Genomic DNA, 72089 nt, shown 5'->3' with positions numbered 1-72089 from the left:
TCAGCAGTGGAACCAAGGCGTCACAGGGACCAGTTAGGCCCTGCGCCCACGACCACTGACCTTCGCTGACCAGCCGGACAGCAAGCAGCTGCAGTTGTGCGGCGCCTTTCCTGCACGGAGGCCACTTCAGAACTCGGCCTCCCACCAGTCAGGAGAGGAGCATCCATCTTGGTTCCGTACTCCAGGAATCGGACAGACTGAGGTACACAAACATAATCCGAGGCCAACACCGCGGTGGTCTGAGCCCGACGGGCGTTGGCCTGCACCCAGGCCCTGGGCGGGTCGGGGGGCCATCGGGGTGCCAACCCAACCAGGAGGTTTTTTTGCCCAGGCCTGCGAGCGCGCCGCCGCCATTTTGCCTGCAGGGCGACAGAGAGCTCAGGCAGGCAGACCTGTAACAGGCATAGCCTAAGGCTAACAAAGCGGGGGTCCAGGCCCCAAAAGGCACAGGACTGACCCCAAGAACTGGGCGGCTTGGTGGGCCATCTGTGAGTCAACCCGCCCAGGTGATTGTTAGCAAAGCAGACTCTCCCGGCGCTTTCAGGGAGCGCGGGCGCGCACGCCCGCCATCCTCGTCACCTGGCAAACCCAATTAACAGTCAAAGCCGTAGGAGAACTTTGCTCAGACCTTGGCCTCCCAGGCTTTTGCCTGGACTCAGGGACTGGGCGGCCAGGCTAACCTTGTGTGCGACAGCCCGGTTGGCAGATCGGCTGCCCAGCAGAGTGAGCGGAACACAGGGGAGGTCACAGTAGCATACACCGTCGGCACTCCCGGGGAGTGCACACGGGCTCCATCTGCTCCACAGACACAATCTGGGGCAAGGCCTCAGGCAGAAGCCCTTAGCTCTACTCTCTCCGCTTCCGGATCCAGATCAGTCTGGGCGGCAGCATTACATCTCCAAGTCCTGCAAGTGGCTAGCTGGGCTTCCAGGCAGCCAGCTGGGAGAAGTCAGTGTGCTCCAGTGAATCCAGCGGGCCCCAGCGGGAGCCTTCGGGTGCCTGCTTTGGGATCTGAACAGCCTGGGCAGCAGCACACTGTCTACAAGCAGTGCAGGAGGTAAGCTGTGCACCAGAGGCCAACTGGGAAGGGGCAGCTTGCACTGGTGAGTCCAGCACTGACAAGATAAACTAACACCAGTGAGATCTAGATGGCAAAAGGCAAACGCAGGAACGTCACTAACAGAAATCAAGGCAATATGGCAACATCTGAACCCAATTCTCCTCTACCAACATGTCCTGGATACCCCATCACACCAGTAAAACAAGATTTGGATTTAAAATCACTGGTCATGATGCTGGTACAGGAACACATGAAGGTCATACATAAAGAAATTCAGGAGACAATGGATCAAAAGTTAGAAGCCCTTGCAAGGGAAACACAAAAATCATTGAAAGAAATCCAGGAGAATACAAAAGCCAACAAGGAGGAAATGCAAAAAACACTTAAAGAAATACAGGAGAACTTTGCTCAACAGGCTGAGGTCATGAAAGACGAAACACAAAAATCTCTTAAAGAAATACAGGAGAACTTTGGTCAACAGGCTGAGCTCATGAAAGAGAAAACACAAAAATCTCTTAAAGAATTACAGGAAAACACAAACATGCAAGTGAAGGAGCTAAGCAAAACCATCCAGGATCTAAAATCAGAAGTAGAAACAACTAAGAAAACTCAAAGGGAGACAACTTTGGAGATAGAAAGCCTTGGGAAGAAATCAGGGGACAGAGATACAAATATCAACAACAGAATACAAGAGATAGAAGAAAGAATCTCAGATGCTGAAGATTCCATAGAAACCATGGACTCAACAGTTAAAGAAAATGCAAAATGCAAAAAGCTTGTAACCCAAAATATCCAGGAAATCCAGGACACAATGAGAAGACCAAACCTAAGGATTATAGGCATAGAGGAGAGTGAAGATTTACAACTTAAAGGGCCAGCAAATATCTTCAATAAAATTATGGAAGAAAACTTCCCTAACCTAAAGAGAGAGATGCCCATGAATATACAAGAAGCCTACAGAACTCCAAACAGACTGGACCAGAACAGAAATACTTCCCGTCACATAATAATCAAAACACCAAATGTTCTAAACAAAGAAAGAATACTAAAGGCAGTAAGAGAAAAAGGCCAAGTAACATATAAAGGAAGACCTATCAGAATCACAGCAGACTTTTCACCTGAGACTATGAAGGCTAGAAGGTCCTGGGCAGATCTCATGCAGACTCTAAGAGAACACAAATGCCAACCAAAACTACTATATCCAGCAAAACTCTCAATCACCATAGATGGAGAAACTAAGATATTTCATGACAAAACCAAGTTTACCCAATATCTATCCACAAACCCGGCCCTAAAAAGGATAATAGGAGGACAACACCAATACAAGGAGGGAAACTTCACCCTGGAAAAAGCAAGATAGTAACCTTTCATCAAACCCAAAAGAAGTTAAGCATTCAAATTTAAAAAATAACGTCAAAAATGATAGGAAGTAACAATCACTATTCCTTAATATCTCTTAACATCAATGGACTTAATGCCCCAATAAAAAGACACAGACTAACTGAATGGATACGTAAACAGGACCCTACATTTTGCTGCTTACAGGAAACACACCTCAGGGTCAAAGACAAACACTACCTTAGAGTAAAAGGCTGGAAGACAATTTTACAAGCAAATGGTCTCAGGAAACAAGCTGGAGTAGCCATTTTAATATCAGATAAAATTGACTTTCAACCCAAAGTCATCAAAAGAGACCCTGAGGGACACTTCTTGCTGGTCAAAGGAAAAATACAAAAAGAAGAACTGTCAATCCTGAACATCTATGCCCCAAATGCAAGGGCACCCTCTTTTGTAAAAGAAACTTTATTAAAACTAAAAGCACACATTGCACCTAACACAATAATTGTGGGTGACTTCAACACTGCACTTTCCTCAATGGACCGATCAGGAAAACAGAAACTAAACAGGGACACAATGAAACTAATTGAAGCTTTGGACCAATTAGATTTAACATATATATAGAACATTCTATCCTAAAACAAAAGAATATACCTTTTTCTCAGCACCTCATGGTACCTTCTCCAAAATCGACCATATAATTGGTCACAAGACAGACCTCAACAAATATAAGAAGATCGAACTAATCCCATGCCTCCTATCTGATCACTATGGAGTAAAAGTGGTCTTCAATAGCAACAGAAACAACAGAAAGCCCACATACACGTGGAAACTGAACAATACTCTACTCAATGATACCTTGGTCAAGGAAGAAATAAAGAAAGAAATTAAAGACTTTTTAGAACACAATGAAAATGAAAACACAACATACCCAAATCTATGGGACACAATGAAAGCAGTGCTAAGAGGAAAACTCATAGCCCTGAGTGCCTCCAAAAAGAAAATGGAGAGAGCATACATTACCAGCTTAATGACACACCTGAAAGCCCTGGAACAAAAAGAAGCTATTTCACCCAGGAGGAGTAGAAGGCAGGAAATCATCAAACTCAGGGCCGAAATCAATCAAGTAGAAACAAAGAGAACCATACAAAAAATCAACAATACGAGGAGCTGGTTCTTTGAGAAAATCAACAAGATAGATAAACCCTTAGCCAGAATGACCAAAGGGCACAGAGAAAGTATCCAAATTAACAAACTTAGAAATGAAAAGGGAGATATAACAACGGAAACGGAGGAAATCCAAAAAATCATCAGATCCTACTACAAGAGCCTGTACTCAACAAAACTGGAGAATCTGGAGGAAATGGACAATTTCCTTGACAGATACCAAATACCAAAATTAAATCAGGACCAACTAGACCATCTAAACAGTCCCATAATGCCTAAAGAAATAGAAGGAGTCATAGAAAGTCTTCCAACCAAAAAAAGCACAGGACCAGATGGCTTCAGTGCAGAATTCTACCAGACCTTCAAAGAAGAGTTAACACCAATACTCTTCAAACTATTCCACAAAATAGAAACAGAAGGAACACTACCCAATTCCTTCTACGAAGCCACAATTACGCTGATACCAAAGCCACACAAAGATCCAACAAAGAAAGAGAACTTCAGACCAATTTCCCTTATGAACATCGATGCAAAAATACTCAATAATATTCTTGCCAACCGAATCCAAGAACACATCAAAACGATCATCCACCATGATCAAGTAGGCTTTATCCCGGGAATGCAGGGTTGGTTCAATATACGGAAATCCATCAATACAATCCACTACATAAACAAACTCAAAGAACAAAACCACATGGTCATTTCATTGGATGCTGAAAAAGCATTTGACAAAATTCAGCATCCCTTCATGCTTAAAGTCTTGGAGAGAACAGGAATTCAAGGCCCATACCTAAACATAGTAAAAGCAATATACAGCAAACCGGTAGCCAGCATCAAACTAAATGGAGAGAAACTTGAAGCAATCCCACTGAAATCAGGGACCAGACAAGGCTGCCCCCTTTCTCCTTATCTTTTCAATATTGTACTTGAGGTACTAGCTCGGGCAATTCGACAACATAAGGAGGTCAAAGGGATACAAATTGGAAAGGAAGAAGTCAAACTATCATTATTTGCAGATGACATGATCGTCTACCTAAGTGACCCAAAGAACTCCACTAGAGAGCTCCTACAGCTGATAAACAACTTCAGCAAAGTGGCAGGTTATAAAGTCAACTCAAGCAAATCAGTGGCCTTCCTATACTCAAAGGATAAGCAGGCTGAGAAAGAAATTAGGGAAATGACCCCCTTCACAATAGCCACAAACAGTATAAAGTATCTTGGGGTGACTCTTACCAAACATGTGAAAGATCTGTATGACAAGAACTTCAAGACTCTGAAGAAGGAAATGGAAGAAGACCTCAAAAAATGGGAAAACCTCCCATGCTCATGGATCGGCAGAATCAATATAGTTAAAATGGCCATTTTGCCTAAAGCACTATACAGATTCAATGCAATACCCATCAAAATCCCAACTCAATTCTTCACAGAGTTAGAAAGAGCAATTATCAAATTCATCTGGAACAACAAAAAACCCAGGATAGCTAAAACTATTCTCAGCAACAAAAGGAAATCTGGGGGAATCAGTATCCCTGACCTCAAGCAATACTACAGAGCAATAGTGTTAAAAACTGCATGGTATTGGTACAGTGACAGGCAGGAGGATCAATGGAACAGGATTGAAGATCCAGAAATGAACCCACACACCTATGGCCACTTGATCCTCGACAAAGAGGCTGAAAACATCCAATGGAAAAAAGATAGCCTTTTCAACAAATGGTGCTGGTTCAACTGGAGGTCAGCATGCAGAAGAATGCGAATTGATCCATCCTTGTCTCCTTGTACTAAGCTCAACTCCAAATGGATCAAGGACCTCCACATAAAGCCAGACACTCTGAAGCTAATAGAAAAGAAACTGGGGAAGACCCTTGAGGACATCGGTACAGGGAGAAAGTTTCTGAACAGAACACCAATAGCGTATGCTCTAAGAGCAAGAATTGACAAATGGGACCTCATAAAATTACAAAGTTTCTGTAAGGCAAAGGACACCATCAAGAGGACAAATCGGCAACCAACAAATTGGGAAAAGATCTTCACCAATCCTACATCAGATAGAGGGCTAATATCCAATATATATAAAGAACTCAAGAAGTTAGACTCCAGAAAACCAAACAACCCTATTAAAAAATGGGGTACAGAGTTAAACAAAGAATTCTCACCTGAAGAACTTCGGATGGCGGAGAAGCATCTTAAAAAATGCTCAACTTCATTAGTCATTAGGGAAATGCAAATCAAAACAACCCTAAGATTTCATCTTACACCAGTCAGAATGGCTAAGATTAAAAATTCAGGAGACAGCAGGTGTTGGAGAGGGTGTGGAGAAAGAGGAACACTCCTCCACTGCTGGTGGGGTTGCAAATTGGTACAACCACTCTGGAAATCAGTCTGGCGGTTCCTCCGAAAACTGGGCACCTTACTTCCAGAAGATCCTGCTATACCACTCCTGGGCATATACCCAGAAGACTCCCCACCATGTAATAAGGATACATGTTCTACTATGTTCATAGCAGCCCTATTTGTAATTGCCAGATGCTGGAAAGAACCCAGGTATCCCTCAACAGAAGAGTGGATGCAAAAAATGTGGTATATCTACACAATGGAGTACTATTCAGCCATTAGAAACAATGAATTCATGAAATTCTTAGGCAAATGGATGGAGCTAGAGAATATCATACTAAGTGAGGTAACCCAGACTCAAAAGGTGAATCATGGTATGCACTCACTAATAAGTGGATATTAACCTAGAAAACTGGAATACCCAAAACATAATCCACACATCAAATGAGGTACAAGAAGAAAGGAGGAGTGGCCCCTGGTTCTGGAAAGACTCAGTGAAACAGTATTCAGCAAAACCAGAACGGGGAAGTGGGAAGGGGTGGGTGGGAGGACAGGGGAAGAGAAGGGGGCTTGCGGACTTTCGGGGAGTGGGGGGGCTAGAAAAGGGGAAATCATTTGAAATGTAAATAAATTATATCGAATAATAAAAAATAAAAAAAAAAAAAAAAAAAAAAAAAAAACCCAGGGCTGAAGTCAAAACAGCAAGCACAACAAAAACACCAAAAAGAGTTGTTTCTTTGAGAAATCAGTGAGATTGACACGCCATTAGTCAAATTAACTAAAAGGCAGAAAGAGAAGGTCCAAGTTAACAAATTAGAGATGAAAAGAAGGATGTAATGACAGACAATGAGGAAATCCAGAGGATCATAAAAATATACTTTAAAAAAAACTGTATTGTATCGAGTTGAAAAATCTAAAATAAATAATTTTTAAATATATACCACTTACCAAAGTTAGATCGAGTTCAGATAAGTAATACATATATAATTAATAGATCCACTCTTGTTCTCTTGCATTCTGTTGCTCTTCCCTTCCACCCTCTTTCTTCAAATGCTTATGGCCTGCCTCTTCTCCTCTCTTCTACTTCTCTACTCTCTCTCTCTCCCTCACTCCCTCTCTCTCTGTCTTTCTCTTTCTCTCTCCCCACCTTTCTCTGCCTCTACTACCTTCTTAACTCCCCCTCCCCATGCCCTTAATAAACCCTATTCTATACTAAAAGATAATCTATCTATAACTTCTAGTGAACTAGAAACAGTAACTAAAATTCCACCATCCAATATTTTGAGGTAGACAGGAGTTTTGCACAAAGTTTTATCTAATTTTCAAAAAAAAAAAAAAAAAGAAAAGAAAGAAAATGAATACTTTTCAAATCCTCTATAAAACAGGAGAAGAAATAATACCAGTTACTGCTATAAGGCCATAGCCACCCTAATAAACAAACCATATAAAGAACCAACAAAGAAACAGGAATGGAGCTCAATTTCCCTTATGAAGACAGATGAATAAGTTCTCAATATAACCCTAGCAAACTGCATATATGAACCGATCAAAAAGATAATGCACCATGATCAGGTAGGCTCCATGCAAATAATGCAGGGATGTGTCAACACATGTAAATTAGTGAGTGCATTCCATCATGGGAATAGACTGAGAGAGAAAAAGCACAGGAACATATCATTAGATAAAGCAACTGCCTATGGGAAAAAAATCAATGCACCTTTAGGACAGGGATCCTGGAACAAAGTAAAGATTGACAGCAAGGCCATAGGCAGTGTTAACCTATATGCAGAGAAACTCAAATCACTTCCACCAAGCAGGATCAAGACAGTGTTGTCTGCTCTCCGAAAATCTCGTTACTAGCTAGAACATAAGGCAACTGAAGCACACCAAAGGGATACAAGTTGGAAAGGAAAAGTATCTTTATTTGTATATATGTTAGTATAGGTAAGTAACTACATATTTCCCCCAAGAAACTCCTATAGCTGACAAATTCTTTTAGTAAAGTGACTTGATACAAAATTAACTCACAAATATCAGTATTGTCCTGCCCACACACACATAAACATAGCAAACATAATTATAAAGAAATCAGTGAAGCAACACTGTTCACAGTAACCTGAAATAATATGAAATATTTGGGGGTAACTAACCAAGATAGTGAAAAACTTGCATGAAAAAACTTTCAGATGTTAAAAAGATACTAGAAGATGAAAAAACCTCCCATGCACACCAATCAGTAGGATAAATAGGACAAAACTGTGAATTCTATCAAAAGCAATCAACATACTCAATGCACTCCCCACCAAATTTTCAACAAAATTCTTCGTAGAACACGTAAGAAGAGATTTCAGCTTAAAAGGAAACATCTAAAAAGTATTGTATAGCTGAAACCATCTTGAATAATAAAAGAACCATGGGAATTATTAACATCCTCACCCTCAAATTGTACTATAAAACTATAGTAATAAAAATCCCTGCTATTCTTATAGAAACAGATATGTACAGAAGAAAATTGAAAACTGAGACATAAGTCCACACACGTATGGACATCAAATTTTTAATAAATAATCAAAAATATACACTGGAGAAGAAAAAATATTCAAGAAATGGTGCTAGTCAACTTTGGAAGGCTACATACAGAAGAATGCAAATATATCCATACTTACCATCCTGCATAACACTAACTTCAAATGGAACAGAGACCTCAACACAAAATCCAGAAAAGAAAGTGTCCAGTAGAGTTGAATTCAGTGGCATAGAAGAAGACTTTCTGAACAAAACACCAATAATACAGTCAGATCAACAATTAATAAATGGGGCCATACAAAACTTAATAGCTTCTGTACATTAAAGGATACCATCATTTGGATGAAGCAGCAGACTACAATATCAAAAGAGATTTTACCATCTATGACATAAACTCATACTCTCATATGACATAAACCTAACATATGACAAAAACTTGGAAACCAAACCAATTAAAAACTGGCAAACAGATCTGAATTCACAAAAGAAGAACCCCCAAATATCTGAGAAATACTTAAAGAAATGCTCATTGTCCTTAGCCATTAAGAGAATGAAAATCAGTACTACTTTTGAGATTTCATCTTACGCCCACTAGAATGTTCAAGATCTATAAAATATATCATAACTCATGCTGTATAGGATGTGGAATAAGGGAAACACTCATCCACTGCTGTTGGAAGTACAAATGTATACATCCTTTAAGGAAATCTATGTGACAGGTCCACAGAAAGAAAACAGTCAATCTACCCAAAGATGCAGGTATGCCACTCCTAGGTATAAACAGAAAGGACACCACTTCCTACTGCAGAGCCCACTTTGGGAAACAACCTAGATATCTCTGAATGGTAGAATGCATTAAGGAAATGTGGTCCATTTGCACAATCAAACATTATTAACTGCAGGAAAATGGATGTGGCTACTAAAACATAATATATAATGAGGTAACTCAGTCTCAGAAAACCAAAATATGGTATGCATTCACTTCTGTATGAATGTTAAGTATTAAGTCTCTGATAAGCAAGGTACATTAGTATAGCCACAGAGGTCTGTTACAGAGTAAAGGACTAGAAGAAAGGGATGGACTCTCTGTGAAGGGAAAGGAGAATAGATATGTAAGGTATAGGGTAGGGGATGGGTAGTGAGGAATAGGTAGTATAAAATGGGTCAAAAGAATCAAATGTTGGGGAAGAGGGAACGGGATGAAAAAAACAGGAAAAAAAAAACCTAAAACTAAGGCTCATTAGAAGGATCATAATGGGAACCTAACATGGTAGAATCATTCTAAAATACACACATATGAAGTTGATCTAAATGAAATTGTCAAAAAATAAATAAAACAGGATAGAGACTCTGCTGGGCATTTTTTTTTTTTGTCACCAAATGAAGCTTACAGTACTGAGGATGAGTTACATTTAATTGAGTCATTGGCCAAAAAATTCCTACAGTAACACTCATTCAATCTACTATATTGTCAAGGCTATTGGTTGCTCTCTGGGCATAGGGAAGCCTTATTGCTGAAAACACCTATTCAACACATTGAACAAGGAGTAGTTGAACTGGTCCCTACCTGTAGCCTTACCATTTGTCCATTTGTACTAGTGTTCATGGTGTTGGAATGTATTCACCTCAATAACAAAGAAGAAAGGTAAATAGCAACTGCAAGCTCTTTGATCTGAAATAATGACCTACCTCCAAGATACAAAAGGTACTCCAAGTACAAAAGTGGCAGAAAGGTTGTGAGAATAAACAAACAAAAATGTCATTTGGTTTCAGGTCCGTTCTGTTAGATTTCTATACCCAATACTTGGTGATCAAGAACCTGTTACTAGAGGCCAAAGATGTAAGGGAAATGAGAATACTACAGTTCAACCAAAGACATAGCATCAAAACAACTCCTAATAATGTCCTACAGTCATAGAATAGTGTCTTTCTCATCCATCATCACAGAAGCTTCCATCTAAAGCAGATGAAATCAAAAACATCTGGGTTCTTTCTACCTCACACCAGTCAGAATTGCTAAGATCAAAAACTCAGGAGACAGCAGATGCTAGAGAGGATGTGGAGAAAAGGGAACACTCTTTCAATGCTGGTGGGAATTGCCAGCTGGTAAAACCACTCTGGAAATCAGTTTGGCAGTTCCTCAGAAAATTGGAAAGGACAGGAATTCAAGGCCCATATCTAAACATAGTAAAAGCAATATACAGCAAACCGGTAGCCAACATCAAACTAAATGGAGAGAAACTTGAAGGAATCCCACTAAAATCAGGGACTAGACAAGGCTGCCCCCTATCTCCATATCTTTTCAATATAGTTCTTGAAGTCCTAGCTAGAGCAATTAGACAACAGAAGGGAATCAAAGGGATACAAATTGGAAAGGAAGAAGTCAAACTATCACTATTTGCAGATGATATGATCGTATACTTAAGTGTCCCTAAAAACTCTACTAGAGAACTCCTATAGCTGATAAACAACTTCAGCAAAGTGGCTGGCTACAAAATCAATGCAAGCAAATCAGTAGCCTTTATATATTCAAAGGATAAACAGACTGAGAAAGAAATTAGGGAAATGACACCCTTCACAATAGCTACAAACAGCGTAAAGTATCTTGGGGTGAATCTAACCAAACAAGTAAAAGAACTATATGACAAGAACTTCAGATCCTTGAAGAAGGAAATCGAAGAATACCTCAGAAAATGGAAAAACTTCCATGCTCATGGATTGGCAGGATTAATATAATTAAAATGGCCATCTTGCCAAAGGCAATCTATAGATTCAATGCTATCCCCATAAAAATCCCAACCCAGTTCTTCATAGAGCTAGAAAAAGCAATTCTCAAATTCATCTGGAATAACAAAAAACCCAGGATAGCTAAATCTATTCTCAACAGTAAAAGAACTTCAGGGGGAATCAGTATCCCAGACTTTAAACTTTACTACAGAGCAATAGTGATAAAAAACTGCATGGTATTGGTACAATATCAGGCAAGCGGATCAATGGAATAGGATTGAAGACCCAGAAATGAACCAACACACCTATGGTCACTTGGTCTTCGACAAAGGAGATGAAAGCATCCAGTGGAAAAAAGATAGTCTTTTCAACAAATGGTGCTGGTTCAATTGGAGGTCAGCATGCAGAAGAATGCGCATCGATCCATTCTTATCTCCAAATGGATCAAGGACCTCCACATAAAACCTGACACACTGAAACTAATCGAAAAGAAACTGGGGAAGACCCTGGAGGACATGGGCACAGGGGAAAAGTTCCTGAATAGAACACCAATATCTTATGCTCTAAGATCAAGATTTGACAAATGGGACCTCATAAAACTACAAAGTTTCTGTAAGGCAATGTAGTAAATTTACACAATGGAGTACTACTCATCTATTAAAAACAATGGCTTCATGATATTTTTAGGCAAATGGATAGAACTAGAAAATATCATCCTGAGTGAAGTAACCCAATCACAAAAGAACATACATGGTATACTCTCACTGATAAGTGGATATTAGCTCAAAAGCTCAGAATACCAAAGTTAAAATTCACAGACCAAGTGAAGCTCAAGAAGGAAGACCAAACTGTGGCTACTTTGGTCCTTTTTAGAAGGGGGATTAAAACATCCATGGCTCACAGTCAACTGAGCTGAAGAGGTTTGCAGGCCCCATAGAAGGAATAATAATATGCACCAATCAGTAACTCCAGAGCTGCCAGGGACTAAACCATTAACCAAAGAGGGAGGGACCCATGGAGGGACCCATGGCTCCAGCTACATATGTAGCAGAGGATGGCCATTTCAGACATCAATGAGAGGAGAGGCCATTGATCCTAGGAAGGCTTGATGCCTGAGTGTAGGTGAATGCCAAATCAGAAAAGAAGGGGCTGGTAAGCAGAGAGAGGGGAGATGGGACAGGAGGTTTTTGGAGGGGTAATGAGGAAAGGGGATACCATTTGAAATGTAAATAAAGCAAACATCTAAATAAGTAAGTAAATAAATAAATAAATATGCTTGTTTAAATGGAGAAAAACATAGAAAACAAAGAAGCATGCATATGGTCAGCACAGGTCTTTACTGGATATAATCTTAGAGCTAAGAGGAGAAGTAGACACACAGAGACACATGCACAACACACACATACACACACACACACACACACACACACATACACACATGCACGCACACTCAAACACACACATATACACACATACACACTTTTCTTTTAATTGAATATAATCTTCATTTACATGTCAAATGGTAAAACCTTTCCCAATTTCCCTCCTCCCCAAAACCCCCCAACCCCTCCTCCCACCCACTGCCTCCAAGAATATGCCCCTCTACCTGTCCCATTCCCACCTCCCCCCACACTGATTTTCCTTTGTTGGAGCATCTATTGTGCCTTCACCTGACCAAGGACCACTCCTCCCACTGATGCCTCTGCTACAATTTTTGCTGGAACCATGGGTACTCCTTGGTTGATGGTTTAGTCCCTGGGAGTCCTGGGGTGTCTGGGTGTCTGACATCATTGTTCTTCCCATGGGGCTGTAAACCCCTTCAGCTCCTCCAGTCTGCCCTCCAACTCCTCCATTGGGGACCCCATGCTCAGTCCAATGGTTGGCTGTTAGCATCTGCCTCTGTGTGAGTAAGGCTCTGGCAGGGCCCTTTCAGAGACCACCATGGCATGTTCCTTTGGGTATGCACTTCTTGTCATCCATAATGTGTCCTAGTGTCTGGGATTGGTGACTGTTAATAAGTTGAATCTCCAAGTCGGACAGTCTCTGAGTGACCTTTTCTTCAGTCTCTGCTCCACACTTTGTCTCCTTTATTACACCTGTGAGTATTTTGTTCCCTTTCTCAGAGGAACCATAGCACCACCACTTCAGTCCTCCTTCTTAAGCTTCCTGTGCTCTACGAATTGTAAGTTTATTTTGAGCTTTTGGGCTAACATCTACTTTGCAGTGAGTGCATACGATGCACACATATACTTCTAATTGTGAAGCTATGTCCAATTGATATCCACTTACAAATGAAAAAATAGTTCTCCAATGGAATAAGATTGGGTAAACAAAGAAATTTTAGTCAGGCAGTGGTGGTGCATGCCTCTAATCCCAGCACTTGGGAGGCAGAGGCAGGCAGATTTCTGAGTTCGAGGCCAGCCTAGTCTACAGAGAGTTCCAGGACAGCCAGGGCTACACAGAGAAATCCTGTCTCAAAAAAAAAAAAAAAAAAAAGAAAGAAAGAAAGAGAGAGAGAGAGAGAGAGAGAGAGAGAGAGAGAGAGAGAGAGAGAGAGAGAGAGAGAAATATGCAGCGTAAACTCCAGGCACTGCAGCACATGGTCAACCCAATACTAATTTAATGGTATCTTTGAAGGTTACTTCTCTCATGTCAAAGCATTTTCTTTGTTTTCCTTTTTCTTTTTTGTTATCATTTTTGTTTCCTTTTGTTTTACTTTACATTATTCCTTAGATATGTGCATATTTTCTGAGGAGAGATTGAAAAATTGGGATCCAAAATGGAGGGGAAATCAAGAGGAACTGGGAAGAAATAGGGGCTGGAAGCCATAATCAGAGTATATTATATGGGAAGAAAACTATTGTCAATAAAACAAAAATCTTACTCATTTATAATTAAGGTATCCACATAAGTTATTTTTAAGCTAAAAGTTAATCATTTCCATGTTTTATAATTATGTCATACATTAGGATTGTTATAAATGTATGTATGGATGTATATATGCAACACATGATAGGATCAACATGATGCTAAAATACAAAAAAAATCACAAAACCTAATATGCTGTGTGTGCTTGCCACACAACAGAACCTCATCACTATGTTAAAAACACCATCTCATACATCCTTCACTTGGCTGATAGGATTTACATTGAAAATACTTGAAAAGGTAAGAAATGAAGCTTAAAGACTTTGGTCAGGTCCCAAGGATGTAGTTCACTCATGATACAAGCACTCAGCATTTGTGATGCATTGAGTTAAAACCCAACACCAGTAAGAAAACAGAAGAAATACAACACAAACAAATACCTCTAGAGTCTGTGATGCTAATGACTAAGTTTTACAATTATAAAATAAATAAAACATCTTGACTCTATACTAGGGCTAATTATGAATTATTTTTTATTATGAATATTATGTATCTTTTAGCTCTCAGTTCTCTTCTCTTGATCTCATTGGCGTGTTTTTTTTTTTTATGTGATACTTCATGAAATGTAAAATGTCCAAGTTTTAAGAAGTTAACTAACTTTATTGAAATATTCATTGTACTCAAAATTACCATATCATTAATTAAAATCCCGACTCAGTGAGAAGATTGGACCATGTAAAAAGTACCTTTTCTCCATTGGTCTTGCTCTAATAAGTGAGAAAAGGCTTTTACACTTACACGTTATTTTCACCTCAATGCTTTTAGCAACTTTGAAAAGGACAGAATCAGTGTTGGGAATTGAGTTTCTGATGTAAACTGTGTGATTTACTGTTTTTAGATTGACCTACATAAAGTTTTAAGCTCAGGTTTAAAATCAGAGTTTCTATTTTTCTCAGATGTGGAGTTAGATGTTCTATTTCTACTTTTTGTAATTTATGTGACAAATACTTTCATGTAGTCAGTTTTTATTTATATGTCCAGCTTTAATTCAATACTAAACAAGGAAAGAACATTTCTATAATATCTAAAACAAGGAAGGCAAATAAATAAAAGAAAGTAATATTTTTATTTATACCAAATTACCAATAACACATATAACTGTACACACACACACACATACACACACATACACACATGCATATATATATATATATATATATATATATATATATAATTTAAACCACATTAAAACACGTGTGCTGAGAATGTTCTTTGCAAGAGCCACAGACTATGTTAAGCAAACAAACACATAGTACCAGGCTTGAGAAAGCCCTTTCAAGTGGTTGTCAGGATTAATTCATAAGACTTCCAAAACTTCTTTTCTATTAGTTTCAGTGTATCTGGTTTTATGTGGAGGTCCTTCATCCACTTGGACTTGAGCTTTGTACAAGGAGATAAGAATGGATCAAATTACATTTTTCTGCATACTAACAGCCAGCAACTTTTGTTGAAAAGGCTATTCCCCCCACTGGATGGTTTTAGCTCCTTTGTCAAAGATCAAATGACCATAGGTGTGTGGGTTCATTTCTGGGTCTTCAATTCTATTCCATTGATCTTCCTGCCTGTCACTGTACCAATACCATACAATTTTTATCACTATTGTTCTGTTATACAGCTTGAGATCACGGATGGTGATTTCCTCAGAAGCTCTTTTATTGTTGAGAATAGATTCACTATCCTGGGTTTTTTGTTATTCCAAATGAATTTGAAAATTGCTCTTTCTAACTCAATGAAGAACTGATTTGGAATTTTGATGGGGATTGCATTGAATATGTTGATTGCTTTCGGCAAGATGGCCATTTTTACTATATTAATCCTACCAATAAATGATCATGAGAGTTCTTTCCGTCTTCTGAGGTCTTTGATTTCATTCTTCAGAGGCTTGAAGTTCCTGTCACACAGATCTTTCACATGTTAGGTTAGAGTCACAACAACATACTTTATATTGTTTGTGAATATTGTGAAGGGTGTCGTTACCCCAATTTCTTTATCAGTCTGGTTATACTTTTAAAAGGGATGTTGAATTTTTTCAAATGCTTTTTCACCATGTAGGTTTTTTTTCTTTGAGTTTGTTTATGTAGTGAATTACAATGGTGGATTTCTATATATTGAACCATTCCTATATCCCTGGGATGAAGCCTACCTAATCTTGGTAAATGATCATTCTGATGAGTTCTTGGATTCAGTTTGTGAGAATTTTATTTTTTGCATCAATATTCATAAGGGAAATTGGTCTAAAGTTCTCTTTCTTTGTTTGGTCTTTCTGTCATTTTGGTATTGGTATAACTGTGGCTTCAAAGAATGAATTTTTCAGTGCTCTTTCTGTTTCTATTTTATTGGATAGTTTGAAGAGTATTAGTATTAGGTTTTCTTTGAAGGTCTGATGGAATTCTGCTATAAACCCATCTGGTCCTAGGCTTTTGTTTGTTTGTTTGGGATACTTTTAATGACTGATACTATTACTTTAGGGATTATGGGACTGTTCAGATGGTTTATCAGATCCGGATTTAATTTTGGTATTTGGTACTTGTCTAGAAAATTGTCAATTTCATCCATAGTTTCCAGTTGTGTTGAGCTTAGGCTTTTGTAATAGGATCTGATAATTTTTTAATTTCCTCAGTTTCTCTTGTTATATCTCCCTTTTCATTTCTGATTTTGTTAATTTGGACACTGTCTCTGTAGCCTCTTGTTAGTTTGGCTATGGGTTTATCTATCTTGTTGATGCTCTCAAAGAACCAACTCTTGGTTTAGTTGATTCTTTGTTTCTACCTGGTTGATTTCAGCCCTAAGTTTGATTATTTCCTGCAGTCTAATCCTCTTTGGTGTATTTGGTTTTTTGTACTAGAACTTTCAGGTGTGTTTCAAAGCTCTCTTCAGTTTATTTTAGGAGGCACTCAGAGCTGTGAGTTTTCCTCTTAGCACTGCTTTCATTGTGTCCCATATTTCTGGGTATGTGGTACCATTTTCATTAAATTCTAAAAATTCCTTGATTTCCTTATTTCTTCCTTTACCAAGTTATCATTGAGTAGAGCATTGTTCAGCTTCCAAGTGTATGTGGACTTTCTGTTGTTTTGTTTTTTTTTTTTTGTTATTGAATATCAGCCATTATCCATAGTAATCTGAGAGCAGGCATGGGAATATTTCAATCTTCTTATATCTGTTGATGTCTGTTTTGTGACTGATTATATGGTCAATTTTGGAGAAGGTATCATGAGGTGCTGAGGAGAAGGTATATTATTTTGATTTAGGATGAAATGTCCTATAGATATCTGTTAAATCCATTTGGTTCATGACCTCTGTTAGTTTCCCTGTGTCAGTATTTAGTTTCTGCTTCCATTATCTGTCCATTGATGAGAGTGAGGTGGTGAAGTCTCCCACTATTATTGTGTGAGGTGCAATGTATGCTTTAAGCTTTAGTAGTTTCTTTTATGAATGTGAGTGCCCTTGCATTTGAAGCATAGATGTTCAGAATTGAGAGTTCATATTTTGGTAGATTTGATGAGTATGAACTGTACTTCTTTATCTTTTTTGATGACTTTTGGTTGAAAGTCAACTTCATCGAATATTAGAATGGCTGCTCCAGCTTTTTTCTTGAGACCATTTGCTTGGAGAATTGTTTTCCAGCCCTTTACTCTGAGGTCATGTTTGTCTTTGAAACTGAGGTATGTTTCCTGTATGCAGCAAAATTTTGGGTCCAGTTTGTGCATCCAGTCTGTTAGCCTATGTCTTTTTATTGGAGAATTGAAACCACTGATGTTAAGAGATGTGAAGGAATAGTGATTGTAGCTTCCTGGGTTTTTTTTATGTTTTATTTATGATTGTGTGTCTATGTTTTTGGGAGTTTGTTGAAAGATTACTTTCTTGCTTTTTCTAGGGTGTAGTTTCCCTCCTTGTGTTGGCATTTTCCATCTATCATCCTTTGTAGGGCTGGTTTTGTGGAAAGATATTGTGTAAATTTGGGTTTTTCATAGAATATCTTGGTTTTTCCATCTTTGTTAATTGAGAGTTTTGCTAGGTATAGTTGTCTGGGCTGTCATTTGTGTTCTCTTATGGTCTGTATGAGATCTGCCCAGGATCTTCTAGCCTTTATAGTCTCTGGTGAGAAGTTATAATTCTGATAGGTCTGCCTTTATACATTACTTTGAGCCTTCCTTTCCCAGCCCTTGAGCAGGAATTCCAGAACTGTATTAGCCATAAGCCCCACCCCCCAGGATGGAGTTCTCGGACCAAGGTGAAGTTTATTGTTCTTCAAGATTTACAAATTTCTGAATTAAGCAGGTGACCCACCCAGCCACCTGAGCAGTGGAGCCAATGCCCACTGAGCAGTCAGTCCAGTACTCCTGAACAAACCTCGGAATTTGGGGGAGGTGTCTCACCTGAAATTTTAAATTCTGAGTGTTCCATTAAACATTGGGATCTTGATCAGCAACTGTTGTCTTGGTCTCATTCTTCTCTTGCTACTTTCCCATACATCCCCAGCATCCCTTCCAGGTAATCCATTTGATGTAACTTTGGGCAGTTACATTACTTGATCTTTTCCCCTTACTGCTTCTAATATTCTTTCTTTGTTTTGTGCATTTGGTGTTTTGACTATTATGTGACAGGAGGAATTTCTTTTCTGATCCACCTATCTGTAGACTTCTTGTATTTCCATGGGTACCTCCTTCTTTAGGTTAGGGAAGTTTTCCTCAGTAATTTTGTTGAAGATATTTGCTGGGCTTTTAAGCTGGGAATCTTCACTCTCTTCTATACCTATTATCCTTAGATTTGGTCTTCTCATTGTGTCATAGATTTCCTGGATGTTTTGGGTTAGGACCTTTTTGTATTTTCTTTGACTATTGTGTCAATGTTCTATGGTGTCTTCTGCACCTGATATTCTCTCTCCTATCTCTTATAGTCTGAGGGGATGCTTACTTCTATGACTACTGATCTCTTTCCTAGGTTTTCTATCTCCAGGATTGTCTCCCTTTGTGATTTTTATTGTTTCTGTTTCCATATTTGATTCTGGGTAGTTTTGTTCAGTTTCTTCAAGTGTTTGGATGTTTTTCTGTAATCCTTTAGGGATTTTTGTGTTGCCTCTTGAAGGACTTTTACCTATTTACCTGTGTTCTCTTCTATTTTTTTAAGGGAGGTATTTATGTCCTTTTAAAAATACCCTATCATCATGAGATGTGATTTTAAGTCAGTATTGCTTTTCTGGTGTGTTGGGGTATCCAGATCTTGCTCAGGTGGCAGAAATGGATTCTGATGTTGCCAGCTATCCTTGGTTTCTGTTGCTTATGTTCCTGCCCTTGCCTTTTGCCATCTGGTTATCTCTAGTGTTAGGTGGTCTTGCTGACTCTGACTGTGGCTTCTTCCTTCTGCAAGTCTCTGTGTCAGTACTCCTGGGAGACCAGTTGTCTCTGGGAGGAATTTAGGTATGGAGAGTTGTGATATATTGTTAGCTCTGGGATTCAAACAGAAGGATCCCGTCCCTAGCCCTTCCTTTGTTCCTTTGCCCTGCTGGCTCTGGGAGAGACCCTCTTGGGCCAGGAATTTGAAGAGAAGTGGTGGTCTTATCTGTTCTGGCAGGTGTCCTGATATTCCTGGTAGGCCAGCTTTCTCTTGGAGGTTTGCTGTTACTTTTAATTTCCTCCCAGAGGTCATATACACATCCCTATTGTAAATACTCTTTGGACAGAGAACTTGGAGGGTTTTAAATGTATCTAAACTGAAAACCTCCATCCAAACTTCTTTTACAGTCCCAGAAGATATTACAGATGTTGGAAATCAATGCAAACAATGACTAGTCCTACCCAGCTGAGAAGCCTATAAAGAAAAACAACCAGTATCGTAGTATACATGCAATAATGCAATAATGGTATACATATTTGGTAGTAATCAACAGGTAATAAGTTGGAATTAAGGCATAGTCAACAGGACAGGAAAAAATAGTGCCTGGTACTAGAACTCTATATACCTACCAAGGACTGATATCTCTCTGGATCTTAGAAGAGGACCTATACTGCTACTTTATTAACCCAGCACAATTTCTCATTATAGTATAATTATCCTCTACCACAGACAAATATAGATCCCAAGCTTCACTGAAGAAGCTTCTTTTTACATCAGAGTATACTACAGAAAACCACAACTACTGGATCCTGCAGAAAACAGCTGATTGCTGGGAAGCTGATCTACAATTGATACATCTACAAAACTGCTTCTACACCTAAGGCTTACAGAACAGAAGAGGGACAAAAAGATTTTAAGAGCTAGAGAATTGGGAAGTCAGTTTTAAGACTGTGTCTGTTAGAAATGACAAGTAAGCTTCAGTCATTGTCTAAGATTGAATTTTTTACTATGAAGAGGCATCCATTACCATGGCAACTCTTATAAAGGAAAACATTTAATTGGAGCTGGCTTATAGTTCAGGGATTTAGTCCTTTATCATCATGTTGGGCAGCATGGTGGTATGCAGACAGACATGGTGATAGAGAGGTAGCTGATAGTTTTACTTCAGCATCCACATTCAGCTATCAGAGACTGAGGCTCTAGTCCTGGCTTAAGCTTCTGTGACCTCAAAGCCCACCTAGTGGCAAACTTCCTCCAACAAAGCAACACCTACTCTTAGTAGCGCCACACCTATGAGCCAATGGGGACCATTTTCTTTGAAACTACCATATCCATGACTGTTCAACATATGGCTACCTAAAAAAGACCTGAACAGTAAAAACACTGATAGCCCCAGAAATTTGGGAAAGGAAATATCATAGGATCCACCAATAGACAGAGAACTATAGGTAAACAATGAATGTTGTCTACAAGGGAAAGTCTTTTCCAGGAATGAGCCTCCCAAATGGTTATCTAGTATCAAATGCTCAGCTCTGAAGTCACATACACTAAATGTATTCAAAAACTCATCAGGTTTTGCTTACACATTTATGAATATACACATTTAGGAGTAACAAAAATAAGAATCTAAGAATTTGAGAGGAGATGAGATGGAATATGTTGGGTGAATTGGAGGGAGGAAAGGTAATAAAGGAAATTATATACTTGTAATATTACTTCTATGCACTCAAGGTATTATACTGGCAGGTAAAGTAACTAAGAGAAAATATTAATATATGACTTAAACAAATAATATCTGAGTACAATGAAAATAATATAAGAAAACAATTTTATTTTATGAAACCTATTTGTATTAATATTACTTTAAGAAATAAATAACCTATAAATTATTGATATACCATAAACTGTCTTATAATAATGCATAACTAGGATCAGGTTCAGGGTTATCCCACTGTTCTGTAAGTTAAAATCCAGATCTGACTATCTGAGGTAATTCATACTATCTACTGGATTTGTTCTGTGTCAGGTCTATAGAAGCATCAGTTTTGTTACATACTCCAGTCACTAAACACTATTCAACTACTTGTCTCATGTCTTGTTATTCCATCTTGAATCATCATTTTTCAGTCACCAACTTTATATTTTTTCTGTGCTTTTTTTTCTCTACATGCTTTCAATTCTCTTTCTTGATTTTGCCATGACCTGTCCTAGTAGGCCCTTAACTGTCAATTTCAAAGACTTTAGAGTTATTTGAAAAGACTCGATTGGAATTACCTAGTTCAGATTGACATGTGTTCACATTTGTGTGGATTGTCTTGACTGTTAATTGAGATAGGATGGCTGAGCTCTCTGTGGGCTGTACAATTTCTTGATTAGGTGGTCATTGGCTCGATAAGAAAGCTAAACATGACTCTGAGATGGAACAAACAAGAGGCATTCCTCTAAGATTTTTGCTTCCTTCCCTGACTTAACTGTATACCAAAGTAAATATACCTTCCACTAAGTTTATTCTGGTCAGGCTGTTTTATCAAAGAAACAGAGTTGTTTGAAACTAGTTAATATTGAATAGTGCCTACCAAGATAACAAAGGCCTGTCTATGCTCAAATTGAACTAATTTGCAAATATTTTTAACATGTTGTCTTGGTTTTAATAAAACATTGTCATAGGTTCCAAAAGTTAGTATGTGTATATATTCAGAGAGACATGCTTCTGTCAGTTACTCTTAGTTTTACAGGTTATTTTGCACAGGCAAAGTAGTTATCAGCATTTCTTTCTCTTGTTTTATTCTTCTATGCAGTCAACCACAAATATTCAATTAATGAAATATTCTTTGATGGGACAAGGAAGAATGTGTATAGAGTTTGTGAACAGTTGCAAATGAACCTCAACATTATAATAGACTTCTGCATCAATTCATTTTAAAATTAATTTCATCAGAAGTCATGATATTTAAGTAATAGATATTTTATAGTATATTTGCTTCAAATGAGAAGGAAGACTTACAACACACATGAAATTTGTATAGTATCTTTATTAGCAAAGTGTAATTTTATATTTCAGGCATGGGTCTGAAACTGACAAAAACATACTTTGGGTAATGGAAACATTATATTGATAGGGTATTTTATTTTGAATTATCATTAAACTAGTCTATGATAATTTTATGACCGAATAAGCTCTTTCAATCAAGGGTAGAATGATTAGAGATTCAGTATTTCCTTAATATGAGCACATACAAGCAATGAGACCATGAAATCTGGAAACCTAGCATTTGGAGAGTTCTTGGCCATTCTCTGAGAATATGCCTATAAACCAGAAAAAAATGCAGGCACATACATCTTACAAAATGCAGAAAGACTTAGCTGACACATCTATCTACAGGAAGTCTCTGTTTTCCAGATGAGGGATTATCCAATCTTTGAGTTCATCTCTAAGATCATTGGAAACAGTTTTTTGTTGTTGTTTTGTTTGGTTTTTTGTTTGTTTTTTTTTGTTTTTTGTTTTTTTGAGACAGGGTTTCTCTGTGGAGTCCTGGCTGTCCTGGAGCTCACTCTATAGACCAGGCTGGCTTCAAACTCAGAAATCCGCATGCCTCTGACTCCCAAGTGCTGGGATTATAAGTGTGCACCACCACGCCTGGTGAAACAGTTTTTCTAATAGTCTAGGTTACAATGCTCTTCTCTATATTCTGTGGCATAAATTTTCAGCTATGTTCTATCCTAAATTTGATAGATGCTACTTTTCTCCTCATCTTGGGGACACATCAGCTACTTCCTTTATAGTAGAATGCTTCCTAACTTCTAATTACAATTTCTAACTATGAGGTGTCCTGGAACACTATGACATTAACTATCCTCCAAGTTCACATGTATTTTAAGATCCATCCACACAGAACACTCCCTTGCTCTGTTATCTACTGAATAAACAACGCTTTTATTGACACAACTTTTCAAAGCGTGATGCTACAATAAAGAGAACTGTCATAGAACACAGATATCTTGAAATATAGAGCTACCTGTAAAAAAATCAATCCATACTATTTAACACTCCACAAGAGGCTGACTCACTAGGAACAACCTCATCCTTTAGTACTCTGATAAAAGTTAATAACTCCTCTAGGTTTACCAGTAAGGATACCTAACAAATCAACAAAAGACTAATTTTCAAGAAAATGGCTCAAAACCAAAATGAGATTTATAAAATGAGATTTATAAAAAAAATTTTACAGAAAGTTTCTGTAAAAAAAAAGGGGGGGGGGGGTATCAGATATTTAAATTGTTCAAGTAAAGAAAACTTGAGCCAAACATCCATGGATATATATATATCCAAGCAGCCTTTTTAGTTTTAAAGCTATCAAAAAAATCAAAATATTACAAACTGAAGAAACAGTCTTTCTCACTGCCACACACATATAAAGCTGCTGTTGGAAAATCTCATACATGGAAAATCCTATACTGCTTCAAAAGAGGAGAAGTTCACATCTTAGAAGATGCTCTGCTCAGAATATTTAACATATCCAAAACCATAATTCATTTTTATATTCATTAATTTGTGAACCATTATTTATCATAGAATATAAAAATATCTTAAAAGTCTACATATATTCCTGTTTGATATATTAAGTATAACTAAACTCGTATATTCTTAATCTAATTACCTGTGTTTTTAAGAGATTTCTTTTAAATATATTGGTCCCAATGAGTAGCAACTTTCTTCTTTTTGTTCTTTTTGAAATTATTTTAAATAATTTATTGCCATTGGTTATAGATATGAACCAATGCTTTTCACCATTAAAGATTATGAATGGACAGCTGGCCATCAGAGTGTTGGGGTTGAATTGAAGTCATTAGTGAAAAAGTCAAGAATTTTGAGGAGTAAGGTGATTGTAGTTACAAAATTTTCTTCCTTTTCATTTTTTATTACATAAATCTCAGTAATTATATACACTAGTATAAATTACTGGAGACAAACCATAATTTATAATTATTAAATTAGTTGCTTATTTTGAATGACTCAATGAACAAAACACTGTAAAAGAGCAGAGTGGTGGTGTAGGACAGCAGTTCTCAACCAAGTGTCCTGACCCCATTGGGGCATCACCTATATATTCTATATATCAGATTTTATATTATGATTTATAACACTAGCAAAATTACAGTTATGAGGTAGCAACAAAATAATTTTATGGTTGAGGTAACAACTCCATGGGGAACTGTGTTAAAGGTTCTTAATATTAGGAAGGAGCCTGAAAAGGGGAACTCATTTGAAATGTAAATAAAAACTATATCGAATAAAAAAAAAGGAAGGTTCAGAAGCACTAAATTAGGGTATTTTGGCTATTCTACAGAGTTTAGCATCACTAATAAACATACCTTTCTGTATCTTTCTGTATTTTTCCTTTAGCAAACAATCTATCGATGCTAATGTCTTTGTCTTGGCAGCAGTGTCTCTGGATGCTGTTTCTTTCAAGAGCTGTTTCTCACACTGCTGTGCAGACACTTGCTTGCTCATTGTGATGGTTTGTATATGCTCAGCCCAGGAAGTGGCATTATTAGAGGGTATGACACTGTTGGAGTAAGTGTGGCCTTATTGGAGTAGATGTGTCACTGTGGCTTTAACAACTTCATCCTAGCTGCCTGGAAGTCAATATCCTGTTGCTGTAGAACTCTCAGTTCTGTCTACACCATGCTGGCCTAAATGCTACCATGCTCATACCTTGATTACAACAGGTCTAAACTCCAAACCTGTGATCCAGCCCCAATTAAATATTGTCCTTTATAAGACTTGCCTTGGTCATGGTCTCTACTCACAAGAGTAAAATCCTAACTAAGACACTCATCTTAGAACTGAATTGCCATCCTTTTTGAATGAGTAGGCCTACTTGTTCTGTTACAGGACATGAAAATACAAGGCACTTTTGAGGTTATGCCCTGTGGGCAAATATCATGAAGGTCAACAAATTGCAACAGGGTGCCAAAGTCATCTACCTTCTCACAGCCTCTGGAGACTTCTTCATACCACTGATGGCTGAAATTCAGAGACTCCACTTGACACTTCTGTACTCCAGAAGTCCTTACTCATTAGATACTCTTGAACATTTTTTCCCTAGCATAGTCTGATTTTATGAACCATAGATCCAGCCATGTCTATGTTTCTCCCAGTAAAGTGGATCTTCAGGTAGATTACCCTAAGTAAGACTTGTATGTAGCATGTCATAGCTTTCTTAATGGGGAAATACAGAGACTTTTCTGCAAGGGTAGTATGTTCATTGTCACAGTGACAACAACAATTTCTTTCAAGAAGAAAACTTGTCAAAAGAAGTATAAAGAATTAAAAATAAATGAATGTGTCTCAACAAGACAGATATAAAGTCATAATATGGTTATTTTTCACTAATGAAGCATTTTACTTGTATTTAATAATCAAATTAAAATATCAATAATAAATCCTATTACATTAAATATGCTCAAGAGTGGATACATTTATCGGATTTTAATACCAACGGTAAAATGTTGATATAGATGTCCTTTGAGACCCAAGACAGATTGTTTCCATGGCTTTTCAAACAGACCATAACTAGTAGATAATTGTTAATTATTTAACCTGATGCAGTTGAGAGACCCCAACTCAATGTTTTTAGACCTCTAAACAACTAGCCCAGCACAGAGTAACTTGTTTTTCTGCTTTCAGCTTGGGAAAGATAGCCCACCCTATTCTAGTTCCAATGTTTAACTATACAATGCCCCAAGGACGTTTGCTCCAGATAATCTCTAACCTTCCTTACTTCCTCATTCTGTAATTCCCCATTCCATTCATCTTTTGTCCTCCACCCCTTGCCTTGTGAATTGTGTCCTCCAACCCTTGTGTTGTGATTTTTTCCCCTTTAAATACCCCTGACTTCAGTTGCACGGGGTCCTCAATCCTCTACCCCCACATGGTGTATGGCTGTGGAACCCAGAATTCTGGAATATAGAAATACTAATGCTATTGCACCGAGACCATTTCTTGCGAGTGATTTGGGTGTCACCTTCCAGGGCATGGGGTGCTGGGGCACCCTTGGTTTTTCGGGTCTTACACAGTATTGCATATAACCTATAAGTATTGCTCTGTATCATTTAAATAGTATTAACATTTTTATTTATGATACCTAGCACAATGTTAATGGTTACTATATTTAATTGTGTAGAAAATGACAAGGGAGAAAAATATACCTTTTAATTCCTGGCAAGGGACAACTAGTTGGTATATAGACATGGAAAAGTCCAGGAAACATCAACCCCACAGGAAAAAGAAAAGAAAAGAAATGAAAAGAAAAAGAAAAGGAAAAAAAGAAAAAGAAAAAGAAACAAAACTGGAAAGCTGGGAGCAGAATATTATACAACTTCTGAAACTGATTATGAGCCCATACAGAGTCATATAATTGAACATGGGGAATTCTGAAAACTTCGACAACAATAAAATGTTTCTGAATAACAGGTACCAAAGGTTAATTCAAAATCACACAAGTGATAGATCTTATGTGTTTCAGAAACACACCATATTGCATTATGGGATTTCATGTTAACCTTGAATATCATATCACCCACTATGCTTACCATTGAGTCACACAAACTAAATAGTGTTAGCTGAGACATCTTGGCTTAGATTTCAAACATTTGTAGGTTATAAAACGCAGCGTTGTGTGGTAGTTTGCTTTCCTGAGTATTATAGTTTTCTTTTTGTTGACTTTGTTCTTTGACATGTAAACACATAAGTAAAGTGCATTTGAGTATAGTCCCTCTACCTTTTCTTACTCTTTCTTTCATTTCTTAGCATCCCTTTTCCCTGAAGTTACTTTGGAGCAAAACCTCCACTCTTTTTTTTTTTTTTTTTTTGTTATTGGAAACAGAATAATATCAGTGATCATGAGTTTAGAACCATCCATTGTAAACTACTGGGCCTATAAGTGGATATTTAATTGAAGGCAGTGACTACCACTCCCATGAAAATCCCCCAGTATGCAACAGTTCAGCAGAGGATGGTAATAACATTGTTTCCACCCCAATTGATAATAGACTATTCATAGGCTAGTCTCTTATATGTCCATTTCAGGCAGGCAAAACTATAATATTATGACTGTTTTGTCACTGCCTTGTCCAGGTGTTCGCTATGTCCCCATCCTTCTTCTTAATTTCCAGCTTTTATGTTCCTTCTGATTCATTTTCCATGAGAATTGATGAGCCGTAGAGATGGTGGTACAAATGTTGCAATCAGAACTGAGTGTTTAATAGGTAAATACCCTGAAGAGCAACTGATCTCTGCTGTCACCACCAGTCATTTCAAATAGTGGTATCTTTGAATAGAGCTGAGAATGGAAATTTTCTATGGACATGACAATAAATATTTAGAAGTTAGCATGCTTGGAATACCCAAGAAAAAATTCGCATATCAAATGATGCCCAAGAAGAAGGAAGAACAAAGTATGGGTACTCTGGTCCTTCTTAGAAGGGGGAACAACACACCTACAGAAGGAGATACAGAGACAAAGTGTGGAGCAGAGTATGAAGGAAAGACTATCCAGAGACAATCCCACCCAGGGATTCATCCCATATACAGTTACAAAATCCAGACACTATTATCAGTACCCACAAGTATTTGCTGACCAGAGCAAAATCACTTGAATTGTAAATAAAGAATATATCTAATATAATAATAATAATAATAATAATAATAATAATAATAATAAAGAACTTAGCATGATACATGATAATTTACCTAAATAACCACACCAATCTCATCCAAGATCCATGAAGAACTCCTGCATAGCTTTTGGGTAGGTTACTTAGCCAAAAATTAGTTCTTTCTTTTGAGGTTGTCCTCCAAAAGTAAATAAACCCACTGTAGCAGTCCATTGGACATGGAGAACTGGGTACACCTGAAATGGGGGCTGGGGATAAAATAGGCGGAAATAGGAGCCAAGACAAAGGTTCTGATCAAGGCTTAAAGTTTCCTCTGGGTTCTGATGCTTTGCTTCAGCTTGATTGTGTTGCAAAACAAGCTCAGTGGGCAGTCTCCTTTTGCAGGAAACTTCAGTTCCAAGGCAGAAGACTTCTACCTAGGTCAGAAGACTCACCCTAAGTGGGCAACTGACAATGGCAAACCATTAAGGTCTGATTAGCCTGCTCAAGGCTGGAGGAAGGGCACAACAAACAAAATCACATTATAATCTCAATGGATACAAAAAAAGTCTTTCTGAAAAGAAAGCATGTTGTGAAACCCTGCTTTTAAGTCTATCATGACCTGACAGCACCTTAAGCTCAGAGCAAAATGGTGGACTCAATTTTTCAGCAGAGCTTCCTTTTATTTTTCTGACCTTATGTGGGGAGCCCAAGCTTCACATCCTCTACCTGAGGAATGTCATATAGTCCTGGGCAAAATTATAGGTTCAGCCTCCTGTAATGTGTCTCCATGCAAGAGAAATATTTCTAGAACCTTAGGTCTCAACCAATGAATATTCACCCTAAGAAGAACTCTTTCCAGTTCTCTGAGGATTTTATACTACTATTCACTTATAAATATATAAGCACAAACTATTTCAATGAATACTGTCTAAAAAGATCTGTAACACTGAAATCTTCAGAGAAGACCTTCTTGCCATACTCACTGATGGACTGAGATCTTACTGATTCATCTCTTCCAGACTCCACTTCAGCCTTTGTTGTTCAGGCATCAGCACCTGCACACCCTGAGGGAGGAATCAGAAAGCAAAACCAGAGAAACATGTTTTCATGATAGAAGTCTTAGAAAGATTAGGCCTGGAGGGAATATACGTTAGAATAGGAAAGATTAAATATGACAAACCCACATTAAACAGCATCCCAAATGGAGAAGATCAAAGCAATCTGTAGAGGGCATTGGTCTCCTAAATATGTCTGCTGTCTCAACTTTCTGGGAGCTGGATTCACAGCATCTAGCAGTTAAGACATGGCAAATGTATTTCTAGGTGCAGGATTGCTGGCTCTTTCCATTTTCTCTCATTCCTTCTAGAAAGCATTAATACTAATAGGCATAATAAACACTAAATGGAAAAAAGTAATTATGAGAAAGATAAAAGAATTAATTGAATTAGTATTGCCAAAAAATTAAACTAAAACAATTTCTCCTAGTAAGTAAGAGAACATTATTTTTAAGAAGAAAATTTATTACTCTTTTTAGATAACTATGGGTAGATTCCAAGAAAGGATTTAGCATATTATTCAACAAGTCATTATTTTTATCTTGGTGTACTATGTGGAATTCTAAAAGAAAGCTTCTTCTGTTTCCTGATTGCATTTTTTCAATGAATTTCTAAGATGAGACTAAAGTGTACAGTTAATTTTTCTTGTAAATAACTAAGTTCTGTCTGCAGAATAATGCCAGGGTCATTAGAAAGGATGGAAATGATTTCTTACTCTTGAAAATAATCTTATTTAAATTTAATTTTTTTACATGCCAGCCAAGACTCCCCTCCCTTCTCCCTTCCCAGTGTCTTTCCCCCTAACTTCCCTCCATTGACTCCTCCCTTTCTCTTCAGAAAAGGGTGAGCCTTGATTGATACCAACCAAGCATGGCACATCAAATTGCAGAGAGACTAGGTACTTTCTTTTCTATTAAGGCTTATCAGGGTAACCAGTAGGGGAAATGGGTCCCAAAAGCAGGGAATCAGATTCAGAGAGAGCTTCAGCTGCCACTGCTAGGAATCACACAAAAATATCAAGGTATATAATGATAACATGTGTGAAGAGCCTAGATCAGTCCCATGCAGACTCTTGTTGGCAGTTCTGTCACTGAGTGACTGCATTGGCTCAGATTGGTTGATTCTGTGGGTTTTCTTATGGTGTGCATGATGCTTCTGGTTCCTACGCTTCACCCTCTCTTCTGTTTAGATTCCCCAATTTGGTGTTTCCACCAGATATAAAACCTTTCTGATGAAAATTAGGCTAGATGCCAATATATGAGTATATCAGAAATATTACTAGAAATAAACATTTTATCTCCTCTTTTTGCCAACCATGTGTGATTTTAGAGTGGATGCCCAGTCTGTATATTTCAATCTCTTGCTCCTGACCTTCCGGGCAATGACAGGAGTGAGTTCCTATTCATGGTAAGGATCTCAAACTAGAGCATATATTGGTTGGCCATTCCCCCAATTTATGTGCTGCCTTTTCCCTAGGACATTGTATTGGCATGACAAATTGTAAATGGAAGTCTTTGTAGTTGTCTAAATCCCTCCACTGGAAACGTTCCCTGGTTATAGTGGAGGATAGCAGCGTTTTGGAGATGCCAGTACCATGCGATTACCACCAAGAACAGCAGCAGCTATGAAGTACAGGCAGCTGGAGCCTAGAAGACAAACTGTATGCTACAAAGGGCAGAGCTGGAGAAGTGACCCAAGCCATTGGAGGAGCCCAGAAGATCATGAGTTGGATCCCAGACATTGAATCTTTGGAGTTTGAGTTTTGCTTTTGGTTGTGACTGTACTCTGATATGTTTCTCTCTTGAAGGAAGAAAGTATTTTAGTGGAGCCCACAGTTGAGAGACTTTGAATTTTTAAAAAACTTTGAGTTTTAAAGATATTGGACATTTTGAAGTGATTGAACTTTTAATGTGTAAAGACTGTGGGAATTTTAAAGTAATTTAGATCTTGGGGATGAATAAGAAAGTAAGGGTTGAGGCTTAATGGTGATGTGTTTGTGTGTCAAGTTGACAAGGGGTCAATTGTACTGGCTGGTTTTGTGTGTCAACTTGACACAGGCTGGAGTTATCACAGAGAAAGGAGTTTCAGTTGGGGAAGTGCCTCTATGAGATCCAACTGTGAGGCATTTTCTCAATTTGTGATCAAGGGGGAGGGCCCCTTATGGGTGGTACTATCCCTGGGCTGGTATTCTTAGGTTCTATAAGAGAGCAGGCTGAGCAAGCCAAGGGAAGCAAGCCAGTAAGGAACATCCCTCCATGGCCTCTGCATCGGCTCCTGCTTCCTAACCTGCTTGAGTTCCAGTCCTGACTAAGACAGGTACTTATTAGGCCTCTCAGATTGCAGTCATGCTAGGCTCCTGTTTGTAAGCACACCATAACTTCAGTAATAGTGTCAGGCCTTGATGCCTACTCTTAAGCTGGATAATAGTTTGGGCCTGTCATCGGACATCCTTTTTTCTTGGGCTCTTCTCCAGTTTTTTTCCCTGCAGTTCTTTCAGAAACAATTCTGAGTTAGAGTTTTTGACTGTTTCATGGTAACCAATCCTTCTACTTGGTGTCCTGTCTTTCTACTGGAGGTGATTTCTACCAGTTACTTCTGCCCACTGTAGACTATTTCATCTAGGGTCCCTCCTTTTAAGTCCTGAGAGTCTCGTATCTCCCAGGTCTCTGGTCCCCCACCTCCTACCTTCCAAAGATTGCCTGTCTGTATTATTTCTGCTGGACCTCAGGGCTTCAGTCCTATTTTTCCTACCCTCAACACCTAATCATGTTCCGATTTGTCCCTTCCACAGTCTCCTTTCACTCCCAGGTCTATCCCTTTCTCTGACCACCATGACTGCTTTTTTTCTCCCTCCCAAGTAGGAGGGAGGCATCCTCACTTTGGTTTCTTCTGCTGCTTGTTAACCTTACTGAGTTCTATAGAATGTATCCTGAGTATTCTGTACTTTTTATTTGGATAATATCCACTTATTAGTGTGTACATACCATGCATGCCCTCTTGTGTCTAGTGTTTATGTCACTTAGGATGATATTTTCTAGTTCTATGCATTTGCCTCCAAAAACTCATGATGTACTTGTTCTTAATACAATAGAACTCTTATAGGCTCCCTTCATGGTGACAAGCCTCTGCTCCTATGCTTGACCCCTTCAAGTCCTGGTCCATGAATTGCAACTGAGGCTGCCACCTTCACCAAATGGCCTTTCGTGGCCACAGCTGATTCTTCAGACCCAGCTAACCAAAACCACAGAATCTTCACAATCAAAACATGGTCCCTTTAAGAGTCTTTAACATCCCTCTGAAATTTTACAAGCCATGCCTCCATCTTCTGCAATGTTCTCAATATTATCATCCAAGCTCCTACAGAACATTCCACAGAGCTCTTAACACTGAATGGATCATGTAGCCCAAAGTTTCAAAGTCCTTCCACAGTCCTTCCCAAAACATGGTCAGGTTGTCACAGGAATACCCCACTCCTGGTACCAATTTGTCTTAGCCAGAACTGGAACTCAAGCAGGTTAGGAAGCAGGAGCTGATGCAAAGGCCATGGAGGGTTGTTACTTACTGGCTTACTTCCCTTGGCTTGCTCAGCCTGCTCTCTTATAGAACCCAATAATACCAGCCCAGGGATGGTACCAACCACAAGGGGCCCTCCCCCTTGATTACTAATTGAGAAAATGCCTCACAGTTGGATCTCATGGAGGCACTTTCCCCAACTGAAACTTCTTTCTCTGTGATAACTCCAGTCTGTGTCAAGTTGACACACAAAACCAGCCAGTACAGCACCTGAAAGATTCAGATGAACATATTTACACCCAAACACTGGACATAAGGCAGGAACCCTTGTGCTAAATTAGGGAAATGCTGGAAGAAGCTGAGAAGGGCAACCCCATAGGAAGATCAGCAGTTTCAACTAACTAGACCCCAGAGTTCTCTCAGATACTGAGCCACCAACTAGGCAGCATAGGTCCTGACACATATACAGCAGAGGTCTGCCTGGTCTGGCTTCAGTCAGAGAAGATGCACCTAACCCTCCAGAAACTTGAGGCCCCAGGTAGTGGGGAGGTTTGCTAGTGGTGGTGTGGGGGTGGGGACATCCTTTTGGAGACTCGGTTCGGGGTGGGAAGTATGGGAGAAAATAAATCATAAAAGAATAATTAAAGTTAAAAATATATTTTAAAATTCATATAGTTAAAACACAAAACCATCATTGACTATGATTTTTTAAATTGAAAACCATAAACTGTAGCCTAGAATTTTACATAATGTGTTTAATGTTAAGAAGTCACAGGGCCTATCATTTATATTAGAACTACAAGTCTTTCTTACATGCTACACTGACTTTCTTTAGAAATACTTTTCATTTATGAATATATGTGATTTACCTGATGACTTTTGTAGTGGGATTGGATTAATATATAGTACTGCCTCATCAGACCTCAGCACTAAGTCCTGGTGGGTCTCTTTCTCCTGCCTAGCATCCACTCCTTCCAAGTATCTGGCAAAGCATGATTCTTAAATTTGAATGGTTAACCAAATATATTTATGTGTATGAAACTCCCAATTACATAATGCCATTTTACAATGATAAAGTTTCATCCCAATATTTCTAACCTCTCAGCACACCAGAAACACATCTGACAGCATGTAGATCTGTCTCACCAATCGTGCAGCTCCCAGGCTCCCTTTCTCTCTGCCCCTCTTTCTCTTAGCTCCTCCTCTCTTCCCTCCAGTCACTGGCCTCTAACTGCCTTAATGTGAATGGATAGGAACTATCTTGCATCATTTCACCCTTTCTCTCTAATTAAAAAAAAACTTTTTCTCTAAATATAAATTGACCACAACTATTATCATTTTGTAAATTATAAAGTATATGATAGACCTAACACGCAGTCCATTAATTTTTACAATCAAACAAACCTCTGTCATCTATATTATCTTAAAAGATGATAATAATTAACTCACGTCTTGGCTATAAATTATATTACATCTGGAAACTACCTACTTAAATTTATATTGGCTTTTTCAAAGTTAACCAGTTTGGGCTGATTATTAGCCTAACAGTCTTCAACCCCATCAGAAATCTCAGAGTGATCAATAATAACTGAAAGTATATAGGAAGACTAACACAGCTTCCACCACTTAGCCAAATGGTAGAGATTGCTGAAAATCTGGACAGTCCTTCTAAAATGTTGGAGCACTGGTCTTTAGCCTCCTCGCCCAGGGTCATCTGACAGACTTAGAGAACATGAATTACCAAGGACTAGCCCCCACTGTCTCAGCAGAAATCAAGCTGTCCCAACATGTACAAGTGTTCTTTTTCTGGACAGAGTTTGTCTGTAGATGAAGAAAGGAAATTTTTGCCAACCGCTCATTTGCCACAAGAGACGCAACTCTATATATGCTCAGATTCTTGTTTGAACCCAGAAAGGAAAGCTGTCAGGAGCAGTCTAGTCTCTACAGTAAGTGACATAAATAACAATAAACATCACATTCTGTGGATTTCTGACATTTTTGAAAACCATTTATTTATGTAAAGTAGGCTATTGTTCATAAACTGCTTTCAGCTGTTTTTTATTAACATCTAGAAAACACCCTAACAATAAACTCAGAGTCTTATATTTTTATTTGGCCCTAAACTCACAGGCTTGAACATCTCAGATCTGTTATAATAACAGGAAAGAAGGACTGGGTTTAAACACTGTACTTTTACATATTTAGTACCAATAGAAGAAATTATACCAGTGAAAACCTTGGTTATGAATCAAATGAATTCCATACCAAATGAGAACTTACAACTTTAACTTAGTAACAATTAAAAGGATTTTTAGCAAATGAAATAGGGGCTATATCATCAATCTTATTCCCTCCCTGTTTTAAATCTGACCATTTCTAAATTCCCTAGAAAGACAACTTAAAAATAATAACCTTCTCTAGTCCCAAATCTCAGAGAACTGGGTCAATGACACTTTGTAGCTTCTTCAAGCTGAATATGGGCATTGAGATATTAATAAGGGGTAGGGGAAGGATAGGGAAAATGGGGGAGTTGCTTGGTCTATGATTTCTATATATTGACTGGATCTAGCTGAAATCCAGGACCTCAGGGGTTTAAACAGGTCAGTTCAGCATGTTTGAAGAGGAGACTCAACCTGGCAATATAATCTGTAATATATAAATCTCATAACAAAATTTTAGTATCAGAAAGATAGATTATTATTATTTGATATTCTGGAATCTAGTCCTCTGGAAGTCTTCCTCTACCATTTCTGATCCAAATATCTCTGGAAGATGTCCAGAGCCTATTCACCCTTTCTTAAAACACAAAGACAAAACCTTTCTTTTCCCAAGTTAGCACATCCTTGAACCAGAAACCAGATATACCTTCATTTTGATCTCTTCCCTGAGGAATAATATAACCACAAAACTCAACATCACACCCATTATAAAAATCAAAACAATCTAAAACAAATAAAATAAGCTAAGATTCTGTTTGAGTCTCTACATAAGCATTTACTATATTGCCAAACTGGACAAGGCAGCCAAAATTCCACGTGTGGGCCATGTTAAAAGGAATATGAGTATCCTGTGCCTGGTAACAAAGCTATGTTAAACTTAAATATTGTGTGAGCCTCTGCTTGGGCTACTCTTATCTAGCCAAGGAGGAAAAGATACCAAAGTTCCAAGGAGTGTATTAAGTGCCACGTTAATATTTGAATATCCTGTTTAGACCTGATTTTCCCACTAGGGGTCCTCAGTATTCTCAGTCTTTTCTTTGTTTCAACTTGGCACATGAGTCACATGACCTGATTTTGGTCCTCTAGTTACTTAATAAGAACAACAACAATAAAAAAATCAACACTCTGAACTTTTAGACTAATAATCTCAGGTTTCTAGTAGAAACATGTCCCACGTTGGGTGCCAAATATCGTAGGATTGGATTAAAATATAGTACCACCCCACCAGGCCTCTGCTCCAGGCCAGAGAGAGTCCTGGCAGGTCTCTCTCTCCTACTCAGCACCCACTCCTTCCAAGTATCTGGCAAAGCATGACTCTTAAACTTGAATAGTTAACTAAATATATTTATGTATATAAAACTCCCAATGACACAATACCAATTTGCAACGATAAAGTTTTATTCCAATATTTCTAGCCTCTCAGTACACCAGAATCACATTTGACACAATCTGGATCTGTGTGTCTCCTCCTCCACCCCTCTTGCAGCTCCCAGGCTCCTTTTCTTTCTGCTCCTCCTCCTCTTAGCTCCTCCTCCTCTCTCCCCTCCAATCACTGGCCTCTAACTGCCTCAATGTGAATATGCCTATAGATTATGAAAAACTAACTTTGATTGATGACTTTTTCTTTTAAGTACATTTGTCTTTATAATTTGCTTTTTAGTTTGGTATCCTGTAGATCTCAATAGCCTATAAAAGTGTCTATGTAACACAAAATTTTGAAGACTTGCTATACTCAAACACATGGGTTAGCTACTAAATACTTCATTGAGTATCCTAGAAGATTTTAGTATCTATACAGCCACCTATTCATAGGCCACAGGTTTATCTCTTTTCCCATCTGCAACATTACAAATATATATCACTGACTGTGATAAAGTTTTTCTGATTAAGATTACAGGCTGACAATCCTTGAAGGTGATTACAGGCCTGCATTCCATTTGCATTTTATTATTTATTTATTTGAGGCTTCACTTTTGTCTTTCCTAGACATTTTTGTCCCTGGCAATAGATAGTTAATTTATAGATTATATCCTTTATAAGATATTACCATTGGTGAAGCAATGGATTTCTTCTTTCTCATGAATAGTTTTTGTTTATTATTTATATGATTGTGTATTAGTAAGTTAGTATTGTACTAAGCTGTTCTCCATATTTCTAGAAACTTGCCTATCTGTCCAACTTATTCTAATTCCATGAGCTCAAACTAATTGTGTGTGTGTTTTTGTGTGTGTGTCTGCGTTCATATTTATATATGTGTGTGATAGTTTCATAAGTTATAGGTCTACCAAACTATATAAGCAGTTATTCTATTTTATTAAAATTCTACCAAAATGTATAAGCAAAAATTCTGATTTATGGAAATAAATTGTTATAGCTCTAAAAATGTTTTGTACCTAAATTGTCCATGGAGAAAATATATGCTCATGATATGTAGATTTATGAACAAACTAATTCCCAAAGAGAGGCTGAGGAGAACACTCAGCATATAGAGCATTGGTTGTTCTTCCAGACGTATTGTGTGGAATTCTCCATGACTGAAAAAGCAACTAGAATTCCAGTTTCCAGAGGATCTCCATTTTCTCCTTGTCTATGTAAGCACCAGTCATGTACATAATGCACAGACACATATTGTAGTAAAATAACTATAAAACACACCCAAAAATAACAATCATAAAAAAATAAAGCTAGAGTCTCAAGCTAGAGCACTGTAAATGTATCTTCCCAGTCATTTTCAATGCCTTATGCTTTATTAAGTTCCTTAGTGAACCAAACATAAGAAAAGAGAATAGCTCTTGAAGTTGTCAGTATATGTCTTTGTGTGCTTGTGTTTTTCTCTGTGGATGTTTGAAAATATGGGCATTGATGTGTATGGGCACACACTGTGTGGGGGGTGGTCACACATATTGAGCCCAAACATTTAATCATCTTCTTTTGCTTTCTATCTTACATATTCAGGAAATCTCACTTGAACCTAAGCTTCTTGTTATACTAGTCTAGCTACTCTTTGCCTTCTGATGCTTCTCCCTTCTCTCCTTAGTAGCTTGTGCAATAGATTTTCTATAAGACTCAAATCATAGTGACAAAATGTACCCTAAAAATATTCTCTTTCTTCTGTACTGATGTTGTTTCAAATGTCACATAGTGTATGCGGCTTCTTGATTTATACAAAGGGAGAATTGCCTCCATATTTGTAGCCACTTGCTAATATATGATTTAAATTTTCTCACATTAATTTTAAACCATCTTAAAATTTAGAACCTTCACTTTATGAATACTTAGTTTTGGCATTATTTTTTATATATACTATTACTAACATATAAGTCAAACATTTGGCTACATTTCACAAATCATTCACAGAAATAAACTTTATTTTCATGTGATCAAATATGTCTCTGATTCATGACAGTTGTAAAATGATATAGTTCACATCAAAATTCCCTAATATAATAACTGTGCTCTTTGATTAAATGGGTTCTTCATATTGAAAAAGTAATCTTCCAAACAAGTTAGTGCTTTAACATTATATATATATATATTTAATTTATTTATTTTATATGTGTGCATGTGTGGCTGCCTGAATGTGTTTATGTACTATGTGTGCAGAAGACTGTAGGAGTCAGAGAAGGTGCTGAATCATCTAGAACTGGAGTTACAGCCTGGCATGTGGCTGCAGGAAACTGAAGGGCTTGTAACCTATGAGCCAGACCTTCTCTCAAAATGTACTGGTATATTATGCCAAATACCACTGTGGTTCAGTTCTCATTCAATTAATTAAACAATGTATTTTAATTTCTGATTGATTATTTAAAAGGATAAGCAACCAAAATTTGAATCTTACTAACACATCAAAGAAATCATTTTATAAATATTATGCAGAATATTTTTTATCAGCTGAAAAGAAGTAAATTTGTATTTAAACACCAGAGAATTTTTTAAATTTTTATTTAATTTTCTTTTTGCACTCCAGATTTTTATCACCCTTTGGGTTCACCCTATGACTGTTGCATATCCCATACCTCCTCCCTGGTTCTAGTCTCTGCATCGAGTGGATGTCCCCATACTCCATCTACCACCCCACCAGACCTCCCAAATCCCTGCTGCCTTCAGTCTCTTGAGGGTTAGGTGCATCTTCTCTGTCTGATCCCAAACTGAGAATTTCTTGACATCACAAAATTCTGATTAGAAATATATACTGATACCAGCAAAGTCTAAAACACAGAATGATTTCTTCTCCATGAGGCTTGTATAAATTATTCAAAAGATGAACGATCACCTTCTCCTTGATAAGTTCTTTCATGTCATTAGGTCTCCATAAAATTCCATGTGCAGGGTTGGGGAAGAACACTAAATCATTAATAGCAGAGGTACTTTTGCTTTCAAAGCAGGACATTCTGATTGTTGAACTTATACATTCACAATAACTCCTACTCTTATGGACATGTGAAATTGCAGGATGACTTCTACGGCATTACATATTATTGGTAATGATCATGTTCATTGAAATATCCACTCATGTCCAGATAGGCATCATCTATTATCATGCTAAAAAGTTGTAGAAAAGAATATATTGGTTGGCTAACTAAATAAATATTTTAAGATGAGTATTAATGGCTCTTCATTTATTTCACTTTCCATATTGATATGTAAATGATGTTGCATCTATAATAAGTTGAAAAGTCTGTACCTGGCTTCTGCCTCTGGATCAGGATCAGCCTCAGCCACAGTTCGCGATCTCCAAGCAGTGCAGGAAGCCAGCTATACACCCAGCAGCCAGCTAGGAAGAGGCAGCCTGCACTGCTGAGTCCTGCCCTGCAGAGCGGAGGATCCAGTCGGGAGGCCTCTGGCAAGAGCCTTCTGATCTCTGTATCTGGATCAGGAACAGCCTTGGCCACAGCGCGTCATCTCCAAGAAGTGCAAGAAGCCAGCAATACACCCAGCCTCCAACTAGGAAGAGGTAGCCTGCACAGGTGAGCCCAGCCCTGCAGAGTGGAGGATCCGCCTGCACAGCCTGCATCCAGAGCTGATCAGGGCCACAGAGGTACATACCCAAAATACAACTACAAGGGAGTGGGTCTCGGCTGTCATCTTTGCTTCTGTGACTATGCAACTGATTGGTAGGCAGGTTACACCAGAGTAGAAGGCCACTTGGAACAAACAGCACCAGGACTCCACCTGCACCCAGGAACTCTGCAGCACCACAGCAATTTGTGCCAGAAGAAAGCAGCTCACCCAAGGTTGCTGAGATAGGCTGATAAGCACACACACAGGAGGGGCAAGCTCCAGCCAGTGACAGTAGGCCCAACTAACACCAGAGATAACCTGATGGCAAAAGGCAAACATGGGAATGTTGCTAAAATAAATCAAGGCAATACGGCAACATCCGATTCTCCCACAACAGCAAGTCCTGGATACCACAACACATTAGGAAAGCAAGATTTGGATTTAAAATCCCAGGTCATGATGCTGATGGAGGGCATCATGGAGGGCTTCAAGAAGGACATAAATAACTCCCTTAAAGAAATAGAAGAGAACACAAATAAACAGCAAGAAGCCCTTGAAGAACTAAGGGAAAACACAATGAAACAGGTAATGGAATTAAACAAAGCCATCCAGAATCTACAGAAGGAGGTAGAAACAATAACGAAATCACAAAGGGAGACAACTCGGGACATAGAAAACCTAGGAAAGAAGTCAGGAGTCATGGATCCAAGCATCAACAACAGAATACAAGAGATGGAAGAGAGAATCTCAGATGCAGAAGATACCATAGAAAGCATTGATACAATAGTCAAAGAAAATGAAAAATGCAAAAAGCTCCTGACCCAAAATATCCAGGAAATCCAGGACAAAATGAGAAGACCAAATCTAAGGATTATAGGCATAGAAGAGAGTGAAGATCTCCAACTGAAAGGACCAGTAAATTTCTTCAACAAAATTACAGAAGAAAACTTCCCTAACCTAAAGAAAGAGATGCCCATTAATGCCGCAGTGGCCCAGTGAAACCTGTAAAACAATTTTTTATAGACAGAGGCAAGAAATGTCTCCTGGGAATTTTGCAGAACACCCTGTAAGTACAGAAGCTGAAAATCTCATTTGGCAATTTACTATAATTCTGAAGCTCTCCTTCCTAGTGCCTGGGACTAAGAATACGGAGAATATTAAGATATAAAAGAATCCATCTTGAGGCCAAAAAATTCTGCAACGCTTTGCTCCAGTTGTTCATGTAATTACATTTATCTCTCAACAGGATATATAAGTAATATGGCTCCAAATGTAGTAGAAAAAGCATTTTTAGCAGGCAGTAAAAATTTCCAGGAGTCCTAAAATCACAGGTTCCTTCTTGTTTTTAGTCTTTCTTGCAGGGCAGATGGATTTGACACAATAGGCCCAGACTAAGGATATTTACATTAGAAGAACCTTATACAAAGTCTTTGGAAGAAGTGGGTGTTGGGCAATATAGAAAGAATTTACATTTGAGTTGGTACATAGCTCAAAGCTATCTCCCCCAATCCCAGAGGCACACCTTTCTGTTTTGCAACTGAATTGGTTACCTCAAGGACATCCATAGACAAGTTAATCCTGTTCCGCCTTTAACTCTTGACCTTGCTTGTTAAGCAGAGAGGCTGTCTCCACCCCGGCTCACCTGGATTGAAAGATTCAGTGTCTGTTAAACAACATTCCTAATTTATCTAGGTGTGATTTGCCTCACTGAAAGCTTGTGAGGAACTGCTTTAGTTTTGCAGACCCCACCCAGGGAGTCTTTGGACAAAACAACATTTTTAGCTTATCCAGGTGTGATTCAGGAGACTGTAGATACTTCTTACTCAGAGAGACACTCTGGGTAGTTAGTTAGTTCATTAGGCTAGGCCTAAGGGCTGCAGCCAGTTAGTTCACTGGGCTGGGGGCTAGAGGCTGCTACCAGAGCTTTGATCACCAGGGGGCCCATGGCAGTCCCAGGCATGGCAGAGGGAAGAATGCAATGGGCAGACTAGATGGAAGTGCTCTTGGGAGGACAGTGCGGGCCAGGAGGCTCTCCAAGCTCTGCAATGCCACCATCTTCACCCAAAACAGCAGGCACGGGAACCATCTTTCCTCAGCTCCTAGGCTAGCGGGACAGTGGGGCAATGATGAAAAAGCAGTTTAACCGCATGTGCCCTGGACTATGGGTAAACACCCTGTACTGCCAGAGAAAACTGAAGCTTTAACAGATGAATGTGATGCTTAATTTGAGATGTTAACTTGACTGGACTAGGAGATACCCAGAAAAATACAGTCAGATTCAAGCCACTTCTGTGTGTGGTTGTGTATGTTTGTCACTTGCCCGACCTGTTTCCTCTCCTGATATCCAGAATTACCCCTCGGATTTAGTTCCCGGCTGGGATGGACCATGACACATGAACATACAAAAAACCTACAGAACTCGAAATAGATTCGACCAGAAAAGAAATTCATCCCGTCATATAATAATTAAAACACCGAATGTACTAAACAAAGAAAGGATATTAAAAGCATAAGGGAAAAGGGTCAAGTAACATATAAAGGTAGACCTAGGAGAATTACACCAGATTTCTCACCAGAGAGTATGAAAGCCAGAAGAGCCTGGGCTGATGTCATGCAGACCCTAAGGGAACACAAATGCCAACCCAAACTGCTAAATCTAGCAAATCTTTCAATTACCATAAATGGAGAAACCAAGGTTTTTCATGACAAAAACAAATTTACACAGTATCTTTCCACAAATCCAGCCTGTCAAAGGATAATGAATGGAAAACACCAATAAAGGGAGAGAAACTACACATAATAAAAAGCAAGAAAATAATCTCCTCTCACCAAACCCAAAAGACAATAACTACACAAACATAAACATTACATCAAAAACAGAAGGAGGCAACAATCACTATTCCTTAATATTTCTTAACATCAATAGACTCAATTTCCCAATAAAAAGACATAGACTAACAGACTGGATTTGTAAACAAGACCCAACATTTTGCTGCATACAGGAAACACATCTCAGTGTCAAAGACAAACACTACCTAAGGGTAAAAGGCTGAAAAACAGTTCTCCAAGCACATGGTTCCAGGAAACAAGCAGGAGTAGCCATTCTAATATCAGATAAAATAGACTTTCAACCAGAAGTCATCAAAAAAGATACAGAAGGCCACTTTATACTCATCAAAGGAAAAAATCTACCAGGAAGAACTCTCAATTTTGAGCAACTATGCCCCAAATATAAGGGTACCTGCATTCTTAAAGGAAACTTTATTAAAGCTTAAAGCATACATCATATCCCACACAATAATTTTGGGGGACTTAAACATCCCACTCTCTTCAATGGACAGGTCAGGGAAACACAAACTAAACAGAGTCACAGTGAAACTAACAGAAGTTTTGGACCAAATGGACTTAATAGATATCTATAGAACATTTCAACCTAAATCAAAAGTATGTGCCTTCTTCTCAGCACCTCATGGTACCTTCTCCAAAACTGACCATATAATTGGTCACAAAACAGACCTCAAAAGATATAAGATGATCGAACTAATTCCATGCCTCCTATCAGATCACTATGGAATAAGGGTTGTCTTCAATAGCAACAAAAACAACAAAAAGCACAATACACATGGAAGCTGAACAATTATCTACTCAATGATACCTTGGTCAAGGAAGAAATAAGGAAAGAAATCAAAGACTTTTTAGAACTTAATGAAAATGAAGGCACAATATACCCAAATTTATGAACACAATGAAAGCAGTGCTAAAAGGAAAACTCATAGCTCTTAATTCCTACAAAAAGAAGCTGGAGAGATCATACATTAGCAGTTTAACAGAACACTTGAAAGCTTTAGAACAAAAAGAAGCTAATATACCCAAGATGGGTAGAAGGCAGAAAAGCATGAAACTTGGGGCTGAAATCAACCAAGTTGAAACAAAAAGAATTATACAAATTATCAACAAAAGTAGGAGCTGGTTCTTTGAGAAAATCAACAAGATAGATAAACCTTTAGCCAGACTAACCAAAGGGCACAGACACAGTACACAAATTAACAAAATCAGAAATGAAAAGGGTGATATAACAACAGAAACTGAGGAAATCCAAAAAATTATACTATCCTACTACAAAAGCCTATACTCAAGAAAACTGGAAAATCTGGATGAAATGGACAATTTCCTAGACAGATACCAATTACCAAAATTTAATCAGGATCAGATAAACCATCTCAATGGACCCATAAACCCTAAAGAAATAGAAGTGGTCATTGACAGTCTCCCAACCAAAAAAAAAAAGCACAGGACCAGATGGCTTTAGTGCAGAATTTTATCAGAGATTCAAAGGAGACCTATTGCCAATACTCTTCCAACTATTCCACAAAATAGAAACAGAAGGAACATTACCCAACTCGTTCTATGACACCACAATTTTGCTGATACCAAAACCACACGAAGATCCAACAAAAAAAGAGAACCTTAGACCAATTTCCCTTATGACTATCTATGCAAAAATCCTCAATAAAATTCTTGCCAACTGAATCCAAGACCATATCAAAACAATTCACCTATATGAAGTAGGTTTCATCCTAGGGATGCAGGGATGGTTCAATATATGGAAATCCATCAATGTAATCCACTACATAAACAAACTCAAAGAAAAAAAACCACATGATCATTTCATTAGATGCTGAAAAAGGACTTGACAAAATTCATCATCCTTTCATGCTAAAAGTCTTGGAAAGAACAGGAATTCAAGTCCCATAATAAACATAGTAAAAGCAATACAGCAAACCAATAGCCAATATCAAACTAAATGGAGAGAAACTTGAAGCAATCCCACTAAAATCAGGGACTAGACAAAGCTGCCCTCTCTCTCCATATTTATTCAATAAAGTATTTGAAGTTCTAGCTAGAGCAATTGAACAACACAAGGAGGTCAAAGAAATACAAATTGGAAAGGAAGAAGTCAAATTATCACTATTTGCAGATGATAAGATAGTATAATTAGTGACCCAAAAAAAACTCCACCAGAGAACTCTTACTGCTGATTAACAACTTCAGCAAAGTGGCTGGATATAAAATTAACTCAAACAAATCAGTAGCCTTCCTATATTCAAAGGATAAACAGGCTGGGAAAGAAATTAGGGAAATGACACCCTTCACAATAGCAACAAACAATATATAGTATCTTGGTGTGACTCTAACCAAACAAGTGAAAGATCTGTATGACAGGAACTTCAAGTCTTTGAAGAAAGAAATTGAAGAAGACCTCAGAAAATGGAAAATTCTGTCATGTTCTTGGATTGGCAGGATTAATATAGTTAAAATGGCCATCATGCCAAAAGCAATATTCAGATTCAATGCAATCCCCATCAAAATCCCAACTCAGTTCTTCATAGACTTAGAAATAGCAATTCTCAAATTCATCTGGAATAACAAAAAACCCCAGATAGATAAAACTATTCTCAATAGTAATAGAACTTCTGGGGGAATCAGTATCACCGACCTCAAGCAGTACTACAGAGCAATTGTGTTAAAAACTGCATGGTATTGTTACAGTGACAGGCAAGTAGATCAATGGAATAGAATTGAAGATCCGGAAATGAACCCACAGAATTATGGTCACTTGATCTTAGACAAAAGAGCTACAATCATCCAGTGGAAAAAGATAGCCTCTTCAACAAATGGTGCTGGTTCAACAGGACGTCAGCATGCAAAAGAATGCAAATTGATCCATTCTTATCTTCTTGCACTAAGCTCAAGTCCAAGTAGATCAAGAACCTCCACATAAGACCAGACATACTGAAACTAATAGAAAAGAAACTGGGGAAGACCCTTGAGGACACGGGCACAGGGGAAATTTCCTCAACAGAAAAACAATAGCTTATGGTCTGAGATTAAGAAATGACAAATGGAACCTCATAAAACTACAAAATTTCTGTAAGACAAAGGACATTGTCAAAAGGACAAAACGACAATCAACAAATTGGGAAAAGATATTTACCAACACTACATCCAACAGAGGGTTTATATCCAAGATATACAAAGAACTCAAGAAGGTAGACTCCAGACAGCCAAATATGCCCCTTAATATGGGGTACAGAGCTAAACAAAGAATTTTCACCTGAGGACTATTGAATGGCTGAGAAGCACTTAAAGAAATGTTCAACATCCTTAGTCATCAGGGAAATGCAAATTAAAACAACCCTGAGATTTCACCTCACACCAGTGAGAATGGCTAAGATCAAAAAGTCAGGAGAAAACAGGTACTGGTGAGGATGTGGAGAAAGAGGAACACTCCTCCACTGCTGGTGGGGTTGCAAGCTGGTACTACCACTCTGGAAGTCAGTCTGGCAGTTTCTCAGAAAACTGGGAATGATACATCCAGAGGACCCCGCTATACCACTCCTGGACATAAACTCAGAAGATTCCCCAGCATTTAATAAGGATACATGCTCCACTATGCTCATACCAGCCCTATTTATAATAGCCAGAAGCTGGAAAGAACCCAGATGTCCCTCGATGAAGAAATGGATACAGAAAATGTGGTGTATTTACACAATGGAGTACTATTCAGTCATTAGAAATAATGAATTCATGAAATTCTTAGGCAAATGGGTGGAGCTGGAGAACAACATCCTAAGTGAGGTAACCCAGTCTCAAAAGAACACTCATGGCATGTACTCACTGATAAATCGATAGTAGCCTAGAAGCTTGGAATACCCAGGACAGAATGCACATAACAAATGGTGTCCAAGAAGAAAGAAGGAGTGGCCCCTGGTCCTGGAAAAGCTTCCCTGTCTGGGGAATTCCAGGACAGGGAAGTGGGAAGGGGTGGATTGGGGAAGAGGGGGAGGGAAGAGGGCTTATGGGACTTTTGGGGAGGGGGCATCCGGGAAAGGGAAAATCACTTGAAATGTAAATAAAGAATATATCGAATAAAAAAGCAATCTACAAAAATAAAAAATAAAAAGAACAGAAAGGAAAGAAAAGTCTGTACCTTAGTTCCCTTAACCAGCTTTTTGTAGTCACACTCTTCAGGAATGCTGACTTCACAAGATGCTTTAGAGAAAACTAGGAGATTAATAGTAGTTTTTGTTAAAACTGCTCACGTTTGTTGGTACTGGTTTAAGGCTATTTATAATAAAAGAGCCTGGAGAACAGCATCCTCTCTCTAAACCTCCTCTATCCACTTTCTCTTTTATACCCTCTTTCCTCTATACACTATCTCTACACCCTTTTTCTAACCCTTTCTCCTCTGCACTCTAGAAACGTCTCATGTGTGTGTATCAAGGATCAAGCTTGCTTACACTGCATGCCCTTAAACATGAGTGGCAAGATCAGTGGTGAGCATCCTTGCTTCATAGGTCAGGTGAAAGGGACCTTGGGAAATACAGTTTTGCTTTATTTTCATATGTTTCAAAACTTCCATGTAATCATACACACAGTGGCTTCCAAAATTTTAAAATCATTTCAACAATTACATCTGTAAGTAAATATCTTAAGCATATAAAAAATCAATACCCAAAAATATTTTGAATAGTTTGTACTCAATCCAATTAGGAATTTAACTGCAAATAATTCCACATTTATGAATATAGTTTTAAAAACTTACTCTCATCCCCCTTTTAAGTGGATAGATCGATGCAAACCAAAGTACACTTTATTTCTTGCTAGTATCATTATTTGTTTGATCTTGTGTAGTGTTATAGAACAATACATCTTTACATAAATTTTTGGTTTTTTTAATATTTTCTGCTTTCTTAAATTATACTATCATTCTAAATATAATAAGATGAATGGCAATATTTAATTAGCTCTCCACTTTATTTACTATGTATGCTTAATCTACCTAGTAGTTTGTGAAGTCCAAGGAGAGAGGGTATTCATTTTAATATGATTAATGTTTAACTTTTATGGATGATTAATTTATATCTTTATTTCTATTCTAGCCATTCCTTGACAGAATGTAAGTTAAAAGTTTGACTCTTTTGAGAATATTTTCTGAAGTACCTGTAAATACAAGAGGCAAATTCATTTCTTCAACTTCAGGGCTTCAAAGAGTTATATCCAGTTTGAGTTCCCCTGATGTTAAAGAATATACAAAGGTAAGAATTAGGACCAAAATTAATACTTTAAAATGAAGTAAGGTTTGGAGGACTTTGAATCACATGCTGTTGGGCAATAAGTCAGTAGGTTCCAAATGAAAATGGACAATATATGATAAGTTGTTCAGAATATACCCCCTTGTCCTAGTTTGGGGTTTCCATTGCTTTAAAGGAAAACATTTAATTGGGGGCGAGCTTAAAATTTCAGAGGTCCAGCCCATTATCATCAAGGTGGGAACCATGGCAGCATGCAGGCAGACATAGTGCTGAAGAAGGTGAGTTCTGTATCTTCAAAGAAAGGCTTCCAGGAATAGGGTCTGGAATTCTATAGTGGGTAGAGCTTGATCATAGGAGTCTTCAAAGCTCACCCCCATCATGACATACTTCCTCCTACAAGGCCACTCATAATCCACACCTCCTAATGACACCTCCTAATAGTGCTATTCCATATGACCAAACATTGGGACACATGAATCTATGGGTGCCAAAACTAGTCAAACTACTACACCCCTGGAGGGAGTCAAGGGGCAGCTGTGATATAGCACATAAAAGTCATCTGAATGCACTTACAACATGGTTTCTATACTTTGCTTTGGTTTATAAACTTTTATCAATTTATTATTTTACTTTAGAATTATTGTGCTTTTCGAAATTTTAGCAAGTGATGGTGCATGCTGGTTAATTACAAATAACAGTTTTGAGGAATTTCTAAAATATATAATGGTGATAAGCAGTTGAGACAATGATTTATATTTATCATCTTAGATTATATATCTAGGATATATAATCATGAATCGAAAATATGACCTGAACACCAATATCTAGTTAAAAACTGACTCTAGTATTTAATCTGATTTAATATCAATAGATGTAAAAAGTTTACTTATCTCAGCATTGTAAAAGGTATAAATTTTATTTACATTCATTTTATACACTTTAATTAAAATATAACTAAATTACTTTTTCTTACCCTTCCTCACTCCATTTCCCAAGTCCATATACTTTAACTCCTTTATATTCTTCCTTCACTGACAAATTGATAGCCTATTTGCCCTAAACTATTATTGTTAATATAAAACATGCTGAGTTCAGTGTGTTTGTGTGTGTGTGTGTGTGTGTGTGTGTGTGTGTGTGTGTGTATTCAGTGCTCATCACTTTGTATTTAACAACCAATTAGGGAGTTCATTCCTGGAAGAAGGTAGCTCCTTCTCCTTCAGCAGTCATCATTTGTGTCTAATTACTTGTTCAGGGGTGTGACTCCTTGTAAAATCCATAAATCCTGTCTGAACTTGCAAGTCTACTGATAAATATAAACATATGTCAGATCTTGATTATGCAGTCATTTCTATTCAATACTCTTCAACAGCAGATTGATTATTTGTTGTTTAGCCCTTTCAGTCTTTCCATTCTCTCATCTGCCAAGTTTCTCATGTGATGCAGAAACTGTGAGACATTTGTACTCATTGGGACTGACCTCCCCATAATGAGTAGATCTCTACAAGGTGTCCAGTTGTGGCTTTTTGTGATATGTAAACAGAGGCCTTTTTGATGAAGTGTGATAGCCAGACTTCTCTGAGTGTGTAAGGATAAGAATTAAATATATAATGTACTTATGAATAAAGCTGATTTAACAAAGTGGTGGTAGTAGATTATTTGATTAGTGAAGACATTACAAGTGACTACCAAATAATATACAGTATGATGTAGCCCTCAGTAGCCTCTGAAGTATTAACAGTGGGCTCCTATTTCAAATGACACCACGCATCTAGGGAACAGAACTCAGATTAGTTGAAATGGATCTAATCTGAAAGCTTCCTTTCTGTTGTCTAGCAGTCATATCCATGGTATCAGGAACCACTATTCAAGCTGCCAACAGAGTGAAGCCTGACATCCAAATAATATCTTTTAAATTTTATCATAAAACTGATTTTGTTGTTGTTGTTTTTTCCTCTATAAAACACTCATCTAAAATTTAATATATTTCAGATTAAGTTAAAACTTAACTACAGCATATTATTTTTACTGAAAGCTCAGTCGTGTCAAAACAAATGTTTAAGATTACTATTTATTAAATGACTTATTGTTTATTCTCTGTGTTTCAAAATTAGAGATTCTAAAATATTGAGGTTAATTTGCAGGTTGAAATTCCTAATACTTCTGTTCAGCTCGAGACCTGTTCACAATTTTCAAGATATCTACTTTATAGATACACTTAAAATATATAATATTCTCAAATTAGTTAGATACTTTTCAATAGCAGTATTTTCTAATACCAATTTTTCAAATACATTAATAGTAGAAAATAATATATGTTATATATTATAATCATCCCTCAATTTTATACTCATTACTATTTAATTTGTATATTATTTAATTTATATTTTCAGGCATCTACTTTTAGGGATATTCAAGATTGTGTATATATGTATATAAATTTTGAAAGTAAATAATTGATGGAGCTTAGGTTCCAGTCCTGAGGCCTCTGGCGGGAGCCTTCAGATCTCTGCTTCGGGATCCAGAACAGCCTGGGCTGCACAACCACATCTCCAGGTCCTGCAAGAGGCAAGAGGGACATCCAGGAGGCCGGCTGGGAGGAGTCAATGTGCTCTGGTGAGTCCAGCAGGCCCCTGTGGGAGCCTTCAGGTGTCTGCTTCGGGATCTGAACAGCCTGGGCCACAGCACTCGGTCTCCAGGAAGTGCAAGAGACCTGGTGTGCACCCGGAAGCAGAATGGGAGCACACAGCTTGCTCTAGTGGCACGGAGCTTAGGTTCCAGTCCTGAGGCCTCTGGCAGGAGCCCTCAGATCTCCGCTTCGGGAGCCAGAACAACCTGGGCTGCAACGCCACATCTCCAGGTCCTGCAAGAGGCAAGAGGGGCATCTGGGAGGCCGGCTGGGAGGAGTGCTCTGCTGAGTACAGCAGGCCCTTGCAGGAGCCTTCAGGTGTCTGCTTCCAGATCTGAACAGCCTGGGCCACAGCACCCTGTCTCCAGGCAGTGCAAGAGGTCAGCTGTGCACCAGAGGCCACCTGGGATGAGGCAGCTTACACTGGTGAGTCCAGCATTGACAACATGACCAACTAACACCAGTGAGAACTAGAAGGCAAAAGGCAAACGCAGGAACGTTACTAACAGAAATCAAGGCAGTATGGCAGCATCTGAACCCAATTCTCCTTTAACAGCATGTCCTGGATACCCCATCACACCAGAAAAACAAGATTTGGATTTAAAATCACTGGTCATGATGCTGGTACAGGTACACATGAAGGACATACTTAAAGAAATTCAGGAGAATATGGTTCAAAAGTTAAAAGCCCTTACAAGGGAAACAAAAAAATCATTGAAAGAAATTCAGGAGAATACAAAAGCCAATAAGGAGGACATGCAAAAATCACTTAAAGAAATACAGGAGAACTTTGGTCACCAGGCTGAGGTCATGAAAGAGGAAACACAAAAATCTCTTGAAGAATTACAGGAAAGCACAAACAAGCAAGTGAAGGAGCTAAGCAAAACCATCCAGGATATAAAATCAGAAGTAGAAACAACTACGAAATCTCAAAGGGAGACAACTTTGGAGATAGAAAACCTTGGGAAGAAATCAGGAGACATAGATGCAAATATCAACAACAGAATACAAAAGATAGAAGAAAGAATCTCAGATGCTGAAGATACCATAGAAACCATGGACTTAACAGTTAAAGAAAAAGCAAAATGCAAAAAGCTTGTAACCCAAAATATCCAGGAAATCCAGGACACAATGAGAAGAACAAACCTAAGGATTATAGGAATAGATGAGAGTAAATGTTTACAACGTAAAGGGCCAGCAAATATCTTCAATAAAATTATGGAAGAAAACTTCCCTAACCTAAAGAGAGAGATGCCCATGAATGTACAGGAAGCCTACAGAACTCCAAACAGACTGGACCAGAACAGAAATAACCTCCTGTCACATAATAATCAAAGCCCCAAATGTACTAAACAAAGAAAGAATATTAAAGGTAGTAAGAGAAAAAGGCCAAGTAACATATAAAGGAAGACCTATCAGAATCACACGAGACTTTTCACCTGAGACTATGAAAGCTAGAAGATCCTGGGCAGATCTCATGCAGACTCTAAGAGAACACAAATGCCAGCCAAAACTACTATACCCAGCAAAACTCTCAATCACCATAGATGGAGAAACTAAGATTTCCATGACAAAACCAAGTTTACCCAATATTTATTCACAAACCCAGCCCTACAAAGGATAATAGGAGGAAAACACCAATACAAGGAGGAAAATTTCACCCTGCAAAAGGCAAGATAGAAACCTTCTCTCATCCAACCCAAAAGAAGATAACCAATCAAATTTAAAAACTAACATCAAAAATGACAGGAAGTAACAATCACTATTCCTTAATTTCTCTTAACATCAATGGACTCAATGCACAAATAAAAAGACCTAGACTAACCGACTGGATACGTAAACAGGACCCTACATTTTCCTGCATACAGGAAACACACCTCAGGGGCAAAGACAAACACTACCTTAGAGTAAAAGGCTGGAAGACCGTTTTACAAGCAAATGGTCTCAGGAAACAAGCTGGAGTAGCCATTCTAATATCAGATAAAATTGACTTTCAACCCAAAGTCATCAAAAGAGACCCTGAGGGACACTTCTTGCTGGTCAAGGAAAAATTCAACAAGAAGAACTCTCAATCCTAAATATCTATGCTCCAAATGCAAGGGCACCCTCATTCATAAAAGAAACTATTAAAGCTCAAAGCACACATTTCACCTAAAACAAGAATTGTGGGTGACTTCAACACTGCACTTTACTCAATGGACCGATCAGGAAAACAGAAAATGATCAGGGACACAATGAAACTAATTGAAGCTTTGGACAAATTAGATTTAAGATATATATATATATATATATATATATATATATATATATAGAGAGAGAGAGAGAGAGAGAGAGAGAGAGAGAGAACATTCTATGCTAAAGCAAAAGAATATACCTTTTTCTCAGCACCTCATGGTGCCTTCTCCAAAATGGACCATATAATTGGTGACAAGACAGACCTCAACAAATATAAGAAGATCGAACTAATCCCATGCCTCCTATCAGATCGCTATGGAGTAAAAGTGGTCTTCAATAGCAACAAAAACAACAGAAAACCCACATACATGTGGAAACTGAACAATATTCTACTCAATGAAGAAATAAAGAAAGAAATTAAACACTTTTTAGAACTTAATGAAAATGAAGACACAACATACCCAAATCTATGGGACACAATGAAAGCAGTGCTAAGAGGAAAACTCATAGCCCTAAGTGCCTCCAAAAAGAAAATGGAGAGAGCATACACTAACAGCTTAATGACACACCTGAAAGCCCTGGAACCAAAAGACGCTATTTCACCCAGGAGGAGTAGAAGGCAGGAAATCATCAAACTCAGGGCCGAAATCAATCAAGTAGAAACAAAGAGAACCATACAAAGAATCAACAAAACCAGGAGCTGGTTCTTTGAGAAAATCAACAAGATAGATAAACCCTTAGCCAGACTAACCAAAGGGCACAGAGACAGTATCCAGATTAACAAACTTAGAAATGAAAAGGGAGATATAACAACAGAAACTGAGGAAAATCAAAAAAAAAATCATTAGATCCTACTACAAAAGCCTATACTCAACACAACTGGAGAATCTGGAGGAAATGGAGAGTTTCCTAGACAGATATCCAACACCAAAACTAAATCAGGATCAAACAGATAACTATACAGTCCCAGAACACCTGAAGAAATAAAAAGGGTCATAGAAAGTCTCCCAACCAAAAAAAGCATGGGACCAGATGGCTTCAGTACAGAATTCTATCTGACCTTCATAGAAGACCTAACACCAATACTCTTCAAACTATTCCACAAAATAGAAACAGAAGGAACTCTACCCAACTCGTTCTATGAAGCCACAAATTTGCTGATATCAAAACCACACAAAGATCCAACAAAGAAAGAGAACTTCAGGCCAATTTTTCTTATGAATATTGATGCAAAAATACTTAATAAAATTCTTGCCAACCGAATCCAAGAACACATCAAAGCGATCATCCACCATGATCAAGTAGGCTTCATCCCAGGGATGCAGGGATGGTTCAATATAAGGAAATCTTTCAATGCTATCCACTACGTAAACAAACTCAAAGAAAAAAAAACATATGATCATCTCATTAGATGCACAAAAAGCATTTGACAAAATTCAGCATCCTTTCATGCTAAAAGTCTTGGAAATAACAGGAATTCAAGGCTCATACCTAAACATCCTTAAAGCAATATACAGCAAACCAGTAGCCAACATCAAACTAAAGGAAGAGAAACTTAAAGCAATCCCACTAAAATCAGGGACTAGACAAGGCTGTCCTCTCTCTCCATATCTTTTCATTATAGTACTTGAAGTTCTAGCTAGAGCAATTAGACAACATAAGGAGGTCAAGGGAATACAAATTGGAAAAGAAAAAGTCAAATTATCCCTATTTGCAGATGACATGATAGTCTACTTAAGTGACCTGAAAACCTCCACCAGAGAACTCCTACAGCTGATAAACAACTTCAGCAAAGTGGCTGGTTATAAAATAAACTCAAGCAAATCAGTTGCCTTCCTATACTCAAAGGAAAAACAGGCTGAGAAAGAAGTTAGGGAAATGACCCCCTTCACAATAGCCACAAACAATATAAAGTGTCTTGGTGTGACTCTAAACAAACAAGTGAAAGATCTATATGACAAGAACTTCAGGTCTCTGAAGAGGGAAATCAAAGAAGACTTCAGAAAATGGATAAATCTGCCATGCTTGTGGATCGGCAGGATTAATATAGTTAAAATGGCCATCTTGCCAAAAGCAATCTACAGATTCAATGCAATCCCCATCAAAATACCAACTCAGCTGTTCACAGAGTTAGAAAAAGAAACTCTCAAATTCATCTGGAATAACAAAAAACCCAGGATAGCTAAAACTATTCTCAACAACAAAAGAAATTCTGGGGGAATCAGTATCCCTGACTTCAAGCAATACTACAGAGCAATAGTGTTAAAAACTGCATGGTATTGGCACAGTGACAGCCAAGTGGACCAATGGAATAGAATTGAAGATCCAGAAATGAACCCACACACCTATGGTCACTTGATCTTTGACAAAGGAGCCAAAATCATCCAGTGGAAAAAAGATAGCATTTTCAACATATGGTGCTTGTTCAATTGGAGGTCAGCATGCAGAAGAATGCAAATTGGTCCATTCTTATCTCCATGTACTAAACTTCCCTCCAAGTGGATCAAGGACTTCCATGTAAAACCAGACACATTGAAACTAATAGAAAAGAAACTGGGGAAGACCCTAGAGGACATGGGCATGGGGGAAAAGTTCCTGAACAGATCACCAATAGCTTATGCTCTAAGATCAAGAATTGACAAATAGGACCTCATAAAATTACAAAGTTTCTGTAAGGCAAAGAACACTGTTAAAAGGACAAAATGGCAACCATCAAATTGGGAAAGGATATTCACCAACCCTACATCTGATAGAGGGCTAATATCCAATATATACAAAGAACTCAAGAAGTTAGACCCCAGGGAACCAAATAACCCTATTAAAAAATGGGGTACATTTTTTAGTGGATATTAATTAGCCCAGAAGCCCTGAATACCCAAGGCACAAATTGCATAAAAAATGACTCCCATGAAGAAGTATGGACAAGGTCCTGATCCTGGAAAGGATTGATCTAGCATTGGAGGGGAATATAAGGACAGAGAAAAAAAAGGAGGGAGGTGATTGGAGAATGGATGGAAAGAAGAAGGTTTATGGGACATATGGGGAGGGGGGATCTGGGAAAGGGGAAATCATTTGGAATGTAAACAAAGAATATAGAAAATAAAAATATTAAAAAAAAAAGAAAGTAAATAATCACAGATGGACATGGTCATCAGAAAATATGCTGTTTTTCTTTATGCATTATAAATGTTCCATTCACTTAGAATTTTAATATAAAATTTTTCTTGCTAATTTATTTTTTCTATTTGGATATGAAGTGTTTTGCATTTTATTTTTTGTAATAATCAAATTGAAGAAAAATAATTTTGGTAAACACATACACACACAAAGGCATGCATATATACACCGTCTAACTCAGATTTCTAAAATGGCAATATTTCATAACATTTTGTGCTTTTAGCAATAGAATTACTTGGCTATAGAACCAAATATAAGGTACATATCCAAATTTTACTATAATTTAAAATATCATTTTTTAAAAATATTTGACTGTATCCACATACATGTTTAAAGTGCTGTAATGGAACGTAATTGCAACAAGATGAGGAATTTTTACATTTTTATGATGATTAATACAGTATATTGAGATATTTTACTAATGACTATAACTGTTTGTGCTTGATAGTTTTTTGTCAGCTTGAAATATAAAAAAATAATCTGATAGAAGTTTAATTAAGAAATTGCTGAAATAACATTAGGCTGTAGGCAAGACTATAAAGTTTCCTTTTATTTAGTGTCTGATGGACAAGGGCCCACCACCATGGTGGATGGTGCCGTCTTTGAGCTGGTGGTTCTGGGATCCCCAAGAAAGCAGGCTGAGCAAAAGCCAGTAATCAGCATTCCTCCATGGCCCTGCTGTTGGTTTTAAGTTCTGGTGCTGTTTGAATTCCTATACCGACTTCCTTCATGATGGAGTACAATGTGGACGTTTAAGTCAATATACCCTTTCCACTCCATGTTGCTCTTGCTATGGTGTTTCTTCCCAGCCAGAGTAGGACTAAGACACTTCTCATTTGATTGCATATAAAATTGCACAGTATTGGATATTAGCCCTTTATCAGATGTAGGATCGGTAAAGATCTTTTCCCAATCTGTTGGTTGCTGTTTTGTCCGATTGACAGACTCCTTTGCCTTACAGAAGATCTGCAAGTTTTCCGTGTACCATTTGTTGATTGTTGATGTTAGTTAGAGCATAAGCCACTGTTATTCTCTTCAGGGAAATTTCCCCTGTGCCCACATCTTCAAGGCTCTTCCCCACTATCTCCTCTATTAGTTTCAGTGTATCTGGTTTTATGTGGAGGTTCTTGATCCACTTGGACTTGAGCTTTGTACAGGCACATAAAAGTAGATCAATTTGAATTCTTCTACTTGCTAACCTACAGTTGAACCAGCACCATTTGTTGAAAATGCTGTCTTTTTTTTCCAGGGGATGGCTTTAGCTCCTTTGTCAAAGATCAAGTGACCATAGGTGTGTGGGTTCATTTTTGGATCTTCAATTCTATTACACTGATTTTCCTGCCTGTCTCTGTACCATTACCATACAGTATATTTTAGTCACAATTGAGGTCAGGTATGGTGATTCACCCAGAAGTTATTTACTGCTGAGCATAGTTTTCTCTATCCTGAGTTTTTTGTTATTCCAGATGAATTTGAAAATGGCTCTAACTCTATGAAGAATTGAGTTGGAATTTTGGTTTCTATCTGTCATTGCTAACAATTTCAATCATCAGTTAATTAATTTTTGAATGTGATTTCTAAACATTTTTCTATTATACTAAAATTATGGAAAATCTAATAGTTAGCTTATCCTGGATCCAAGGAAATGCAAAAAAGTACTAAATATTTGGTGCCATAGTTGCCTCCTTAGTTTGAAACACTAGAATAATTTTAATGAATTTCCATAATGAATTTATGAATGTCAGTTCCATCAGACATTTATGAATGTCTGTTTTATTGGTTCATGTCAAATAAAATAAATGAATTAATAAAATATATGCCTCAGAATATATTTTATAAATATTTATGGTAATAGCAGCCCATTCATTATTGAAAAACATAAGACAAAATAATCAGTTCAACTAAAGCGGGAAAGCATGGGGAAAGCTTTGCATGGTATTCTTAGATTTGTAATTGCTTTCATACACTACATAAAATATTTACACTAATACTTGATATTGTAGTTTTTATTTACTGCAAACAAAAAAATCTGAAAGAGCTCTTAGTTGAGAATTAAAAGCAATGACATAAAACTATACTTTCAAACCAGAATGTTCTTCTGATGATCCATATAGTTCAAATATTGAATTGAAAGAACTTAAATCATGTGAGATACTCACCTAAATTGCTTCCTTATGCTATTACAGCTTTAAAGGCCCTGCAGACAGAACAGTCTTCTATCTCTTCTCTGTTTTTCAAAAGCAGCATTATTGAGACATAGCTGTTACAGTTCTTAATGTGTTTTATTCAACAGGTTTTAGTATATCTACTTTTCTTATTTTTTATCTTTTTCCATCTGTTCATTTATGAGCCTTCTTCTGACCTACTTCTCAACAGCAAAGTATATTTATTGAAAAGCTAATGGTATGAAATGGCTCTGCACTATGATTGGTAAATTGCCACTGGGTCAGCTCTAACTCAACTGCCTTGTAGTACACTCCAGTGGCTGTTATCACTTCATTTTATTAAAACTCATATAGGCTCAGGGATAGAAGTAATAAAAAGATGTCATGAGAATAATAAGAAAATATCACTGGGCATGGTTGCCTCCAATAGACTTAGTAACCAAATTAAAAGTACTAAAGGGAAAGCTGGGGTCCCTTTATGTCATTGCTAGTGGTGATTCTCATCAAACTGAAATTCATAAATGGCCTGGATTTACCTTCCATGGTGATTTATGAATCAGATGATACTAAATTTGCAGTTGCTAAGGTTTAAACATATTCTTGACTATGACACTGAAACATGTATAATGTGACAGGAAATAAATTAGGTTTCTTATTAGTGATGCCACATTTTTAAGCCCATAAACTAAATAAAAGTAATTCTTTATTTCATGTGAGTTAATTCATAATTCTCAGGTAGTTGACATTCTCACAGACCTTTGATAAATGATGTCATCTTCTTGTGTAATATTATGACCTGTGAATACATATAGTCTTCTAGATTCTATAGCCCAAGCCTTTTATTATATTTTCATCATTCTCCAAACTAATTTACAAGTGCTTAATAAATTAATGTCATCTTAATCTGTGTTGCATATCCATTACATACTCTATAATGAATAAACACAGGGAGGTATATAGTGCTGTGATTAGAAGGTACATACCTTATATTCCTTCAGCTAATCATGTAGAATTAATCTTAATTACTTTAGATATGATGTTTTTATTGTTTGTTAGAATAATGGTAACTTAATTTATGAGGTAGATCCAAGATAGAACTCATACTCATGCTGCATTTAAGTTTTCCCTGCCATAGATGGACTCTCCACGAGTAGTGGATATAATATAAACACTCTGCATAATCTTATTTCCAGAATTAAGCTATGAATTGCTATATCAGAAACATCATTAGAAATCTGTATGAGATCTCCGTGGCCATATTCGCTGCCTGCCAGAGCAGAAGAGCATCATTAGGTACTGTATCACCCTGAACTTTAGATCTCTGGGGATGCAAACTGCCAGGGGTCTGCCTGCACCCAAGAACTGAGCACACAAGTGGTTCATCTCCCAGCTGGTAGGCCATGGGGCCTGTGTCCTGGGCGGAGAGCAGCAGAGGGAGCAACTCCTCGTGGCCATCTTTGTGGCCTGCCAGGGCAGAAAAACATCATTAGGTACTGTATTATCCTGAGCTTAAGATCTCTAGGTGCAAATCTCCAGGGGTCTGCCTGTGCCCAGGACCTGAGAACATAGGCGATTTATCTGCAAGATGGTCCATCATGGGGCCTGTATCCTACATGAGAATCAAGAGAGGGAGTGACCCCCATCACAGACACACCATCTTTGGTCCATAACAGAGCAGTCTGAGAACACCTGGTTCACCCTGACAACTCAAGTATAACATTTTTTGAGGCAAGAGTGAGCAGGGCTCCAAAGGCACAAAAGAGGAAGGCAGCATATCAGTAATCTGTGCCAGAGGAAACCCAGTCATCCATTGTCACTGAAATAGCCATAAAGGTCCACAGTAGGTTGAAGCACCAGCCAATGACAATAAGACCATCTAATATCAGTGAGAACTAGATGGCTAAAGGCAAGCGTAGAAAAGTTACTAAGAGAAACCAAGGCATTAATGACAGCATCTGAACCTAATTCTCCAACAATAGCAAATCCTGGATATCCCTACACACCAGAAAAACAAGAGTTGGATTTAAAAGCACTGGTAAGGATGCTGTTAGAGGAACACATGAAGGACATAAATAAATCTCTTTTTTTAAATATTTTTATTTTCTATATTCTTTGTTTACATTCCAAATGATTTCCCCTTTCCCAGAACCCCCCTCACCATATGTCACATAAACCTTCTTCTCTCCACCCATTCTCCAATCACCTCCCTCCTTTTTCTCTGTCCTTATATTCCCATCCAATGCTAGATCAATCCTTTCCAGGATCAGGACACTCTCCATACTTCTTCATGGGAGTCATTTGTTATGCGACTTGAACCTTGGGTATTCTGAGATTCTGGGCTAATTAATATCCACTTATCAGAGATTGCATTCCATTTGTATTCTTTTGTGATTGGGTTACCTCACTTAGGATGATATTTTCCAGATCAAATCATTTGCCTAAAAATTTTGTGAATTCATTGTTTCTAATTGCTGAGTAGTATTCCATTGTGTAAATATACCACATTTTCTTTATCCATTCCTCCTTTGACGGACATCTGGGTTCTTTCCAGCTTCTGGCTATTATAAATAAGGCTGCTATGAATAAAATGGAGCATGTGTCTTTAATGCATGCAGGGGCATCCTTTGGCATATGCCCAGGAGAGGTATAGCAGGGTCGTCCGGAAGTGTCATGTCCAGTTTTCTGAGGAACTGTTGGCTGCCGTTTTGTCCTTTTAACAGTGTCCTTTGCCTTACAGAAATTTTTAATTTTATGAGGTCCCATTTGTCAATTCTTGATCTTAGAGCATAAGCTATTGGTGTTCTGTTCAGGAACCTTTCCCCTATGCCCATGTCCTCAAGGGTTTTTTCCAGTTTCTTTTCTATTAGTTTCAGTGTGTCTGGTTTTACATGGAGATCCTTGATCCACTTGCAGTGGAGTTTAGTACATGGAGAGTAGAATGGATCAATTCACATTCTTCTGCATGGTGACCTCCAATTGAACCAGCACGGTTTGTTGAAAAGGCTATCTTTTTTCCACTGGATGTTTTCAGCTCCTTTGTCGAGATCAAGTGACCATAGGTGTGTGGATTCATTTCAGGGTCTTCAATTCTATTCCATTGGTCTACTTGTCTGTCACGGTGCCAATACCATGCAGTATTTAACACTATTGCTCTGTAGTATTGCTTGAAGTCAGGGATACTTATTCCTCCAGAATTTCTTTTGTTGTTGAGAATAGTTTTTGCTATCCTGGGTTTTTTGTTGTTCCAGATGAATTTGAGAATTGCTTTTTCTAACTCAGTGAAGAACTGGGTTGGGGTTTTGATGGGGATTGCACTGAATCTGTAGATTGCCTTTGGCAAGATGGCCATTTTAACTATATTAATCCTGCCAATTTATGAGCATGGCAGATTTTTCCATTTTCTGAGGCCTTCTTCGATTTCCTTCTTCAGAGACCTGAAGTTCTTGTCATATAGATCTTTCACTTGTTTGGTTAGTCACCCCAAGATACTTTATGCTGTTTGTGGCTATTGTGAAGGGGGTCATTTCCCTAACTTCTTTCTCAGCCTGCTTGTCTTTTGAGTATAGGAAGGCAACTGATTTGTTTGAGTTGATTTTATAACCAGCCACTTTGCTTAAGTTGTTTATCAGCTGTAGAAGTTCTCTGGTGGAGGTTTTTGGGTCACTTAAGTAGGCTATCATGTCATCTGCAAATAGTGATAATTTGACTTCTTCCTTTCCAGTTTGTATCCCCTTGATCTCCTTATGATATCTAATTGCTCTAACTAGAACTTCAAGTACTATATTGAAAAGTTATGGACAGAGAGGACAGCCTTGTCTAATCCCTGATTTTAGTGGGATTGCTTCAAGTTTCTCTCTGTTTAGTTTGATGTTGGCTACTGATTTGCTGTATATTGCTTTAACGATGTTTAGGTATGGGCCTTGAATTCCTGTTCTTTCCAAGACTTTTAGCATGAAAGGATGCTGAATTTTGTCAAATGCTTTTTCTGTGTCTAATGAGATGATCATATGTTTTTTTTTTCTTTGAGTTTGTTTATCTAGTGGATTGCATTGATGGATTTCCTTATATTGAACCATCACTGCATCCCTGGGATGAAGCCTACTTGGTCATGGTGGATGATCATTTTGATGTATTGGTTGGCAAGAATTTTTATTTATTTATTTTTTTTTTAATTTATTGATATATTTATTTACATTTCAAATGATTTCCCCTTTTCTCTACCCCCACTCCCTGAAAGTCCCATCAGTCCCCTTCCACCCTCTGTTTTCCCACCCAACCCTTCCCACTTCCCTGTTCTGATTTTGCTCTATACTGCTTCACTGAGTCTTTCCAGAACAAGGGGCCACTCCTCCGTTCTTCGTGTACCTCATTTGATGTGTGAATTATTAAGTATTTTTGCATCAATATTCATAAGGGAAATTGTCCTGAAGTTCTCTTTCTTTGTTGGATCTTTGTGTGGTTTTGGTATCAGCATAATCGTGGCTTCATAGAATGTGTTGGGTAGAGCTCCTTCTGCTTCTATTTTGTGGAATAGTTTGAAGAGTATTGGTGTTAGGTCTTCTATGAAGGTCTAATAGAATTCTGCATTGAAGCCATCTGGTCCCGTGCTTTTTTTGGTTGGGAGACTTTCTATGACCCTTTTTATTTCTTCAGGTATTATGGTACTGTTTAGATGATCTATTTGATCCTGATTTAGTTTTGGTGTCTGATATCTGTCTAGGAAACTGTCCATTTCCTCCAGATTCTCCAGTTGTGTTGAGTATAGGCTTTTGTAGTAGGATCCATTGATCTTTTGAATTTCCTCAGTTTCTGTTGTTATATCTCCATTTTCATTTCTAAGTTTCTTAATCTGTATACTGTCTCTGTTCCCTTTGATTAGTCTGGCTGAGGGTTTATCTATCTTGTTGATTTTCTCAAACAACCAGCTCCTGGTTTTGTTGATTCTTTGTATGGTTCTCTTTGTTTCTACTTGATTGATTTTGGCCCTTAGTTTGATGATTTCCTGCCTTCTACTCCTCATGGGTGAAATAGCGTCTTTTGGTTCCAGGGCTTTCAGGTGTGTTGTTAAGCTGTTAGTGTATGCTCTCTTCATTTTCTTTATGGAGGCACTCAGGGCTATGGGTTTTCCTCTTAGCACTGTTTTCATTGTGTCCCATAGATTTGGGTATGTTGTGTTTCATTTTCATTAAATTCTAAAATGTCTTTAATTTCTTTCTTTATTTCTTCCTTGACCAAGGTATCATTGAGTGGAATATTGTTCAGTGTCCACATGTATGTGGGTTTTCTGTTGTTTTTGTTGCTAATTAAGACCACTTTTACTCTATAGTGATCTGATAGGAGGCATGGGATTATTTCGATCTGCTTATATTTGTTAAAGTCTGTCTTGTGAACAATTTTATGATCGATTTCGGAGAAGGTACCATGAGGTGCTGAGAAAAAGGTATATTCTTTTGCTTTAGGATAAACTGTTTTATATATATATAAATATATATATATGTTAAATGTAATTGGTCCAAAGCTTCAATTAGTTTCACTGTGTCCCTGTTTAGTTTCTGTTTTTCTGATCAGTCCATTGAGGAAAGTGCAGTGTTGAAGTCACCCACAATTATTGTGTTAGGTGCAATGTGTGCATTGAGCTTTAGTAAAGTTTCTTTTATGGATGAGGGTGACCTTGCGTTTAGAGAATAGATGTTCAGCATTGAGAGTTCTTGTTGTTTTATTTTTCCTTTGACAAGCAAGAAGTGTCCCTCAGATTCTCTTTTGATGACTTTGGGTTGAAAGTCAATTTTAATATCAGTATTAGAATGGCTACTCCAGCTTGCTTCCTGAGACCATTTGCTTGTAAAATTGTCTTCCAGCCTTTTACTCTAAGGTAGTGTTTGTCTTTAACACTGAGGTGTGTTTCCTGTATGCAGCAAAATGTAGGGTCCTGTTTAAGTATCTAGTCGATTAGTCTATGTCTTTTTATTGGGGCATTGAGCCCATTGATGTTAAGCAATATTAAGGAATAGTGATTGTTACTTTCTGTCAGTTTTGATGTTATTTTTTAAATTTAATTGATTATCTTGTTTTGGGTTTGATGAAAATTTGCTATCTTGCTTTTTCGAGGGTGAAGTTTCCCTGCTTGTATTGATGTTTTCTTCCTACTATCCTTTGTAAGGCAGGGTTTGTGGATAGATATTGCATAAACTTGGCTTGTCATGGAATATCTTAGTTTCTCCCTCTATGGTGATTGAGAGTTTTTCTGGGTATATTAGTTTTGGCTGACACTTGTGTTCTCTTAGATTCTGCATGAGATCTGCCCAGGATCTTCTAGCTTTCATAGTCTCAGGTGAGAAGTCTGGTGTGATTCTGATAGGTCTTCCTTTATATGTTACTTGGCCTTTTTCTCTTACTGCCTTTAATAATCTTTCTTTGTTTAGTACATTTGGGGTTTTGATTATTATGTGACAGGAGGTATTTCTGTTCTGGTCCAGTCTGTTTGGAGTTCTGTAGGCTTCTTGTATATTCATGGGCAAATCTCTCTTTAGGTTAGGGAAGTTTTCTTCCATAATGTTATTGAAAATATTTTCTGGCCCTTTAAGTTGTAAACATTCACTCTCATCTATGCCTATAGTGCCTAATTTTTTGTCTTCTCATTCTTTCCTGGATTTCCTGGATGTTTTGGGTTACAAGCTTTTTGCATTTTGCATTTTCTTTAACAGTTGAGTCCATGGTTTCTACGGTATCTTCAGCATCTGAGATTCTTTCTTCTATCTCTTCTATTCTGTTGTTGATATTTGCATCTATGTCCCCTGATTTCTTCCAAGGTTTTCTATCTCCAAAGTTGTCTCCAGTTGAGTTTTCTTTTTTTTTTATTCGATATATTTTTTATTTACATTTCAAATGATTTCCCCTTTTCTAGCCCCCCACTCCCCGAAAGTCCCATAAGCCCCCTTTTCTCCCCCTGTCCTCCCACCCACCCCTTCCCACTTCCCCGTTCTGGTTTTGCCCTATACTTCTTCACTGAGTCTTTCTAGAACAAGGGGCCACTCCTCCTTTCTTCTTGTACCTCATTTGATGTATGGATTATGTTTGGGGTATTCCAGTTTTCTAGGTTAATATCCACTTATTAGTGAGTGCATACCATGAGTCACCTTTTGAGTCTGGGTTACCTCACTTAGTATGATGTTTTCTAGCTCCATCCATTTGCCTAAGAATTTCATGAATTCATTGTTTCTAATGGCTGAATAGTACTCCATTGTGTAGATATACCACATTTTTTGCATCCACTCTTCTGTTGAGGGATACCTGGACTCTTTCCAGCTTCTGGCAATTATAAATAGGGCTGCTGTGAACACCAATAGTGTATGCTCTAAGATCAAGAATTGACAAATGGGACATCATAAAATTACAAAGTTTCTGTAAGGCAAAGGACACCATCAAAAGGACAAATCGGCAACCAACAAATCGGGAAAAGATCTTCACCAACCCTACATCAGATAGAGGGCTAATATCCAATATATATAAAGAACTCAAAAAGTTAGACTCCAGAAAACCAAACAACCCTATTAAAAAATGGGGTACAGAGTTAAACAAAGAATTCTCACCTGAAGAACTTCGCATAGTGGAGAAGCATCGTAAAAAATGCTCAACTTCATTAGTCATTAGGGAAATGCAAATCAAAACAACCCTGAGATTTCACCTTACACCAGTCAGAATGGCTTCGATTAAAAATTCAGGAGACAGCAGGTGTTGGCAAGGATGTGGAGGAAGAGGAACACTCCTCCACTGCTGGTGGGGTTGCAAATTGGTACAACCACTCAGGAAATCAGTCTGGTGGTTCCTCCGAAAACTGGGCACCTCACTTCCAGAAGATCCTGCTATACCACTCCTGGGCATATACCCAGAGGATTCCCCACCATGTAATAAGGATACATGCTCTACTATGTTCTCCTGTATTTCTTTATGTGATTTTTGCATTTCCTCCTTATTGGCTTTTGTATTCTCCTGAATTTCTTTCAATGATTTTTGTGTTTCCCTTGTAAGGGCTTCTAATTTTTGATCCATTTTCTCCTGAATTTCTTTACATATGTCCTTCTTGTTTTTCTGTACCAGCATCACGACCAGTGATTTTAAATCCAAATCGTGTTTTTCTGGTGTGATGTGGTATTCAGGACATGCTGTTAAAGGAGAATTGTGTTCAGATGCTGCCATATTGACTTGATTTCTGTTAGTGATGTTCCGTTCCTGTGATTGCCTTTTGCCATCTAGTTCTCACTGGTGTTAGTTGGTCTTGTTGTCAATGTTGGACTCACCAGTGCAAGCTGCCTCTTCCCAGCTGGCCTCTGGTGCACAGCTGACCTCCTGCACTGCCTGGAAACAGGGTGCTGTGGCCCAGGTTGTTCAGATCCCAAATCAGAGACCTAAAGTCTCCCGCCCTGGGCCTGCAGGACTCATCAGAGCACACTGACTCCTCCCAGCTGGCCTCCCTGGTGGCCCTCTGGCTTCTTGCAGGGCCTAGAGATGTGGTATTGTACCCAGGCTGTTCTGGATCTCAAAGCAGAAATCTGAAGGCTCCTGCAAGAGGCCTCAGGATTGGAACCTAATCTCTGTGGGGCCAGACCCACCTGAGCAAGCTGTGTCCTCCCAGCCTGCCTCCAGTTGCACCATAAGTAAATCTTTTAAAGAAATTCAGGAGAAAAATAATCAAAAGCTAGAAGCCCTTACAAGGGAAACACAAAAATCACTTAAAGAAATTCAGAAAAATATGGGTCAGAAGTTTGTAGCCAATAAGGAGGAAATGCAAAAATCACTTAAAAAAATACAGGAGAACTTTGATCAACAGGCAGAAGTCATGAAAGAGGAAACACAAAAATCTCTCAAAGAATTAGAGGAAAAGAGAAACAGGCAAATGATGGAACCGAGCAAAAACTTCCAGGATCTAAAAACAGAAGTAGAAACAACTAAGAGAGCACAAAGGGAGACAACTTGGGAGATAGAGAACCTTGGGAAGAAATCAGGGACCATAGATGCAAATATCAACAACAGAATACAAGAGATAGAAGAAAGAATCTCAGATTCCGAAGATACCTTAGAAACCATGGACTCAACAGTCAAAGAAAATGCAAAATGCAAAAAGCTTGTAACCCAAAACATTCAGGAAATCCAGGACACAATGAGAAAGCCAAATCAAAGGATTATAAGCATTGATGAGAGTGAAGATTTACAACTTAAAGGGCCAGCAAATATCTTCAACAAAATTACGGAAGAAAACTTCCCTAACCTAAAGAGAGAGATGCCCATGAATATACAAGAAGCCTACAGAACTGCAAACAGACTAGACCAGAACAGAAATACCTCCTGTCACATAATAATCAAAACCACAAATGTACTAAAAAAGAGAGAATACTTACGGCAGTAAGAGAAAAAGGCCAAGTAACATATAAAGGAAGACCTTTCAGAATTATACCAGACTTATCACCAGAGACCATGAAAGCTAGAAGATCCTGGGTGCAGCTCATGCAGACTCTAAGAAAACACAAATGCCAGCCAAGACTACTATACCCAGCAAAACTCTCAATCACTATATATGGAGAAACCAAGATATTCCATGACAAAACCAAATTTACACAATATTTTTCCACAAACCCAGCCCTACAAAGGATAATAGGGGGAAAACACCATTACAACAAGGGAAACTATACCCTGGAAAAAGCAGGATATTAAGCTTCTTTCATCACACCCAAAAGAAGATAAACACACAAGTATAAAATTAGCATCCAAAATGATAGGAAGCAATAACCACTACTCCTTAATATCTCTTAACATCAATGGACTCAATTCCCCAATAAAAAGACATAGACTAACAGATAGGTTACTTAAACAGGACCCTACATTTTGCTGCATAAAGGAAACACACCTCAGTGTCAAATATAAAATGTACCTTAGAATAAAAGGCTGGAAAACAATTTACAAGCAAATGGTCTCAGGAAACAAGCCGGAGTTGCCATTCTAATATCAGATAAAATTGACTTTCAACCTAATGTCATCAAAAGAGACATGGAAGGTCACTTCATGGAAGGTCACTTCTTGCTGGTCAAAGGAAAAATCCAACAAGAAGAACTCTCAATCCTGAATATTTATGCTCCAAATACAATGGTGCCCTCATTCATAAAAGAAACTTTACTAAAGCTCAAAGTACACATTATATTGCACCTAACACAATAATTGTGGGTGACTTTAGCACTCCACTCTCATCAATGGAACCATCAGGAAAACAGAAACTAAACAGGGAGACAGTGAAACTAATTGAAGCTTTAGACCAATTGAATTTAAAATATATATATATATATCTGTTTCAGTGCAGAATTCTATCAGACCTTCAAAGAAGACTTCAAAGAAGACTTAACACCAATACTCTTCAAACTATTCCACCGAATGGAAACAGAAGGAACACTACCCAACTCCTTCTACGAAGTCACAATTACACTGATACCAAAACCACACAAAGATCCAATTGACGAAAGAGAACTTCAGGCCAATTTCCCTTATGAATATCGATGCAAAAATACTCAATAAAATTCTTGCCCACTGAATCCAAGAACACATCAAAACAATCATCCACCAGGTTCAAGTAGCCTTCATCCCAGGGATGCAGGGATTGTTCAATATAAGGAAATTCATAAATACTATCCACTACATAAACAAACTCAAAGAAAAAAAACACATGATCATTTCATTAGATGCTGAAATAGCATTTGACAAAATTCAGCATCCTTTCACACTAAAAGCCTTGGAAAGAACAAGAATTCAAGGCCCATATCTAAACATAGTAAAAGCAATATACAGCAAACCGGTAGCCAACATCAAACTAAATGGAGAGAAACTTGAAGCAATCCCACTAAAATCAGGGACTAGACAAGGCTGCCCCCTCTCTCCATATCTTGTCAATATAGTTCTCGAAGTCCTAGCTAGAGCAAATAGACAACCTAAGGAGGCCAAAGTGGTTCAAATTGGAAAGGAAGAAGTCAAACTATCACTACTTGCAGATGATATGATAGTATACTTAAGTGTCTCAAAAAACTCTGCTAGAGAACTCCTACGGCTGATCAACAACTTCAGCAAAGTGGCTGGCTACAAAATCAACTCAAGAAAATCAGTAGCCTTTATATACTCAAAGGATAATCAGACTGAGAAAGAAATTAGGGAAATGACACCCTTCACAATAGCCACAAACAGCATAAAGTATCTTGGGGTGACTCTAACCAAACAAGTGAAAGACCTATATGACAAGAACTTCAGATCTCCTAAAAAGGAATTCGAAGATCTCAGAAAATGAAAAAATCTTACATGCTCGTAGATTGGCAGGATTAATATAGTTAAAATGGCCATCTTGCCAAAGGCAATCTACAGATTCAATGCAATCCCCATCAAAATCCCAACCCAGTTCTTCATAGAGCTAGAAAGAGCAATTCTCAAATTCATCTGGAATAACAAAAATCCCAGGATAGCTAAAACTATTCTCAACAGTAAAAGAACTTCAGGGGATTCAGTATCCCAGACCTCAAACTTTACTACAGAGCAATAGTGATAAAAATTGCATGATATTGATACAAGGTCAGGCAAGCAGATCAATGGAATAGGATTGAAGACCCAGAAATGAACCCACACACCTATGGTCACTTGATCATCAACAAAGGAGCTGAAAGCATCCAGTGGAAAAAAGTTGGTCTTTTCAACAAATGGTGCTGGTTCAATTGGAGGTCACCATGCAGAAAAATGTGAATTGATCCATTTTTATCTCCTTGTACTAAGCTCAACTCCAAATGGATCAAGGACCTCCCCATAAAACCTGACATACTGAAACTAATAGAAAAGAAACTGGGGAAGATCCTTGAGGACATGGGTACAGGGGAAAAGTTCCTGAATAGAAAACCAATAGCTTATGCTCTAAGATCAAGAATAGACAAATGGGACCTTATAAAACTACAAAGTTTTTGTAAGGCAAAGGACACTGTCAAAAGGACAAAACATCAACCAACAGATTGGAAACGTATCTTCACCAATTCTAAATCTGACAGAGGGCTAATATCTAATATATACAAAAAAACTCAAGAAGGTAGAACCCAGAGAACCAAATAACCCCATTAAAAAGTGGGGACCAGAGCTAAACAAAAATTTTCACATGATGAACTTCGGAGGGCTGAGAAACACTTTAAGAAATGTTCAACATCATTAATCATTAGGGAAATGCAAATCAAAACAACCCTGAGATTTCACCTTACACCAGTCAGAATGGCTAAGGTCAAAAACTCAGGAGACAGCAGGTGTTGGTGAGGATGTGGAGAAAGAGGAAAACTCCTCCACTGCTGGTGGGATTGTAAGATGGTACAACCACTTTGGAAATCAGTCTGGATGTTCCTCAGAAAACTGGGAATGACACTTGCGGAGGACCCTGCTATACCATTCCTGGGCATATATCCAGAGGATTCTTCAGCATGCAATAAGGACACATGCTCAACTATGTTCATAGCAGCCCTATTTGTAGTAGCCAGAAGCTGGAAAGAACCCAGGTGCCCTTCAACAGAAGAATGGATACAAAAAATGTGGAATATTTACACAATGGAGTACTATTCAGCCATTAGAAACAATGAATTCGTGAAATTCTTAGACAAATGGATGGAGCTGGAGAACATGATACTAAGTGAGGTAACCCAGTCTCAAAAGATCAATCATGATATGCACTCACTGATAAGTGGTTATTAATTTAGAATACTGGAATACCCAAAATATGATCCACACATCAAATGAGGTACAAGAAGAACGGAGAGTGGCCCCTTGTTCTGGAAAGACTCAGTGCAGCAGTATAGAGCAAAAGCAGAACAGGGAAGTGGGAAGGGGTGGGTGGGAGAACAGGGGGAGGGAAGGGGGCTTATGGGACTTTCAGAGAGTGGGGGGCCAGAAAAGGAGAAATCTTTTGAACTGTAAATAAAAAATTCATCAAATAAAAAAAAGAAATCTCTATGATGTATTGATAGAGAATGTGTGAATAAGTGGGTCTAGGGTACTGATTTCTCTTCGCTTGTTTAGCTTTGATGTAAAGTTTTTTGTTTTATATTATTATGTTTTATTTTGTCAAAAATAAAATATCTAGTATTGCAAAATAGAAAGAATAAGAACCATCAAGTTAGATCTTACAAATTATGAAAATAATTCTATAGTGAATCTATACATCACCTAAAATATGTTAGAGTTCATTTCAGCAACATTAAAGAAATTCTACTGAACTGATAAAGAATAAATAACCCAGAACTTTGTGTCTTCTAATTCTAGTTCCAGGACAGCCAGGACTATAGAGAAAAATCCTGTCTCAAAAAACCAAAACCAAAACCAAAACCAAAACCAAAACCAAAACCAAAACCAAAACCAAAAACAAAAACAAAAACAAAAACAAAGAAAACCACACACTGATTAGAAACTAAGCACTGTGGCTGCTTGCATATATAATCACATATAATCATGCCTGCACACACACACACACACACACACACACACACACACACACACACGTATTCACATAGGTACAAGTGCATATTACCACAGATACGTTCATATTTAGTACAATTTCCTAGAAAGTATGGACATTTTAAAAAAGAAAATTATTTGAAAGTAAGTCTAAATAATAAAAGCTATTGTTAATCAGATATTTTTCAAGTCAAATAAGTTAACATAGTATTCCTATCTCTGTGTACTCTTGCCATTCACCTTTTATAGGTGAGTTACAGAAAGAGTAAGAAAAATAAAGTGAAGAGTGCTAATATCTGGAGTGAGTAAATCAATAGTTTGGTTGGATTCAATGATAGGTTAATCCTATAGCCTGGTCTATCTAATTTGAGCTACCAGAAATCCTAAAATATAGTATATGTAAAAGTCACTGTAACACAAAAGAAAGCTTTGAGTTGTCATATATTCAAAAGGCGTCACCTAGAAGGAGTGTCACCCTAGT

This window comes from Apodemus sylvaticus, chromosome 18 (assembly GCF_947179515.1).
Source record: "Apodemus sylvaticus chromosome 18, mApoSyl1.1, whole genome shotgun sequence".
In the NCBI taxonomy this organism is placed as follows: domain Eukaryota; kingdom Metazoa; phylum Chordata; class Mammalia; order Rodentia; family Muridae; genus Apodemus; species Apodemus sylvaticus.
The sequence above is the reverse complement of the archived record's forward strand: the minus strand, read 5'-3'. Positions refer to the sequence as shown.